The 72,089-nt window shown below is 47.5% G+C and overlaps 1 protein-coding gene, 1 non-coding gene and 1 pseudogene across 2 annotated transcripts; 2 read left to right on the forward strand and 1 right to left on the reverse strand.

Moving 5' to 3' along the window:
• Nucleotides 1–261: 261 nt before the first annotated feature.
• On the reverse strand, nucleotides 262–21,916 carry LOC144097970 (uncharacterized). Its single transcript, XM_077630559.1, has 2 exons — nucleotides 21,362–21,916; nucleotides 262–525 (listed from the first exon to the last, which is right to left on the reverse strand). The coding sequence occupies exons 1-2, from the start codon at nucleotides 21,914–21,916 to the stop codon at nucleotides 262–264; spliced, it is 819 nt and encodes a 272-aa protein (XP_077486685.1).
• A 25,110-nt stretch (nucleotides 21,917–47,026) lies between these two features.
• Nucleotides 47,027–47,216, forward strand: LOC144099620 (U2 spliceosomal RNA). The gene has a single exon (XR_013307444.1). It is a non-coding gene; the product is annotated as a U2 spliceosomal RNA (small nuclear RNA).
• Nucleotides 47,217–70,406: 23,190 nt separating this feature from the next.
• Nucleotides 70,407–72,077, forward strand: LOC144097360 (uncharacterized; annotated as a pseudogene).
• Nucleotides 72,078–72,089: the final 12 nt, after the last annotated feature.

The raw sequence follows: 72,089 nt of genomic DNA on the forward strand, positions 1-72,089 counted from the left end.
AGTACGACAAAGGAGGGACGGAAGGAAGTTCAAGCATGGTAGGAAGAGCCTCTGCGACTTGTTCTCGGATGATGCGCTGAAGCGAAGGCACAAGAGGAGAGGCAGCGTCAGGACTCGGGTAGACGAGAGAGAGCAACTTCACGAACAAACTGCTTTATCTGGTGTAACAGTGGCGACTGGTCGTATTCAGACGTCAAAACCCCCAGAGGCTCCGGGTGCGAGAGTGGAGAGCGAGTGAGAAGACGGCGCTTGCGTAGTTCGTCAGAGCTTTGGCATTGGGCAAGGGCGTCGACGACGGTTGCTGGATTTGGCCAGAAGCATCCGGAACGCGTCGTCGTCGATGCCGTGCACGATGTGATCGATCTTGGCGCGCTCCGGCATCGAAGAATCCACACGCCTACACAGGTACACCACAACCTCAATGTAGCTGGTGAAATTTTCACCATGCAGCTGAGCCCGAGCACGTAGGCGTTGGTCGGCGCGCAACTTGCGCACCGCAGGCCGGCCGAAGACGTCGGCGAAATTCTGCTTGAAGGCGGACCACGATGTGATTTCAGCGTCGTGGTTGCGATATCACAGATTCGCAATGGCCGTAACATAGAAGATGACGTTGTTCAGTTTTAGGGCATCGTCCTATTTGTTATGGGTGCTTGCCCGCTCCTATGAAGCTATCCAATCCTCGACGTCATGGTCCCCGGTACCACTGAATACAGCAGGATCGCGCTGGCGCAAAGCTCCAGCGCAGACGACGGTCGGCGGAAGTGCGGCAGGACGGGGCTGGAATCTTTGGGCATGGTGATGACTGGAAGCGTACTAAATTAAGTGAAAGGGCGTTTGTGCGCAAATAGGTAAGGGGAAAGAGTTCACGGCGGGCGACACAAAACAGCGAGCAGGACGGCGGGCAGGACGGCGGGCAGCGCCGACGCCCAGTCCAAACACCAAGCGATCTCGTGCAGCGCGGGGTCGCTTCGTCTTTCATCGGCGCCTCGTCTTCATCGGCTCTGCGTCAGTGATCTGCCCATGCGGCATCAGGCGCGGCCGTCATGGTTCGCTACAGAGCAGTTTGTTCTTACTGTCATTCGTTGTTACATCCTAATAATTAAATTCTATTTTTTATTCATTACGTCCTAAACACAGTATGAAGAAGTGTAATCATATGTATTACATTTTATTTCTCGTTTAAAATATTTCGCAAATTGCAGATCAATTCGGTCTTAAGCTTGACCACTTTGTGGCAGCCCTTGCTGCATCAGTTGTTCCTAAACAATCACTTTGCAAAAGGACTTCCTGACGCACATTCTTCCCAACACTTTTCCTCTAACACACATTTCAGCTGAAAACCAGTTCAGCGTTCGTGGACATCGCTTTTAATTGTCAGGCACTTGCGGAATTAAGTAAGCGACTTATGGACACATTGATTTGAATAGTCTAACCTTCCAATGCGCAGCAAAACCTTACTTTTAAAGTTTTGTTTGCGCTCGTTCCGACTGCTTAATAGTCACGGCAGCCATAGAAAGAGAAATGGTGTATTTTGTTTAGTATATATGGCAGAAAAATATAACTGTCCGTATACTAGGATCTCACTTGGTTTTTACAAACATAATCTCTTCTTACTTCCATGTCGCAACTATATACCGCAAACAAATTGGGAGTTTTTGAGTAGCATATGCAGGCTTGCGTATGTGACACCCGCACGTTTAGTTTAGCGTTAGAAGAGTGAAAAGTTGGGCAAGTTGGTTAAAATCAATAGCTGGAAAAGGCGCGCAGGCACGAACAAAAAGAAATACAAGGACAGGCGCTGTCCTCGCAACTTATTTTTCTTTGTCCGAGTGTCACCTTTGCGCTTTTATCAACTGAGCGCATAGAAATATAGGCGGAATCATAACTTCGGTAATTCTGGCTACTCGGCCAATGAGTTCATGACGGCGGCAACCAGTCCTCGGTGCAGGCGTCATAATTTTGAATAAAGTGGGATGAAATCTTTAACTTCAATTTTTTTTTACTATAAATGCTTCTGCTGCCGGACAAACACTAAGTCAGCTGAAAAGAGCCAAGGACTTTTTTTTTTAATCTTGCTTAATTTCTGAGCTTTCATTGCACTTTTCTTACAAAGTTATGAATTTGTTACACAGTATCGTTGAAATAAATATAACAAGCGATGTGTCACTATCAAGCGGGAATTTTATAGAATATAATGAATTTTCTATTTTCATAAAATATATAGAAATGACGCTCTTACGCTTTTTGTGTAACATCTCAGAAATATAATGCTTTCGCGGTCTACAATTTCTGTGAACAAAAGGAGAGAATTCAGCACTGCTTTCAACTGAGGTTCATCTCGTTTTGTGACTAAACTGGTTGTTTCCTGCATATTCGAATATCGTTTGTAGACTTCGCAGAAAGGAAGGGGTTCCAGTTGTCAGATTACTGCAATGTGATAAGGTGCTCAGATGAATATCTTCTGCCTCGCCTGGTATTTGAATACCTAATGGCTGCAAAGTAATTAAAGTACATTATTTTCTGCGCTAGCCTTTGCTTAAACGGCATTTTCTTTAATTGGCGTCATAGCTGACACCGCTCAAATGTTTACTGAGGTTTATCATGCGACCTACAGGAGCAGTGATAGCAAAACACATGGGTGTAAGACCTTTTTTATGCCATGCGCACTGTGTACATAGAAAAATAAAGGATTATAATAAAGAAATATCGGAAATAATAACTCAGCAGACATGCAAAAAACATTTTTAAAAACCACAACGAAATAATCTAGTTACCAGTAGGGCAATGCCCGTGTCTCATCTTAATTCATAGACTGCTTTCTGAGAGTTTTTCTCCTTGTAATAATACCGCACCCGTACGAGAATTGTTTCGTCCACATTGATGTGTGCCCATTTTGTTGCTGTTATTATACATTTTTACGCTCTTAATTCACAAAAACGAAATGCGTCTGCGTATATGTTTATGCTTTTATGCTATATAGGACAACACAAAGAAATAGAAAGTCAGACCAGAGTGCTACCTAACCCTGTACTCGAAAACCACATGTATTTACCGCATAAGTGGACACTTGAATCGGGAATTAAAATGCGGTCGAAATAGAAAAATATGACATATTCAGTCAGTTATGACGTGCGTCATGAAAAAGCAAACCATTCAGAGAAAGAAAGGCGCAAAACACAACAGGTAGCAAGTACAATAACAAAAGCTTTCACAACGCGCCTCTCGTGCTGCTCAACACACGACACAAACGAAATCAAGAATCGCTTGATCCTTTCGGCAAAACGCGCATTTAAGAATTCCAAGATCAGGGTGAAGGTCAAATGTCAAGGTCTGGTACCCAATAGTTATAACCATATGATCCCGTCATCATACCACCGTAGCTTTGACCATACCACAACGCATTTCAGTTTGACTATGTGAGGTATTGAAGGTCATTCGTCAAAGTGGTGCCCATTGTTTCATATCAAATGTAAAGGTCGGAGGTCAAGCTCAGGTACGCTATGGTCATAGTCATATGATTAAGTGGTCATACTATAACTTGGGCCATACCACCAAGCAGTTAAGTTCGGTTTTACTGTGTGAGGTAATAAGGGACATTTAATCATCCACAACGAATTCGCAAGCTAAACGAAAGCTCTCGAGCAGCAAGGGTATAATTACCACCTCACTGTAATTGAAGCATAATGACCTGCATGAGTTATGAGCTGAAATTTGTTTTTCTCTTGCGGCCGAATGGATGCTTATTTATATAGAAGTTTTCCAGTTTAACAAACAAAACCTGTCCGGGAAACAATAACGGTTTCTGACTGGTGCAGGCTGCGCACCTCAGAATGTGGCTTTTCATTTCCTTACACTTTCTTCATGACACGCGTGAACCTCGGCACCTTGCTACAAAATCGCAGCGGGGCGCAAGAAGGGCAGCATCTGTTTTCGACAAGGAGAACGAGACCGACTCAGCGCTTGTGCGAGTCTTTCCTTTCTCTGACCCTTCATTTTAGTTGCGCTGTCCTGCCTGTTTTTCCAAGGTGGAATACCAACTCGCCCACTATGCTGTATTGTTACAATTCCCTTCAAGTATATAGTCCATGCTGATTAGCAAGAAACAACCGCGGGAATCTTACTTCATCGAAGCTACTTATCTTTGGCTGATTCTTTATTCCTTGCTGCACTCTGCAGCTACTTGAAGAAGTTTAGATGGTGCTCATTTGAGCTAGATTGCATACCTCATAGCAGCATCACAAGGGTACCCGTAGCCGAATATTTATGTTGTTTTCATGCAGTTCATATTAAATACGGCTCGCATGAAAACATCAAATATTCCGCTGCAGCAAATCTGTACAGTGAGGTGGTAATTACACCCTCGCTGCTCGAGAGCTTTCTTTGAGCTTGCGGATTCGTTGTTCTCCATCTGCGATGTATTTTTAACTTTCCTTTCATCTGCAATTTTGTAATTTTTTGACACGCTCATTTCCGCTATCTACATCATTTTTCTTCGAGCCCCTATAAAGCTGCCAAAATGGGGCCCTTCATTTTGTTTCAAATTTTTTTAAAAACTTGTGGCACTTTTAAATACTGGCAACATGAGTTTCGGATATCATCTAAGGCTATTGCTAACATTTCTGCTTACCTCTCCAAGAGCTCATTACCCCCCTTCATTTTTATCTCTACTGTCAAGGCGTTTATTTGAAGCACAGGTTGGTTGGTCTTGGTTGACCGGCGACACGACGGGCACACTCACAGGCGTCGTTCGAAAAACCCAGCTGCACTTCGTCTGCTTCTTCGTTGTCCCGCTTGAACTCGTCCGCTTCTTCGCTGTGCTGCGCCTGTCGGTCCCATTACAATTACTCTCCCTCCGAAAAAGGAGCCATCCTGGCGACTTACGGAGAGGAGAGGATGGGCGGGTCATAATAAGGCTTGAGGCGCTCAACGTGCACAGCTTCGCGCACCCGGCGACGGTGGTCCGAAGAGGGAACGAGCGGCTCAACGATATAAGTCACCGGAGAAGTTTGGTGGACAACCCGGTAAGGTCCGTGAAAGCGAGACAGTAGTTTCGTGGCGAGGCCGGGAGTGGAGGAAGGCACCCAGAGCCAAACGAGGGCGCCAGATGGGTATGACGCTGGAGGGTCCGGGGAATCCCGACGGTGCTTCTGATCCCATTGTTGCTGTGTGGTGAAAGAGCGGGCAAGTTGCCGGCATTCTTCGGCATACAGGTGAGCTTCGGAGAGTAAGGTGGTCTCGGAAGGGTCAGGGTGATAAGGAAGGATGGTGTCCATGGTGGATGTAGGCTCCCGGCCATATAAGAGGAAGAAAGGAGAAAACCCCGTTGTTGTCTGAGTAGCTGTGTTATACGCGTACGTGACGAACGGGAGCACTTGATCCCAGTTGGAGTGGGCGGTGTCAACGTACATGGAGAGCATGTCACTCAGAGTGCGGTTGAACCGCTCAGTCATGCCGTTGGTCTGGGGGTGATAGGCGCTGGTGTAGCGATGAACGATTTGGCATTGCTTGAGCAGGGCCTCGACGGCGTCGGAGAGAAAAACACGGCCGCGGTCACTTAGTTCTTTCGGGGCGCCGTGACGAAGAACAAGACTGCGTAGAATGAAGTGAGCGACATCGTTTGCGGTAGCAGATATGAGAGCCGACGTTTCGACGTAACGGGTGAGATGGTCAACGGCAACGATGATCCACCGATTATTAGCCGAAGTAGTTGGAAGCGGGCCATAAAGATCAATGCCGACGCGGTCAAAGGGACGGCCAGGGCAAGGTAACGGCTGCAAAGGAGCGGCGGCGGAGTGGGGTGGTTTCTTGCGACGTTGGCAGGCGGTGCATGACCGAATGTGTTGACGTATGTAGCGGTACATACCTCGCCAGTAGAATCGCTGACGAAGGCGAGCATATGTTTTCAGTACACCAAAGTGGCCGCATTGTGGAGCGGCGTGAAAAGAGGCACAGATTGTAGCACGGAGGTGTCGAGGGATGACCAACAGCCACTTCCGGCCGTCGGGGAGGTAATTACGGCGGTATAAGAGGCCATCACGAACGGCGAAGTGGTGGGCTTGGCGGCGAAGGGTCCGGGTCGAATGATGCGGCGAGGGAGTGTTCAGGAAGTTTAGCAGCGAGGTGATCCAAGGATCCTTCAGTTGTTCGGAGAGCATATCAGGGATGTTGAACGAAGAGAATTCGTAGGCACAGACGAGGGCAGAGGTTGACTCGCATGGGAGTGGTGAACGAGAAAGGGCGTCGGCGTCCGAGTGCTTGCGGCCGGAGCGATAAATGACGTGTATATCAAACTCCTGGAGACGTAAAGCCCAGCGGCGAGTCGGCCAGAAGGATCTTTGAGGGAGGATAGCCAGCATAGGGCGTGGTGGTCTGTGACGACATAGAAGGGCCGGCCGTAAATGTAAGGGCGGAACTTGGCAATTGCCCAAATGATGGCGAGACATTCTTTTTCTGTAACAGAATAGTTTGATTCCGCCTTGGTGAGGGCGCGGCTGGCGTAAGCGACGACGTATTCCGGATACCCAGGCTTTCGCTGGGCAAGAACTGCGCCCAAGCCCACACCGCTCGCGTCAGTGTGAACTTCTGTCGGACAGGCGGGATCAAAATGGCGAAGGATGGGGGGAGAGACCAGCAGGCGGCGTAAAGTGCTGAACGCGGTATCGCAAGCGGGGGACCAAGACGAAAGGTTCGGGCTGCCGGCAAGAAGCTGCGTTAAAGGGGCGATGATACTGGCGAAATTTCGGATGAAGCGGCGAAAATATGAGCATAAGCCTATAAAACTGCGAAGTTCTTTTAAGGTGGTTGGTTTGGGGAAGTCAGCGACGGCGCGAAGTTTGGCAGGGTCAGGAAGAACGCCGTCTTTGGAGATGACATGGCCTAATATTGTGAGCTGCGTTGCACCGAAGTAACATTTTTTCAAGTTTAGTTGGAGGCCGGCGTCAGTAAGGCTAGTGAGTACGCGCTGAAGGCGGTGCAGATGGGAAGGAAAATCTTTGGAAAAAACGACAATGTCATCTAGGTAACACAGACAAGTTTCCCATTTGAGGCCATTGAGAATAGTGTCCATCATCCTTTCGAATGTGGCTGGAGCATTGCAGAGGCCGAATGGCATCACATTGAACTCATACAAGCCGTCTGGGGTGACGAAAGCGGTTTTCGGCCTGTCGTTCGCTGCCATCGGGACCTGCGAGTAGCCGGAGCGTAAGTCGAGGGATGAAAAATACTCCGCTCCCTGCAAGCAATCCAGTGCGTCGTCGATTAGGGGTAGAGGATAAACATCCTTGCGTGTGATCTTGTTGAGACGGCGGTAGTCCACACAGAACCTGATGGAGCCATCTTTTTTCGTCACCAAGACAACAGGAGAGGCCCAAGGGCTGTGAGAAGGCTGTATTTTGCCGCGCCGAAGCATGTCGTCAACATTGTCACGGATGACGCGGCGCTCGCTCGGCGAGACTCGGTACGGTCACTTACGCAAGGGAGCGTGGGTGCCAGTGTCAATTGTGTGAGAGACGGCCAATGCGCGCCCCAAGGAGGGCTGGGAAAGGTCGAAAGAGTTGCGGAAGCGGCAGAGAAGTTCCAACATTTGGTCACGGTAAGCGGACGGAAGGTCGGGAGCGATGTTACGACGAAAGACGTCGATGGAAATCGGATCGGGCGCTGTCGCACAACAGGCTAAGGCAGTAACTGGGGAGCAGATACGGGTATCGGAGAATTCGGAAGCAAGAGCAGGGTCCAGTTCTTCAATACAGCCGAGGCATTCGCCGCGAAGAACAAACGACGGGCAAGAAAATGGGTTGGTGACATAGATGGCGCAGTGGCCATCGGAAATCGAGACAACGGCGAATGGAATGAGGAGGCGCTGATGGCGAGTGGCTGCTGCGGTAGGTGTGAAAAGAACAGGGCCGCTGAGGAAAGAGTCGGGGCGGAGCGGAACGAGGGCTGAAGAGGAGGGAGGTATGTCGGTGTCGGCAGCCACAAGAAGCTTAGCGGAGCGCACAGGTAGGTCACACAACGAAACATCACACAGGGGAGAAAGCTCAAGTTCCGCACGGGCACAGTCAATCACTGCACGGTGGGTCGAGAGGAAATCGCAGCCGAGGATGACATCATGAGGGCAGGCGGTCAGCACAACAAACTCGATGGTATAGGCGACGTCGTTGATAGAAACGCGGACCGTGCAGGCTGCGATGGGGTGGATGCGCTGAGAGGTGGCCGTACGTAGTGAAAAGTCAGACAGCGGCGTTGTCACCTTACGAAGTTTGCGGCGAAGAGCATCACTAATTACTGACACTGCAGCACCCGTGTCGACGAGCGCGAGAACGGGGACGCCTTCAACAGACACCTCAGTCACGTTAGCAGGAGAACACGGAGGACTTAAAAAGTTGGCAAAACACGAGTTCTTGCCTCCTGAACTGCGGCAGTCAGTTTTCCTCTGGGAGAGGGTCCGGGCGGCGGAGCATCGGAGAAATGGAACGTCGACGAGGGGAAGGCGAGCGGCGAGTAGGGTACTGGGAGCGATGTGTAGATGAGGCAGAAGAGACATTAGGCAAGGGCGGCCCGGAATCGTAGCGGAAATTGCGCATTAAATCGCCAGAACGAGGAGATCGCTGACGGCAAAAGCCTGCGACATGGCCCGGAAGACCGCAGGAATAGCATATCGGTCGATTGTCCTTGGTACGCCAGGGGTTCGTAGGGTTTCGGCGGGGTCGACGAACCGGGACCTGCGGCGGGGGTATAGACGGCGGTGGAGCATAAAAGGCCGGGCTGCTAGGGTAGGCGGCAGAGGTGGGCGAGCGCCGTGTACCGGTGACTGCTTCAGCATAGGTGAGCGGCGCTGCCACAGGAGGAGGTGGGGGACTGGATGGCAGAACTGCAGCGACCTGCTCCTGAATAGCACGACGGATAGTGGGCGTGAGAGATGGCGCCAGGTCGTGTGGAGGGCAGACGGGGTCGGGAATGTGATGCAGCAGAGAAAGCTGGCGAGCGATCTCTTCGCGGATGAAGTCTTTAACCTGCTGCATGAACAGGGACTGCTCAGCAGACGAGCCAGCAAGGGCCAACCCAGCAAGACCCCCCGCAGGCGCGCCGGACTGCCGCGTAGATGCGCGTTGCTTGCGGAGTTCGTCGAAGCTTTGGCACAGCTGGATGACGGTAGCGACGGAGGTGGGGTTCTTCGCCAGCAGCATCTGGAAAGCGTCATCGGCTATGCCTTTAAGTATGTGGTTGACTTTATCCCCTTCTGACATGGAGGGGTTGACACGCTTGCACAGGTCAACGATGTCCTCGATGTAGCTTGTGAACGTCTCGGAAGGGAGCTGAGATCGAGCACGAAGACGTTGCTCGGCGCGAAGATTCCGGACGGCAGGGCGGCCGAAAACGTCGGCTAAGCTCGTTTTAAAGGACGACCAGGTGGGAAGATCGGCCTCATGGTTGCGAAACCATAGGTTGGCAACGTCCGTTAGGTAGAAGAGGACGTTGCTAAGTTTCACGGAATCGTCTCACCGATTGTAAGTGCTGATACGCTCATAGGAGGCCAGCCAATCGTCGACGTCTTGGTCATCGGTGCCACTGAATGGAGAAGGGTCACGCTGGCGCTGCACCCCGTGACAGAGTACGGTGGCAGGGATGGGCTGCGATGGTTCACTCGGACCTTCCGGCATGATGGCGGAGACGAGGAGCGTACCACTTCGAAGTTCCAGGATGAGGACCGGGACGGGAACCGAGGCACCTCCACCAAATGTCAAGGCGTTTGTTTGAAGCACAGGTCGGTTGGTCTTGGTTGACCGGCGACACGACGGGCACACTCGCAGGCGTCGTTCGAAAAACCCAGCTGCACTTCGTCTGCTTCTTCGTTGTCCCGCTTGAACTCGTCCACTTCTTCGCTGCGCTGCGCCTGTCGGTCCCATTACACTACTTTCAAGCGTTTACAGTGCCTGACCATCAGCTTGAGTGGTTAACTTTGCGTTGTGCGCTTTTACCTCTGTGTTACAATCGCTCAACTCCCACATTAATTCGATAATACTGACTTGAAACGTAAACAATACTAACCACGATTTAGTCGTATATTTCTCTTTTTCTTATCAATTGTCATCATCTTCGATCCAATTTTTAGCACAAGAAATCACAATGAAAGAAGAATCTTGTAAAAATATGTGTTTTCGAGAGAAGCTGTACCAAAGAAACGCGCGAAAAAAGGGCCATTAGCACCGGATAAAGTTCCTCAACCCTCCATAACAACCTTTGCGGGTCAGACGCTTCTTCCTTCACCTTAACGATAGTGATCTTACACTTGCTCTGAACTAAGTAAAGGCACAAAGTATTTGAAACAAGCATTAGGTACCAGAGGAGGAGTAGATTGCTCCAGGTGGTTCGTTGTGAGGGAGAGAACCTGAAGCGTAAAAAAAATATCCGCGAGAACAGAAGCAGGAAACAGTAAGGACGTGCGCTGATTACCAACTGCATATAATGGCTGAAATCTAGCGCTAATACATGTTCTGCAACACAAAAGGTAACAAAGCAATCAATATATTGCAATAAATGAGGGAGTCACGTATACAAAGAGAGCCGAAGAAGAAGCAAATGCAAATGAATTAATCAAGCTCATTAGGTAGCAAGAGGGAAGAAAAGTAAATTATTGACCACACGGCACAGCAGATGCGGCGGAGCAGTGTGACCCAGCTTGTAATGTAACAGAAGTAAATATTGCAACATTATCAAGCTTTAGAGAAAAAGCGTTAGTGAGACTGTAGTGAAAGTAGACTAAAACGTAAAAGCGCGAGGTAAAGCCGAAATCAGCACATTTAAATCACAACTAGCAAGGCAAAACTATACGACGTAAAAACAAAGAACGGTTCGTATTACAAGAACAGTCAGGATATACGCATAAACATGGTAGAATCAAATGTGCTGCATCCTTTTTCTAGCTTTGCTAGTGTCACTTCGCTGTCCTCCGCTCACAGCGAGAGTGTCTGGCCCGCACTGTGTCTGGACAAGTAGCCGTAGTGCGAGGTGAAGTTTACTGAGGTAAACATCTATTGATTTTTCATTTTTCTATACTCCACGTTCAGCACTTGCGTTTATATGTGCATGACAATCATGATAACAGCTAATGGTAATGAGGGAACAAAGTGAAGAGTAACTGTCACCGCCAACGTCCTCAGCTGAATAGTGTCGTGAGTGAACTGGCGAATGGGGGACGAAGGCTAGGGAGAGAGAAAGAGTTGTTGTCGAGGTCTACCACTTGCTTTGCACCAGCGTGTAGTGATGTCGCACAGCACACTGAGTATCTCTTCTGCATTTCGCCTCCATCGATATTGTACTCAACAGTCACGTGCTCTACTCTTTCTCTCGGTCACGCGACCTGAGCAGTTTTTTGTTCTGTGACGACGCTCTCTCTTCACTAGACACGATGTTCTTCGTCGCAGAACGTGAACTATATAGCTAATGTGAATACTACAAAGGAAGCCTTCATCTTTACTAATAACTACAACAGCGCATTACTTCTCGTAACCTTCACTTTTCGTATAACCCTGATACGAATATATGTTCTGGTACTGCTTAGGCAGGCCCCGGCAAATTATGTATTCGGCAAGTGTAAAAATAGAAGGCGGATGTATTATTGCAGCTCCGGTATCTCTAAGTACAGGTTGGGGGCTGTTCTAGAACCGAATTAGCGTGTTCTTAGAATGTTTTGCGTCATGTCAGTGTATCCTTCTGAAAGAAGGCGAAACCGATCATTGGTAACTGGAATCCATTAACTACCTTCTTTTTTCCTGCCCTCAACAAACAAGGCTTAACTGGCGCAAATAAAAACATGTCCTTAAATCAATACCTGAATTGTTTTGTCCCTACACAAACCTGGTTCTGAGTTAAAAGACGCTTACTTTGTATCAACATTATTGAAGCTATAGATAAACATAAGAAAGTGCAGCATATTTGCCCCTAATGAGAAGTGAGAATTTCAAAATCATTCGCAAATAACCACTGCGTCTCTACGTATCTGCCTCGTCGTGCGGTTTCAAAGAATCTTTGATACCTTTGCTTACAATATTGTTCCCATTATAACAGTGCACTGAAGCGCTATGGAGAGAATTAAGAGAACCCATTTTTTAAAACACGAAAAAAGACGGCATCTTTATTTGCTCCCGAGACATGCCTAAAAAACAAATGCCTATGTGTAACAAAACAATTCATGATCTCTTCCACACTTAGAAGCCGCCAGGACTACTGCAATTCACCATGCCAGGACTACTGCAATTCACCATTATGAATAAGACCCGTGAAAAGTTAGTCAACTAGAGCAAGGAAAGCGAACCATAAAGATCGCGCCAAAAAGCAGTGCGAAAGTTTACAGCTACGAGATTTCAATGAAATATAGAAGGGGGCAAATTTAATTTTAAAAGCACTTAAGTGTTTTCTTACCACTGTATCACTCTCGGCAGCAAGGTTTCTTCATCTTTAGCATCGGTAGCAGCAGGTGCCATCTACTCAGCCTGCGCGCACTGCGACTAGTACTCAAGGTGCACTAACCTAGCGAATGCCGACTTTTGCCATTAATTAACTGAAGCACATATAAAACGCTAAACAATTTGAGTGCACTAGTTATAAACGGTGCGAAAACAGGGGCACGAGCGTAATATTTCAAAATTTTCCTCTGGTCAGAAAACTTGGCACGTGACGATCACGGAAACAGCGTTTTGCACTAATTTTTTTAGCAAAATCAAGAACTTCTTACTTGTGCTGATGGACGAAAGTCTCGGTACACCCTATACGGCGCAGCCCGGCGCAAAAAACAGCGCCTTCCGTATGGGAGAATTGCCCGTTACATAACTGGACAAATTATGCTAAGAGATTACGGATATATTTTGAAATGTTGGTTTTTACAGAAATATTTAAGCTTAATTTTTAAAAAGCAGGACGCTCGCATTATTCATAAAAAAATACTGGCGGTTAAGCATTTCTAAGCACTAAATACTGTGCGAAAGCACAATTTGTCACAGGTAAAAACCACCGCCACTTACCTGATATCGAGATTGAGTTTTCACTGACACAGGGAGGCAGCTATGCGCGCCTTTAACCTTTTCATCGTGAGTGCCATTTCTCCTTATGTGCGCCGGCAGCCTGTGCTCCAGTGGTGCTTTTTTGCAGCAATGTTACCAACGCCAACGCGTATTGCTCTATCGCCAGGTTTCTGCCAGAACGTTGTCCACGAAGACGCGTGCTGCGCACATCTTTTTGTCAATACTGGGACATAGCTCAAAGCGCGAATATTAGTTTCACAGCAGTATTAGAGAATGAAGATGATGTATAATGCACAGGTTGAGAGTGTGTTACAGTTTAACACGAGTCCTGTTCGGCTGCGGCTATAGCTTAGTGCTCTCGCGCAGTGGCCAGCGAAGCTGATCTGTTTGCACCGCCGCGCATTCACCTCCCGGTCATGATTATTTATTTGATTTGTTTTTATTTATTACTTTCACTTTGTACAAGCCCACAAACACAGCAAGTATACAAACATCCCAAGATGTTGCTCGGGGGTTCGCCCATCGGAAGAGTGGTTTCCCACTAATATAGCAATTGATTCGTTGCATAACACAAAGAGAAGCGTCACTCTGCAAGGCTCTTGCACCAAAGACAGCAAACCAACTTCGTTACCATGGCCGCATTCAACCCTAATCTGGATGAAATCTTTCAATCCTTTGACGTCATCATTTTTCCTTTGCACAGCCAATCTACCAATCTCCACGATTTTAGTGCGGAACCACTATTCTGATAGATCAAACCCGAGCAAAATATTGGGATGTTTATATGCTTGCGGTGTTTGTGGGTTTATGCTAAATGAAAGTAACACATAAAAATAAATCAAATAAATGTTCACGGCGTGGAGTCGAACCAGCGTTGCGGCGGCGCGAATAGATTTGCTTGGCAGGTCGCTAAGCGAGAGCAATAGCCTATCGCCGCAGCCGAACACGCCTCGTGTTAAACAGCAAAACACGCTTGCGGTGCGCATTGGACATTGTCTTCTTTGACCAATAATACTGCTATGAAACTAGTACCCCCGCATTGAGCTATGTGCTGGTAGTGACAGACAAATGTCCACTGGATGCGTTGGAGTGGACAACGTCGTGGCAGAAATGTGCCACTGTAGGATAGGCCGCTGGTGTACATTGAGTAAATTGGCACTGACCATGAGAAAGTTGAAGACGCGCATAAGTGGCTCCCTTGGTCAGTTGGAAACCTCAACAGTTCGTTCGGGTACATGGTGGTGGTGTCCATCTGAAAAAGCTGTGCTCTCGCACATTATTTCGTGCTTCTGAATGCTGCACTGACGCGAAATTTTTTAAATTGCGGCTATCTTTCCCATGCTATTTCGCGCTTACAAAAGCTATCTTTACGGTTACTGTTCTACAAGTGAGTTTGGGAGCCTACTCAAACGCAATGGATTAGAGAAAAAATTGTAGCCGTTGTATATCTTATCTCACAGTTTCTTGAGCAGCTCCGGTGTAGCCAGTCGTAGACGAGTACCTCGTGTTACAAGAAAGTTCTGATTTTGTGCTATATTCTAGACATATTCAAACTGAACCCAGACGCATTTGAAGCAGCAAGTTTCATTCGGCAACGCCTTCAATAGTTTGAGTTTTGCGTTATAACGCGCTTTCAATCACTTTTTCTCAGAACGTGCACCGAAGACTGAACGCGCGAGGCCCCGCAGGCCCGCTGGTTTTACAATGACTCACAAGCTCGCCGCGTGCCAGCCAGGACTCCCTAGGCACACGGTGAAAAACAGTCTGTGTATGTGAATATTGTACAAACTTTCCTCGCTCCAGCGATTTCTTTCGACGAACTCAAATACCTAGACTCACGGCGAAAGTGTACGCCCGCCGTCAGAATTATCCCTTAAAGATGGACTAAAGCAGCGGGCGTGGTACTATTTTTATGTACACTTTTATACATCCGTCCTCCCCCTACTCTTTAGTACTCTCGCTCCCCCCTTTCTTCATGTCTTGCTCTCCTCTCTCTATCCCTTTAGTTCCGCTAGCTGCAGCTCAGGTGCATCAGGAACCGATAGCAGTTACAGCGGCTAGCAACATCTCTAATTCCTTTTTAGTTATCTATAAAACCACGCACAACTACTACTATTACTACTACCATCCGGCACTTCTGTCTTCACTCATGAAACTACGCAAGGAATTTCCTCTGGGTGCGTTCTCCATCTCTACCTTTCTTTGTTTCTTTTTCGTGACGCTAATATACCGTGCTCGACGGATTAGATAGGGAATTCCCTACAGTGCTCAATAAAGGCTTGGCTGTTTCTGCCAAGGTTTGCACGCACGCTGCCTTGTGTGTAATTGCTAATTTATGATACCTCTTGTGTACAAAATATTTCTCTCTCTCTCTGCATTGTAGTCTCTTCTGAAACACGCATTAAGGACTAAGGTGGGGTTGATATGGGAAAAATTCAATTTTGTTCTCTACCAATCCGCAATGCCGAAGCTTTCTTCAACATTATTCAGTGAGTCAAGAGTTTTCCCATTCCTTACTTGGCGAGCATGCCTGATTCTTTCGGCGCATGCACTGGTTTGCATTTATGCGATCAGAAAATGATGTCGAAAACACAACTGGTATTTTTTGTAAGCTGAGTTGATTCATTATTAGCTGTTCGGCCCGAGCAGGTAAGATAATATGTATGTTCTCTTGAACGCTGGCATGCTTTGCTCTGCATTTTTCTTACTTCGTGTGAGGCAGACGGGCTTTCTGGCGGGCTAGTTAGTGCATTACGTTCATCTTCGAAGCTGCCCAAAGATACAGGACAAAGAAAACAGGAGAAGGCACGCAAGCGACTGTGTGTGTGTTCCTTGCTCTGTCCTGCTTCGTTGCGCAGTTTCGAAAATGATCGATAAGGCGCGCGATTCCTCCACTCCTTTTGAGATTCTGATGAGAATTTTCTTTTCCTTTTCGCCATGGAGCTGAAACACAGGCGATAAGGTGTTTGAGCCACGCATCCCAAAACATTTTTGCTACCAACATTGGCGCCTAAGACGTGCTTTGCTCCAAAGGCAACGCAAGGGCGAACTGAAGAACGAGCCTTCAGCGAAAAACACTTGTACAAATCAGTTTGCGCCATACAATAATTTTTCCCGCACTTACACAGCCACAGCTGCTTCAGACTGCAGCGCGAGACTGCAGAGAATTGTTCTATTCTGTAGTCTCGGAGTGCGCTCTAAGAAATGCTTTCATTTGAATGCGCATCCGGGAATTACCATGACAGACACTATGTGCACGCTTTGTGATTAGAGAAGGCTCTCGTGATACTTCCAGTGACATTCAATGCATTTCAGATATTTCAAAGGGCACCATCGTGATAGGATGGCGTGAAATGAACCACGTACAAAAGTATCTTACTAAAAAAGGTGCACAATAGATCACTAACGAGGCCGTAGCGCTAACTTACGATACGATACAATACGATATATTTTATTAACTCTCACAAGGTTACATCAGCAACAAGGAGAGAGGACGCAAGGCAAAAAGCTGCGTTGTTGCAGCTTGAGAGACACCCTGCGCCCTCAGCCGGGGTGTATAGCCCAGCAGCTGATCACATGACAACATTGGAAGGGCGCACTCACAAACACACACACATACAAAAAATACAGTTACAAAGTATCTATAGCTGACATTGGCATAATGTTACGCTTCTAATATCACTGGACGACATTTGACGAAAACTACTCCACATTATTATGTACAAACAAAACTCATTAACAATCACCCGAGATACAATGTAAGGAAAAGAAAGTACACGAAGCTATATATATATATATATATATATATATATATATATATATATATATATATATATATATATATATATATATATATATATATATATATATATATATATATATATATATATATATATATATATATATATATATATATATATATATATATATATATATATAACGTCCGGGCACAGCACACAGGTCAAGAGCACAGGGCGGCCCGCACAGAGCACCAGGCACAGAGCACCGAATCCCAGAGCACGCGCGCCTCCGAGAGTCTTCATTCATCTCTTCTTCTATCCGTTGCATGGCCCCCGGTCGCAAAAAACACCGTCTCGGTGGAAATTAGGGCGGGGCAAGGGATTGCGACACGTAGGGCTTGAGGCGAGAGACGTGGACAACGTCACTCTGAGATGCACCGGAGGTGGTCTCCGGAAAGGCCGGGGCAATCTCGTAGGTGACGGCGCTGACCTGGCGGAGCACACGGTATGGGCCAACATAGCGGGACATTAGTTTTTCGCAAAGCCCGACACGGCGTGTGGGCGACCAAAGCAAGACGAGGGCTCCAGGGGAAAAAGTTACCATGTGGTGGCGGCGGTCGTAGTAGTCCTGCTGTGAGGCCTGCGAGGCTTGTAGGCGGGAGCGAGCCAGCTGGCGGGCGTGGTCGGCGCGGGCAATAGCGTCGTGGTCATATTCAGAAGGCGGGGAAGGAGATGTCGGAAGCAGCATGTCCAAAGGTAATTGGGGTTCACGACCGTACAACAGATAGAACGGGGAGTAACCGGCAGTGTCATGACGAGAAGAATTGTAGGCGAAGGTAACGTATGGAAGGGCAATGTCCCAGTCCCGATGGTCCGGGGAAACGTACATTGCGAGCATATCCGGGAGAGTGCGGTTGAGGCGCTCTGTAAGACCGTTGGTTTGGGGATGATGGGTGGTAGTCAGCTTATGTTTTGTTGAGAAGGAACGGAGAATGTCGTCGACAACTTTAGAGAGAAAGCAACGGCCGCGGTCGGTGAGAAGTTGGCGGGGTGCACCATGACGGAGGATGAGGTCGTAGAGGAGAAAATCGCCCACGTCGGTAGCAGTACTGGTGGGGAGGGCCCGCGTGATGGCATAGCGAGTAGCATAATCTGTCGCAACGGCAATCCATTTGTTTCCGGAGGTGGACTCCGGAAACGGGCCCAAAAGATCCAAGCCAACACGATTAAATGGTTCAGGGGGCACATCAGCAGGCTGGAGCAAACCCGCGGAGAGCGTGGCGGGACGTTTCCGGCGCTGGCACTGGTCGCAGGCACGAACATAGCGGCGGACGGACTGGTAGAGACGGGGCCAAAAGAAGCGACGACGCACGCGGGCGTAAGTACGCGAGACACCCATATGTCCAGCACTGGGGAGGTCATGGAGCTCGTGGAGGGCGTCGTTGCGCTGATGCTTCGGGACAACGAGCAGTTGGTCTGGGCCGGCGGGGTTCAGGCTTCTGCGGTAGTGTGTGTCATGATGAAGTACAAACCGGCGCAGGGCAGGGTCAGATGGAGAGTATCTGAGGCGGGAAATAATAGAGCGGAGCTCGATATCTCGTCGCTGCTCACCGCCAAGGTGAGGAAGAGCAGAGAGCGAGAAGAGGTCAGCGGCGGAGTCACTGCCAGAATGATTATAAGAGTCAACGGGATCTCGGGAGAGGCAATCAGCATCAGTGTGTAGCCTACCGGACTTATATACCACGGTATAGTCGTAGTCTTGGAGGTGTAAAGCCCAGCGACCTAGGCGGCCAGTAGGATCTTTCAGTGATGAGAGCCAGCAGAGCGCATGGTGGTCGGTGACAACCGTAAAAGGGCGGCCGTACAAATATGGGCGAAATTTCCCAACCGCCCAGACAAGGGCTAAGCACTCACGTTCGGTAATTGAGTAATGGCGCTCCGGGGCGGAGAGGAGGCGGCTGGCGTAAGCGATGACACGGTGCTGTTCGGATTGCCTCTGAGAGAGAATAGCGCCGATGTCATAGCCACTGGCGTCTGTGCGGACTTCAGTGGGAGCTGTCACATCGAAGTGGGCCAGAACTGGCGTGGAAGTAAGCTTCAATATCAAGGTGGAAAACGCGTGTGCTTGGTCGGGTCCCCAGATGAAGGTGGCGTCCTTTTTCAGGAGGTCGGTGAGGGGGCGGGCGATATCGGCGAAGCCTTCAACATATCGACGAAAGTAGAAGCACAGCCCTAAGAAGCTGCGGACGTCGTTACAGGAACGTGGCTGAGGAAAGTCTTTAACGGCTCGGATCTTATCAGGGTCAGGGTGCACCCCCGTGTCGTCGACGACATGACCCAAGATGGCGAGTTGACGGCGCGCGAAACGGCACTTAGACGAGTTGAGCTGCAGGCCAGCATGACGAAAGAGGGAAAGGATCTGAGAAAGGTCAGTGAGGTGAGAGGAAAACGAGGGCGAAAAGACAATGCCGTCATCGAGATAGCACAGGCAGATGGACTACTTAAAGCCTTGCAAAAGAGCATCCATCATGCGTTCAAATGTGGCTGGTGCGTTGCATAATCCGAAAGGCATAACTTTGAATTGATAAAGGCCATCAGGAGTCACAAAAGCGGTTTTCTCACGGTCCTGTTCATCTACAGCAATTTGCCACTAGCCGGAGCGAAGATCTATGGACGAGAAGAATTTGGCACCATGGAGGCAGTCAAGCGCGTCATCGATACGCGGCAGGCGGTACACGTCCTTTTTAGTGATCTTATTCAGGGGGCGATAATTAATGCAAAAACGCCATGAGCCATCTTTTTTCCTGACAAGGACGACGGGTGAGGCCCAGGGACTGTGTGAGGGTTCGATAATGTTTTTTTCTAGCATTTTAGTAACTTCCGCATTGATTACTTGACGCTCGGCGTGAGAGACCCGGTAAGGGCGGCGGCGGATGGGAGGGGCATCGCCTGTTTCAATGCGGTACCTGACGGCGAGAGTTTGACGCAGCGCGGTGTTGTCCACGTCAAAAATATCCGAAAAAGATTCGAGAAGGGCACGAAGCTTGGCAGTTTGGTCGGGATGGAGGTCGGTAGCCATCATGGTTGTGAAGGTGTCGGTCGACAGAAGAGACTGCCGGCGCGGAGTGGCGGTTTCTGGACCTGGGGTAGCGGGCAACGTAGCCACGTAGCAAGGAGCGAGAGGGGATAGCGTAGCGACGCATATGCCGGACGGTAGCACTTGAGAAGTGAGGCCGAAGTTGAGGAAAGGCAGAGAGAGGGCGTTGGCTTGGATGGTGGCAATGGTATGAGGTAGGGCAACGTTACGGGTCAGGAGGAGGTCAAAATTGGGAGTAACGAGATAGTCGCCATCGGGAACTGGGCGAGATGGGGTCAATGGAACAATAGAGGCGGCTCGGGATGACAGGCGAGCATATGCGGTACTGAACAGTCGCAGTGATACATCAAGTGGGTCTGAATCCAGCATCGGAAGGGCGAGGTGTAGAACACCCTCCGAGCAGTCAATGAGGGCGGAATGGTCAGTCAAAAAATCTAAGCCGAGGATAAGGTCATGGGCACAGGTGGTCAGCACGGTGAACTGAACTGGTATACTCTGGCCGGCAATAGTAACGCGCGCGGTACACATACCGTCCACAGCAGGCGTGCCACCATCCGCGACACACACACGGGACGTTGCAGGCGTTAGGACTTTGTGGAGGCGACGGCGGAGGGCAGCACTCATCACTGATACATGAGCACCGGTGTCAATCAGGGCGCGCACAGGAACACGGTCGATAGTGACGTTCAGAAGATTAGGTCGAGTGGTCGAGAGAGGATTTGTAGTCCGGGCCGTTGATGCAGCGTCACCTCCGGGAGCTGCATCACTTAGTTTTCCAATTGGGAGCGGCTGCGAGAAGGCGACTGGGGGGAACGAGAGCGGCGGCCCTGCGGGGACGGAGAGCGGGAGAATCGGCGTGGAGGGGGTACGGCTGGTGCAGACGGTACGGACGGGGCGCGGGTCGAGAAGTTGTGGGATGAGGCGGGACTGTAGATGGAGGGGAAGACGTTGCGGGGCTTTGAAGACCATGTACTGCGGCAATGACGGGCGATGTGGCCAATGCGAGAGCACCGGAAGCAAATGGGACGGTCGTCCGCCGTGCGCCAGTCATTGGGATTGCGGGAACGGGGCAGAGAATAATAGGTGCGGCGAAAAGCACAGGGAGGAGGCTGGGGGGTTTCCGGCTTCTGATGGCGCACACTGCCGGAGCGAGGTTCAGATGAGCGAGTTCCTGCCGCACGACGGCCTGAATCAGCGACACAGCGGGCAGGGTTGTATCAGGGACGGAGGGCGGGGATATCACAGGTGCGAGGGCCTCCAGTTCACGTCGGACGATCCGGGTGACTGAATCGGTGACGACAGGGGCGTCCGAGGGTGTGCGGGATGGTGATCGGTGATCCTCACAGGAAGAAGGGTATATGCTTGGGCTTGTTGGTTCATAACTTCAAGGTGAAAAACGTAGCGCAAAGAAACGAGGACACAGAAAGACGGACAACACACGGACAACAAGCGCCGTGTGTTGTACGTCTTTCTGTGTCCTCGTTTCTTTGCGCTACGTTTTTCACCTTGAACTCACAGGAAGATGTCGCGGCCGTGTTGGGAAGGCGAGAAAACGACGGCGAAATGCGGCGGCCTTTGACTTGCTCAAATCGACGGCACTCGTTCATGATGGAGTCAATTGAGGTACAGTCTTTGCAAACAAGCAAGTGGAACGCATCGTCGGCAATGCCTTTGAGCACGTGGCCCACTTTATCGGTCTCACTCATTGAGGCATCGACCTTGTGACAAAGCGCCAAGATGTCCTGAATGTAGGCCACGTAGCTCTCGGTAGAAGATTGTGCTCGAGTAGCCAGCTGTTTCTTGGCGGCGAGCTGGCGGTCATCAGGTCTACCGAATAGCGTCTTCAACTTTTCCTTAAAGGTGTCCCAACTTGTTAGTTCTTCCTCGTGGGTCTCGTAACATACGCGCGCCGTGCCATTGAGGTAAAAGATGACGTTCGCGAGCATTAGCGTAGGGTCCCACCTGTTGTAGTTGCTGACACGCTCGTAGAGGATAATCCAGTCGTCGACGTCCGAGTCATCTGTGCCGGAAAACGTGCCGGGGTCGCAAGGAGGAGCCATGATGACGAAAGGAGGGGTAGTGGGGTTAGTGGGGCTCCTTGACCGGCCGGGTGGAGCCATGGTGGTAGTCCCGGCCTGACGAGTACTACGAAGCTGCGTGGTGTGCGCAGCGTAAAATCCGCATCTCCACCAAAGATGTTACGTGGTCCAGGCGGGAACGACGCGAGAACGCCCGGGCACAGCGCACAGCACACAGGTCAAAAGCACAGGGCGGCCCGCACAGAGTACCAGGCACAGAGCATCGAATCCCAGAGTTTTCATTCATATCTTCTTCTATCCGTTGCAATATATATATATATATATATATATATATATATATATATATATATATATATATATATATATATATATATATATATATATATATATATATACCTTGCAAGCAAAGAAACGCAACGTTGACAATGGCCGGCCATATAAGGCTAGGAGTTACTCTACAAAAGTACAATTACATGTTGCCAGTGCCTAAGAGTGAAACAATGAGGATAATTATCTTTTGTTAATAAATATCCCAGAATGTTATTTTGTGTTTCTTTCTACACGTCATTACACGTAAAACAAAAACATAGAAGGCCGTTCTTTTTCCAGCTACATATTGCCGCATGCAAGACGCCAAAGATGGACTTCGTCTACGAGCGCGAGGCAAAAAGAAGAAGCTGAAGTGCGCAGGGACTTTTTCTGGTTAACCTGTAAACCGTTTTACCTTCAGCTCTCCTCGGGGTTCTAAGGAGTCCTGACACTGATGGAGGTGCTGGGTATGCACAGGACTCCTTCCGGCAGTCCACAGCGAGTCCCGGATATCGACACGCCTGTCCATCGCGCTAACCGCCGACGTCTAGGCCTTTCCCCGGAGTACAACCATCTACCAGGCGACTCTTCTAACGTCAATGTCGCCGGGACTTCCAAGCCATGGCACCTCCCACCCCTACGTCGATGACTCTTTACAACACCAAGGTACCGGAGTGCTTCTGCGGGAACGCGTTTAAAGATGTGGAAGACTGGCTCGACCAGTTTGAACGAGTGGCCAAGTTCAACCAGTGGAGCGCGGACCAGAATCTTTGCAATGTCTGTTTTGCACTTCAGGATACTGCTAGAACTTCGTATGAAAACCACGAGGCCAGCTTGTCCACATGGAATGACTTCCGCCGCCAGCTGGTGGACACTTTTGTCACTACTGATCGACGAGAGAATGCGCTGCGCCTGCTTGAAGTGCGTGTCCAGAAGCCAAATGAAAGCGTAGCTATGTTTGCGGAAGACATAGCTTGACTTTTTCGCCGTGCGGACCCCGATATGACTGAGCAAAGGAAGCTACGACATCTCATGCATGTCGTCAAGGAGCAGGTGTTTGCCGGCTTGGTGCGCAACCCACCTCAAACCGTCAGTGAGTTCGTCAAGGACGCTACAGCTATAGAGCGAGCCCTCCAAGAACGGTGCCGCCAGTACGACCGACCCTTCACCGGTGATCCACCGACTGCGGCGGCACTCACTGCAACCGATGGGAACACTCTTCGAGACCTCATTCGAGAAATTGTCCTTGAGGAGCTGCAGCGAATTACTGCTACGAGCGTTCAGTCACCAGAGGCCGTAGCAGCAGCCGTTAGGAAAGAGCTCCGGCATGCCCTGTCACCGTCTGCACCATACTACGAGTCTCATCCAGTTGACAGCGCGGCAGCCGTTTGCGAACCATACCGCGTGCCCCAACCCAACAGCAACACGGCTGCCAACACGGCGCCTTACTATGAGCCGGAGCCGCAACCCGCGAGCTATGCGGAAGTCCTTCGCCGTCCGCCGCCAGATCACGCCCCACCGAGCTCAGCGAGCCGTCAGCAGACGCGGTTCTTCCCGGAGCCTCAGTGGGCACGTCCCGGCCGCCCTCAGCCGCGCCGAACTGACCTGTGGCGCTCTTATGACAGCCGACCACTCTGCTTCTTCCGCGGACACCCTGGCCATGTGTATCGGCACTGCCGCTACCGCCAAGAGGGGCAGGCCTTTCCGCCTGGTTCTGCTCGACGCCATTTCGACGCTGGCCGTGCCCAACTCGAGGACCCGCCGCTCAGCAGGGAAGCCGACTCACCGGGCTTCCGCCGCCGCTCCCCATCTCCACGGCGTTATTCTTCACCGACGCGTCGTAGCGATGCTGACGTTAGCGGACGGCGGACCCCGAGCCCTCGTCGGGGAAACTAACCGCCGCAACCTCCCGAGGGGAGGTTGCAACCAGTCGAAAAGTTTCAAAGCCCTCACTACCGCCGCAACTGCCGACCGCAACCCACGACTGTGACGCCACTGTTCACATTGACGCTGCCGCACTATTACCTAAAATCCCGCCTACATTAGCGCCGAACATGCCGAACCAGATAAGCAGCCCCGACGACGCAAATGACAGCGCCGACCTTACCGCACTTCCGCCGCAAATGCCGAGAGAGACGAGCAACCCAGACGACGCTGTTAACGCTGACCTCACCGTTTGCATTGATGGGCTGGAGGTACACGCTCTGGTGGATACCGGGGCCGATTTTTCAATCATTAGTCAAAAACTGGCTGACAAGCTGCGCAAAGTAAAAACCGAATGGACTGAGCCAGTAATAAGAAGTGCTGGGGGTCAGCTACTGGCACCGACTGGGAAGTGCACTGCCCGCATAGGAATTGGAAACTCAGTGTTCGTTGGCAGCTTAGTTATCCTCTCAGACTGTTGCAAAGACCTCATCTTGGGCATGGACTTTCTGCGCCATCATGGGGCTGTGATCAGCTTTCGGGACAACGTCGTTGCCTTCACCAAATATCATGGAGACCTTAGTTATGCGCAAGTACCACCGATGCCCTTATGAGTTGCCAATGAGGGGGTGACATTACCTCCGCGATCGTGCTCTCTTGCTGAAGTGAAGTGCGACGTGGCGCATACCGGCAACGGCGTAGCCGAACGGGTCGTCACCCTGATACTCAGCCGAGGTGTTTCTATAGCTCGAGGACTAGTCAGTTTGGCCAATGGGCACGCCGAAGTGCTGTTGACAAACTTCAGCGACGAGCATCGGCAAATTCCGAAAGGCACAACTGTGGCCTTCTTCGATAGCGTCCCAAGTGACCAAGACTATTTCGTGCTGCAACTGGAAGGATCAGTGAGCAAAGCGCCCGCACCCATAGTCGATGTGAGCGCAAATCTGTCGTCTTCAGAACGGGAACGTCTTTTGGATCTCATAGATCACTTTCGAGACTGTTTTTCTTAAGAATCGAGGGTTGGCCAAACACCTTTGATTAAACATCTCATTATCACGGATGACGCGATACGCCCGATTCGACAAATTCCTTACCGTGTGGCTCCAAAAGAGCGCGAGGCTATTCAGCGTCAGGTAGCCGAATTGCTTCGAGACGACGTTATCCAGCCGTCACAGAGTCCCTGGGCTTCCCCCGCGGTATTTGTTAAAAAAAAGGACGGCAGCTTACGATTTTGCATTAACTACCGCAAGCTCAATCAAGTGACCAAAAAAGACGTGTACCCCCGCCCTCGCATCGATGATTCCCTTGATCGGCTACGAAATGCACGTTACTTCTCTTCAATGGATTTTTAAAGTGGATATTGGCAAATTGAAGTAGATTAGAGGGATCGGGAGAAGACAGAATTCATCACACCTGACGGATTGTATGAGTTTAAGGTTCTTCCATTCGGTTTATGCTCGGCACCAGCAACATTTTAGAGGCTGATGGACACTGTGCTCTCAGGACTCAAGTGGTAAGCATGCCTGGTGTATTTTGTCGACGTGATTGTGTTTTCGGCAACCTTCGAGGAGCATCTACACCGTTTGGTAGCTGTTTTTCAGGCCATACGATCTGCGGGCCTCACACTTAAACCCGAGAAGTACCACTTTGGTTACGAGGAGCTGCAATTTTTAGGACACGCTGTTAGCCAAGAAGGTGTCCGGCCTGATCCGGAAAAGCTCTCCGCAGTCGCCAAGTTTCCAACACCTACGGACAAAAAGACGCTTAGGCGCTTCCTGGGGCATTGCGCCTATTACCGTCGATTTATTGCTGGCTTCTCACGAATTGCGTGGCCATTAACTTCACTGACACGCGATAACACTGTCTTTTGCTGGGGTGAAGAAGAGCACCAAGCTTTTAATGAACTCTGGAGACGCCTACAGACGCCACCTGTCCTGGTGCACTTTGATGACGACGCCCCTACCCTGCTTCATACCGATGCAAGCAGTGTAGGCTTAGGTGCTGTATTGGTGCAGCGCCAGGATGGTGTGGAAAAAGTGATTGCTTATGCCAGCAGGACTCTGTCTAAAGCTGAAGCGAACTACTTGGCAACAGAAAAAGAATGCCTTGCAGTTGTATCGGCGGTTATGAAATTCCGCCCTTACTTGTACGCTCGCCCCTTTCAAGTCGTTAGCGACCATCGCTCTCTCTGTTGGCTGACGAACTTAAAGGACCTTTCAGGGAGACTCGCGCGTTGGAGCCTTCGGTTACAATAGTTCGACATGACGGTTATTTACAAATCCGGAAAGAAGCATGCGGATGCTGACTGCCTTTCGCGAGCACCAGTCGGACCCTCCACAATGACCGATGAAGACACTGCTTTTTTAGGAGTCATAGATGACGCAACCCTTGTCCAACAGCAGAGAGAGGACCAGGAATTGCTCCCTCTTATTGGTTTCTTGGAGAAGCGAACTACGGATGTGCCTAAGATTTTCGCCTGCAGCCTCTCGTCATTCTTTCTTCGCAACGACGTAATTTACAAGAAGAACTTCCGTCCTGGGGAGAACAGTCATCTACTCGTCGCCCCAACAGCTCTTCGCACGGAAGACTTGCAAGCGTGTCATGACGAGCCGACCGCCGGCCACCTAGGCTACACCAGCACGTTGGCTAGAGTACAGCGCGGATACTACTGGCCGAAACTACCGGCGACAGTGAAGCACTATGTACGGACTTGCGTAGACTGCCAACGTCGTAAATCACCCCCTGAAAAACCAGCCGGTCTACTCCACCCTCTTCAAGTGCCAAAAACAACTTTCAAGCAAATTTGCATGGATCTCCTGGGACCATTTCCGACGTCTACTGCCGGGACTAAATGGATAATTGTCGCCACCGATTATCTAACTCGCTACGTGGAGACAAAGGCTCTGCCCAGGGGTACCGCTGCGGAAGCAGCTCGGTTCTTCGTTGAGAACATTGTCCTCAGGCATGGCGCTCCGGCACTGATTATAACTGGCCGAGGAACTGCCTTTACGTCACGTTCGCCTACAATACGGCACAACAAGACACCACTCGCATGACGCCTTTCAGCCTTTTTCATGGCCGACCAGTGACAACTATGCTAGATGCGATGCTGCTCCCGAATGCCGATGGCGACGATGTCGATCAGGACGCCGAGGAATTCGCACAGCGCGCAGAGGAAGCTCGCCAACTAGCGCGTGTGCGCATCAGAACTCAGCAGGAGGCTGACGCACGACTCTACAATCTTCGCCACAGACATGTCATGTATGAACCTGGCGACAAAGTGTTGGTTTTTACGCCTATTCGCGTCATGGACACTCCGAAAAATTATTACGGCGGTACTTCGGGCCCTATGTTGTGCTGCGACGTTCAACCGACGTCACGTATGAGGTGGTTCCGGACGGGTTATCGACATCCAAGCGAGGCCAGGAACAAGTCGACGACGTCCATGTTGTACGTATGAAGCCGTATTACTCCAACCGATCTTGACCTCGTACTTCCGTTTGTTACCATCGAGACGATGCTTCCTGAGGAGGGGGCAAATGCCGCATGCAAGAAGACGCCAAAGATGAAGACGTGGTCTACGAGCGCGAGGCAAGGAGAAGAACAAGCTGAAGTGCGCAGGGACTTTATCTGGTTAACCAGTAAACCGTTTCACCTTCAGCTCTCCTCGGGGTTCTACCGAGTCCTGACAATATATACGTTGTTCTAAACTAGAATAGGTGAATATGGACAGCAGCTTTTTCTCAAAGTTTTATTCCCTGCAAGCGATAGAAAATGTATGCTGTTCTGAAACTTTGAAATTCTGGATATTTAACAGAAATCAATTATACAGCTGAATGTTTTGCTGTTCTGTCCTATTTTAGGAAGACAGAATGGCGAATGAAATAAAAGCCCTATGAGGGTAGGTGCGGTAGTTGCTGAGAAAATGGCTCTCAAATGCGACGCAGAACGCATGCAGAGTATTGAGCATACCCTATGCCATTTAATATAGAGTGTTTCTTTACTTGAGCAACGTTGAAATTTAGGCTTGTTGGTTTATACTTCGGAACAGTAGCGCGACAAGGCAAAGGACCGGTGAACCAGTAGACACACACAGCACTGACTTCCAAAAACTTTATTGAAAAAATACGCAATTTATACATGCAGCATTGCCGTGTCATATCAAGATATGCGGAAATCAGAGCAAAATCAGGTAAGCAATTTTATTCTTAGAAAGCCAGAGGGAAGGGATGCTTAAACAGACCCTTACTAAAATGGCTATCTTTTCTGCTTCGATGATTTCACGAGGGCGCTTGTCCTTGCTTTTAGCAAGTAAACCAAACTTATCGAGGAACTGATTGCAATTATTACACGCGTTGCAATGCTGCACTGATTCTCCGCCTTCTTCGTTCTTATTTATTATATTTCTATTATGCTCTGCAAGCGGCCATTAAGGCAGCGATCTGTTTGTCCTACACAGTCTCTTCCACGTGATAGTCGAATTTGGTACACTACACCTTCTTTACAATCAACAAACGGCATTTGATGTTTTTTTTGCTCACTAGACATGTCACGAGCACATTTGATTACCTTGCATAGGCTTTCCAACTCCTAAGGGGTGGAAAAAAAGAAATGAAACATCATTCCGTTGTGCAATGCGCTTCACGTTGCGAGAATGGTATGCAAATACGGAATTGCTGACATTTTTTTCTGTTTTTCAAAGGGCGCACGGGCACAAGCTTGCTTTTCAGTATTCAACTTTTTCAACAAACTTTCTGCTACTGGTATTTCAAGATGACCAGGATAGCCAGCATGCGAAACCCTATTGCACTGTTGTTGAAGGCTTTGATACATCAGATGAGGGCTTGGTTTTTTTGGGGAATTTGGGGATCAAAGGTTCGCAAACGCTCATTTTACCAGTTTAGTGTGGGCTTAGATGAAGGGCAGGAGAGCCTTGCTATTGCGAGGTTCTTAGCGCCAGCAGATAGGACCATTATGAAAGATTATGGTAATGTTCAGAAATCTAAGCCTGTTATTGGAAGGTAGTTGGAAGGTTAGGACATGCTGGTTTAAAACTTTTTCTGGGCATAGTTAGTGCGTTAAAAGCCTTGAATTTAAAGGAATCATTGTCACTGTGAATAAAATTCAGGAAAATATCAATGCTAAAAACTTTAGATACCTCTATACCCAAAGGGACTCAGGCTATGAGGGACGCCGTAGTGAAGGGCTCCATAAATTTCGACCATCTGGGGTTCTTCAGCGTGCACTGACATCGCACAGTACACAAGCATCTAGAATTTTGCCTCCATCAGAATTCGACCGCCATGACCGCGATCGAACCCGCATCTTTGGGGATAGCAGGAGAGCGCCTAACCACTTAGGCACCGCGGCGGCAGTATACAAAGAATGAAAATTCTACCTATACCCCAATGTAGCTCATAAAGGCAACATGGAGTCTTAATATTATAGGCAAGAAACATATGTATTTTTTAATATATGTAATTCGTAACTCTGTGTATATAATTATATGCAATGAACTAAGTGCAAATAAATAAATCAAAATGTGGATAGAATTATTTGTAAGATGTCTTTTCAAATAATGCAGCACGAACACTGAAACTACCATACAACCTACCTGTCTAGCCGGGAGCAGTATGCAATCTCCAGTATCTGAAATTTTCGAGCTACATCGCCCCTTTCTAATGCACGAGTTTTATGCGCTTGAATAAGTAAAGTGCTATGCCGATAGCTGAAAAAATCTAATCAAGATTCTGTGGCATAGGCTATTCGTCTTCATCTTTTCGTCAAAACCATACCGAGTCACTTACCACTAGTAGCTGGCCATAAACAACTGAAGCGCACCGACAGGGCCCGTTCGCCTTGGTCGTAAAGGCCGCTGAAAAAGGCGCACATCCTCGCTTGCAGTTAGCAGGTTTTGATTTCTTCATGTTCACGTTTTGTTCGTGCATTTTTCTCTTTGCTTCATAGGAAAAGCAAGGTGCAGTGCATTGCATCGGTCTTGTTTCCTGGAATCGTGCGATGATCTCATGACTGCAGGCATAGATGTATTGAAAATTTTTAATTATTTTTCCAATTTTACTGGATAGGATTTTCACGTGACGGCAAGCATATGAAGACCGAAAATGAATGATGGCGATGGTATGATTTAATGGCTGCAGGTATGACCCGAGTGCTCCTGCCCGGTTCGTCATCTTCTAGCTTGTGGCAATATCTTCTTTTCTGTATCCCGAATATCTAGCCTCGCCCACTTGCACACACTCTGGAGACTAGAAAAATGGGCCCAACAGTAAGATACAACAGAACAGGGAGAGCTTCTGTGCATGTGAGAATAGTTTTCTTGGATGGTCGTTACCCTTCTGCTTTTTCTTTCCCTAAATAAGCTTCATGCGTTTCCTCAATCTTTATTCGCGTGTTTCTGCCTGAATTGGGTCAGTGCTTGATGGCTGTCAGCTACATTGCCACCAAAACGAGATAACTCTTTTACTTGCAAAAAAGAAAAAAAAAGACTTTACCATGACGAACAAAAGAAAATCAATAAAAAGGGAGGGATACATAGGGTATCATTTTTATTGCTCACAGTTGCGCTGGAGCATAAAAGTAGACTGTGGTAACCGCTGCGAACAGCTCATTGTCAGCGTCTAAAGGCTGTGCCCTGAAAGTCGATATATCTTCACTCTGGCAAAGCCCTGCTTTCATCGCTGTCAGGGAAGACAGATGGGGCTACCATGGTTGGCTGATCACTGTTAAGCTTGTGGATGTGTGCGGCGCTCCGCACACTTAAGTGGTCTGCCGACCGTTACACCATTGAGTCACGTTGTAACACCGGCCTTGATGGGTATTCTTTCAGACGTCTGACTGCAAGCCTTTGCTTAATCTACCCTTTTTAGTGTTCTGTTTGAAATGCGTGGATGCTGTGAAAAGGCAGCTGATAGTTACCATCCTGCTCTTAATAGACAACGGCCTCCGTTGCTAGAGGAGCATATGTAAATAAGATCGCTCGAGTATCATATTTAAAACAGAGTGGTTGGTGGTCAGTATCAATCTTTCAGCCGCGTAACTGAAGTGGTTTTCCTCTGACACAATAAGAAATGATATTTTCCATTTACAAGCGAGGAGAATGCGGAGGAAAACCAATCGTTTGCTATCCTGCACTTAGGGAAAAGAGATGGGGAGATACGAAAATGAAGTAGAAAAGGGAGTAGGATGAAAAACGATAACAGTGTGCGAAGGAATTAAGCATGCGGAAAAGTAACAGCCTATCGTGCAGGCTAAGATAAGAGCTCTAAAGAAGCGAAGTGCCTTGGAGGCCTCCACGGCCGACGGTCACTGCGACCTTTGTCCAAGAATCCTAATCTCCATCACCTGGGGCGGATGTAAGCAATTAAGCGGGCTGAGCAATCTAAAATATAGAATTTACTCGCTCATTGAACGCACTTTTTTTTCGCTGATTCTCTGAAAATTTAGCCTCAGCGTTCATTACCTGGGGTGTAAGACTAATAAAGAAATTCACGCCGCAAAAACAGGGCAAAACTAGACTGGCTGAAACAAATACGGTATCCAGTAAAACTGATGTTGCAAATAAAATAAAGAGCAACAATCGGCATGGTTTCTTTCCCCGCTTCAGAGCTACATGATCAGCAACTTTCGGCTTAAACCGGCACGCATAACTCGGGTAGCGGACCACACTGCTCTGCAAGGAAAACACAACTACAGTTCACTCAAGCACAGGTCCCAGCATTTCGTTTGGAGCCGTACCGGAGGAAGTAGGTACAGTACGCCTGGAATGGAGCGCGAACACGCATTTACCGTGCTTTCGTGCTCTGCAGCGAAGTATTCTTTTAAATCCGGGCTATGAATATCCACTTCGGTAGACCGTTTACCCAGAGACATCAGTCCGGCTAGTTGTACCCTCCACCTTAAAGTACACATGGAAGATAACTTCTTGTTGTTCACAGGCGCTCTTTGAGTTTTATTCCGACCTTATTACATAAGCAATACTACGGCAGATGGAACATAGAAGGCTTCTGATGCACTGCTTACTACATAGTCTGCAGGCCTGCAGCTTCCAACCGCAAGCTCAATGTGCCCGAGCATGAACGGGCGTACCCAACGAGGTTTGACACAGTGCTTATGCTGACCTTCAAAGCAAAAGACAGAAAGGGTAATGGGACTGCATCATCGCATCGTGTACGCTTGAGTAATTAGTGGTTTTCAAGTGTATGCATATATTTTATTATTGTTAAGGAAATTGCCTAGGAGTTGCCGCTTAACTGCTTTATTTTGAGTTTTTGGCCGGACTTGGAACTTTTGCTTTTCGTTAACATCTTCGGGATGTTCCTGCCTTTCGGAACGAAACCGTGTTCCTATGCAGCCTCAAAAGTTCTCCAACTTTTGCTTGAAACTCATTAGACTCAAGGCACATCGCTCTGCATTATTTATTGTTGTTTGAGCAACAACGTTGCGAAAGTAGCACGACGAGATTGGCACACACCGCAAATTCTGGTTTTGTGTAAACGCTGCCACATAACCTGTTTTCGGTTGTTTTTTATGCATCATTGCTTGGTTTGTGCGCCTGCAGCAGCTCGTTGAGCGACCATGTTTGCTATATATATTATGGTTGAAGAACACAAGTATAAATTTTCGACACATAAGGCAATTTTTTTCTTCGCTGGAACTTCAAGCTGAGCGAGCAATACTAAAATGCGAATCAAACACTTTTCGCTGCTAACTTCGAAGCCTCCATAATGTTCTCTATAGGACTGTACGCTCTTATACCGTCATATGATAAGTTCCCGAGTCTGCTACGAGGATTGAAAACTTATCGCCGAGAAAACGGAAGAACTTGCCAGCAGAAGATCGTCTCCACGTTATGATTCTTGTGAAGGCTGCCGAGTGCTTTTAGCTCTCTGCAATACGTCGTTCGATTATTTTACGTAATTGAAAAGTGAAGCGAAAAATATATTTTCTTTCACCTAAAGCTCACATAGTAGTCCCTGCCATATTGCCGCCAATATTTGCAGTGTTTGTTCGTTTTTCAAATCTGCCGCGACACCACCTTATCGCTTTGTTTGCGACGCAAGACGCGACTAGATTTATCTCGATTGATCGCAGCCAGGCAAAGCTGATTCTACGTTGTTCCGGAATGTTCTAGTAACTTTGCGCCCTTTATCTCGAATGTTCGCTATCAGCTTTAAATTGAGCACGGCCGACAGCGGCGGGCATTCTGTTCGACGACCGCCGAGCACGCTTGTCGCTTCGCCGCCGCCGAGTGATTCAGTCCATTTTGGGTGCAAGTCAGCCCAATAAACAGTTCTTTTAGAAGATCCTTTCGTCCGTCTTCATCGCTGCCTCGACTGCCGTCACCACTACGTGACATCTGGTGGAGGTGCGGGGTAGCCTTCCATGTTCCGGACGCCCCCTTCAAGTCGTGAAGCCAGCCCTGAGCGCTTCGCACCCGAGGACGAGCCAGCAGCTCAGCGAGCCAGCCGACGTCTCCAGGGAGAGGAGCCTGAGTTCGGGAAACTGCCGGACCGCACAAGACAGCGAAAAGACGCGGCTACGAGCACCGCAATCTCGCCGAAGATGTCGACACCGATCATACTGCAGCAGCCGCGGGTGCCGCCAACTTTCAATGGATCCCTAGGCGAAGACCCTGAAGAATGGTTGGATCAATTTGAGCGCGTGGCGTCATTCAACAAGTGGGATGATGCGGCAAAGATTGGACACGTTTTTTTCTCATTGGATGGCTCCGCACGCACGTGGTACGAAAACTACGAGTCGTCCCTTACGACATGGGAGCTATTCAAGAGAGAACTATTGAAGGTATTTACCAGTGTCGTGAGGAAAGAAAGAGCCGAACGACTCCTCGAGTCCAGGATCCAGCTTCCGAATGAGCCCGTCCGCAGCTACGTCGAGGAGATGAAGCGCCTATTTCGCCGCGCCGATCCCGGGATGACCGAGGAAAAGAAAGTTCAGTTCTTAATGCGCGGCGTAAAAGAACAACTCTTTGGCAGCCTCGTCCGTCAGCCGCCAAAAACGGTCGAGGAATTCATGCAGGAAGCCTGCACGATTGAGAAGACCCTCGACGTCCGAGCTCGGCAGTACAACCGCCCTTCCTCTGCCTATGCAATCCGTTCGGACACGCCGGCCACCACCAGCGACAGCTTGCGGGACGTTATCCGCGAAATCGTCCGAGAGGAGCTACGCCTATTACTGCCATCCTCCCCACAGCCACAAGCATCGACTCTGATGAACGTGGTACGGGAAGAAGTGCAACAGGCACTTGGCACCCCGACGGCCACAGAACCCCAGGCCATGACCTACGCCGCTGCAGTAAGGACTGCTCAGCCCCAACGACAACCCCCACGTCCTCCCCGAGATGAGCCAATCGTTCCACAACGCCGCCTCCCAGCCCCTACCCGCCCAGTCTATGACCGACGCTCAAGCGCCAGGAAATGCGACGCCTGGAGGACTTCCGACAACCGGCCGTTGTGCTTCCATTGCTGTGAGGCCGGCCATATTCTTCGTCACTGCCCGTACCGACGTATCGGTCTTCGAGGATTTGCCGTTAACGCCCCACGACCACGCTTCGGACAACGTCCGCACGAAATCGACGAGTACCTGCGTCGAGAAGAGTACACGCCGAACCGCTTTTCGCGCTCACCATCGCCGATATGCTCGCTATGTATGTCGATGCCGAACATAAAACCTGGGATGTCATCCTGCCTTACGTCGTCTTCGCCTACAACACCGCAGTGCAGGAGACCACCCAGTTGACGCCTTTTAGGCTCGTCCATGGCAGGGAGGCCACGACCACGCTAGACGCCATGCTGCCCAACGTTACAGAAGAAGAGAACGTCGACGTTGCCGCCTACCTTCAACGCGCAGAAGAAGCTCGAAGGCTTGCCCGATTACGGATCAAAGATCAGCAGCGGTCCGACGCCAGACGCTACAACCTAAGAAGACGCAACGCGGAATACAAGCCAGGAGACCAAGTCTGGGTGTGGACGCCCATTCGCCGCCGTGGATTGAGTGAAAAGCTTTTGCGCCGCTATTTCGGCCCGTACAAGGTTCTTCGTCGGCTGGGTGAACTGGATTATGAGGTCATCCCTGACGCAATGACTGCATCCCAGCGACGCCGCGTACGACCAGAAGTCGTCCATGTAGTCCGTCTGAAGCCGTATTATGCCCGCTAAAGGCCGCTGCATTTCCATGCTCTATTTTCGCAAGATCTGTTTTTTTTCCCTTACTAGTCGCATTATTTGTTTTAATGCATCGGGTCGATGCTTCTTTGAGAGGGGAGTAATGCCGCCAATATTTGCAGTGTTTGTTCGTTTTTCAAATCTGCCGCGACACCACCTTATCGCTTTGTTTGCGACGCAAGACGCGACTAGATTTATCTCGATTGATCGCAGCCAGGCAAAGCTGATTCTACGTTGTTCCGGAATGTTCTAGTAACTTTGCGCCCTTTATCTCGAATGTTCGCTATCAGCTTTAAATTGAGCACGGCCGACAGCGGCGGGCATTCTGTTCGACGACCGCCGAGCACGCTTGTCGCTTCGCCGCCGCCGAGTGATTCAGTCCATTTTGGGTGCAAGTCAGCCCAATAAACAGTTCTTTTAGAAGATCCTTTCGTCCGTCTTCATCGCTGCCTCGACTGCCGTCACCACTACGTGACAATATAAAGAAACAACTATATGCAAAAAGCGACAACTATATGCAAAAAGCGACAAATATTTTTGATTATTTCTCAACAGAAGTTCAAAATGACTTTTGGATATTATACACGAATAGAACAACTCCGCAAATAACTTCCTACAACGGCTGGCAGGTGCAAAATGGAGAGAAGGAAATCTCTCTCTTGACTCGTAGGGGAAAGAAGGAGAGGCCTGAAGGGCGGCCACAGGAAGGACCTCAACTTAGATAAAGATGATAAAAATGGCTTTGTAAAATGGATAATGAGAATCACTTTGGAAAATTAAATTTACGTAGATTTGGCAGCGAAAAATCAAAACGACTAAGAAATGACTTAAAATTAGTAAAAAAACTTTAAGGATTGGCTAAAAAGCAAATGATTTAGGAGAAAGTTCAAGAAGTAAACGTTTCTCAGGTGGGTAAAGCATAATACATGGAGAATATTCGCAGCTACACTGCGCGGTGTAGAGAGGCTTCGATTGCTAAGGCATTGTAAACACATGATGTAGGTAAGGGCCCCTTAAATTTTTAACCTGGCGTCTCGTGTGGGTGATCGTTATGGCCGTGTAGTTTTCAGCTGATTTACATTTCATTCAAGCGTTCCTGATCAACTGGCTAGGAGTTCACGCTTCCTACAGCCAAACAGACCCACGGACATGCGAGGAGACGACCTACTTACATATCTTTTCTGCCTTTCATGTGGACAAACTGGCTGAAACATGAATATTGTGTTTCCGTAAAGTGCGTTACTTTATTTGGAAGCTGGACACAAAGCAGTTTCTAGAATTAAATATTTATCACAAACAAAACAGGCTGCTGTCACTCCGCGAAGCACCATTGTCGAAAAAAATCGAGTGACAGTATGTGTACTGGGCAATTCAAAATTTGTCGGAGCATTTTGTGCCTGCTGGCCAAACTGCATGTGGACTCTGTTCCCCAGTTTCCATTGCCCTAGACACTAGAGGTAGTGAGTGAGTGCAGCCATCGTTTGGCTGCTGGCTCAGTATAGGTTTAGAACTTATCGAGCATCGTACACGAAATTTTTTCAACTCAAGACGCTAGACAAGGCCCACAACTCTTGAAGGCTCTGTTTGGGAAACTTGCGGCTGCGCACAGGAGCCATTAAGTTTCGAGGGGAATGGAGCCTGAGGGCTGGAGGCTCAAATTGCAGCTGTGAGCCCTTAGCAAAGCGACGTCCGCGGTAGCGAGACCGCATTTAGGACATGGTTACATTGTGGAGCACAAGCTTTTCCTACACAAATGACGGATTACCCCAAGGAACCGGTAGGCCAGATTATCGAGGCTGTTCATGGCTTATAAAGGTGCTCGTCAGGCTGACATGTGTGCTACCATTAATGATGCTATTATTGCTTGATAAGTGGTGGGCCCAAATAAGCGAGAGGTCGTTCTGGATTGCGATGTTCCTTTCACAGTTAGGGACCTTGTTTACGGCCGCAGGTGATAGCGTCTACTTAACTGCCACCAAATTGTGGTACAGAGTAAGGAGTGACAACACCGTCTTTAGTACAGCGTATGGTGAATGGAAGCTTGGGCAATGTTACCTGAGGCCGAGGAACCACGTGTTCATATGCTTTGCTGTTTGCACATTCGAGAGCGCGAATTAAATTATGTACTGTGTTAAAGGCTTAGTGATATAAATCTTCGTAATAAACCTACTTTCCCGGTTCACGCCAGCGCAAAGCAGGATATTTTTGCGCATATTGTTTCTTTTGGCGTGTTTGTTCAATCCGCTAACCCTATCACAACCAGTTATAAACACGTGCCCGTCTGGCCCGATGCTGTGGGGTCTCAGTTTAGGCCGTGTGCTCACTTAGTTGCTTAAGCGTTTTGAAAGAAGCACGTATTGCCTCTTCTGAACAACGTATTATTCATTGCGCACGCACGCGCTGTTTCAGCCAAACATTAAACATGAAGGACACCCACATGCTTTTCGGTTGCCGTCGGCAGAAGTAACCGCTAATGACCGAGTATGTTGCAATACCCCACATAATCTAGCATCATTAACGAGTTTCTTGAAAGGCGGTGCTGAGCGGGGACCTGCGCACTGCTATATCTGTGCCGCACACGACCGAAAAGCTTTCACCACCGCCGCTTGTAGTAGCGCAGAATCCAAGCGCGCCACAAGAGGGGACATTCTTTTTGGCGCGACGACTTATCCTTACATATTGCGCACGCTTAGTAGCTATATTTCACAGCAAACGCCACTTCCCGCGAGTCAAACTCTTTGGCTCAGCTTGTTGTTGTGTAGGCTGAAGGCGTGCTGCAAACGCCAGTGCAGAGACCCAGGTCATTTGTCTCTGTAAAGAATGGTGGAGCAATCAAGCAGTCGGCATCTGCATATAGAGGGAGAACTGATTTTCTGCTCTTCTTCTGTATGATCGAAATAAATATAGCTGAAACTCATGAGAGAGGTCATTAGCGGACATTATTAAACATGTTTGTGCATTTTATAGAGGATATGAACAGCTGAAATTAACGTAATTAAAACGAAACGTCTAACGTCGTAATTGCACTTGGCAATAAGATTAAGGAAACTTAGAAGTATTCTACGTAGAACAAGTTAGGAATTAATATCTTAGGTTCATGGACTGCTTATATTCTGCCACTTTATAAGAAATGATAACCTCCTTTAAGCTGTATCAGCCAAAATTTTTCGACAATACCATGCATTTATGGAAGCAGCGTTCGAGTGCTATGAAGATACTAATAATTGTATATAATGTGATGTCTATGTCCCTGACACTAAGACTGCAATTTGTTTCCTGAACGTACTTCAAAGGCTCACCGTGCTTTAATAATGCTTTGAAACCGTCATTCCAATACATTTTGCTGAGTAGTAGTGTTTTCGTCCGTAAAGAATATTACTAAGAACAGTGTAGATCATTGCGTTTCAGAAGCGCAGAGGAAAATTACAGTATCTTCCTCGCTCTAATGCACGCTTGCCGCTTACCTCTGTTTGGTGCAGTGCTACGGGTTATATTAGGCGCTTAAACGTGCTTTGATACTTGAAACAATGGATGTGAATCAGCTTTCCATTTGTGGACGCACCCAGGAGAAGGTCTTCGTACTGGCTGGCCCCTATTTGATACGTAGTGAAAACAAGACAAACGAAATGATTTGGACCATGCTCACTAGACAGGACCTTATGTCCATAAATTTCAGCAGTCGAGAAATATTTAATACACTCAACCACCTTCACTCACTGTGGCGCCCGCAGCTGATTGATGAATACATAATTGGGGCCTTTCAGTTTTGGGTAAAGCTTCTTTTTCAACGATTTTTACAACCACATACGATTACCTAAAAAATAGAGTTAAACTTGATTTGTACCCAAAAATGTGTTTTACAAGTGACGTAATTTTCAGCTGCACAAACCTATAGACAGCAAACAGTTATTACAGAATATCTTGTGCTTACTAATGATGGATGCATTTTAAGTTAACTGCTTGTACTAAACATGTTAAATGGTTGTTTTACATGACGTGATTTGGTATGAGCTTGAGTTCGGAAATTATGTGTTTACAGTGAGACACTAAGGCTCAGTTACCGACCAGACGGCTGATCGGCATCACTGCAACCAGCCCTACAAACGCTATTGACCTCAAACACCAAAGCCCTCATGCGTTTGAAATGCTCATTGTAATGTTAAATCAATATTTGCACAATGGACAAAGAAAGGCAAGACGTCTCCTGAGGAAACGGAATGGCTATCGCAGTAACGGTAGTGTCCGCGACAAAACATTTCACATAGATCGAAAGTAATATGCATTTAGCGAACAATTTTTAGTGAGCATTCATATTAATACTGATTACGAACGCCGCCGGTGTTTCAGAGAAGACTCAAAAATGTGCATAACTGGCATTTTGGGTTAAAATATGGCTTTCGCAGCATAATATTACCAGTGTTTGTGGACACAAAAAACCGGTGAATCGTCTTAAGTAGTAAGCTGGTTTAGCACATTTTTAATAATTAGCTATTTAACTAGTAGAGTAGGGCGCTTAGTTGCAATTAGAGATTTGTAGCCATTCGTTAGTAATAACCATTTCAGTGTTTAGAATTTCGAAAACACGATTATTCTCAGGTGGTGTGGATCCACAAAATTAGCATTTTTTAACTGGTTGCGTCCAGTGGAATGGTTTCTTGGCCTGCATGCTTTTCGAAAGTGCATGTATTTTGGCACGGTGATGCCATATATTATTGAGCGCCCCGCTCAGAATAATTGCCCTTTTCAAAATTCTCTAAACTGATATGGCTATTACTACCGACCGGCTACAAATCTCCAATTGCATCTAGGTGCCTAACTCTGCTAATTAAAAGTTCATTATTAAATATTAGTTAACCAGCTTACTTAAGACGATTCACCAGTTTTCTGGTGTCCGACAACGCTGGTAATACTACGCCGCAAAAGCCATATTTTCAACTCAAAAATACAATTTTTTTAAAATGCTTAAAATATTCCCTGGAACACCTCTTACAGAACAACAAAAACGGCATTTAGTGTACCACAAAAAACTGAGCTTTTTTTTTTTTTTTTATTCGAGAAGTGTGCCATGAGGCATAAGTTGAAAAGGAAAGGGGGGAAGGAATGCACGGGATTGAAAGTTAAAAGAAGGAGTGAAGAACCGTTGCGCTGAGGTAGTCGCAGAGGTTGTTAATGAAACGGTTGTTCATTGTCCACTTCACGAAGTCACTTTCGCGGTTCCACCGCAGGCCCACCTCCCTGAGGAGCCGTTTTCTGATAGCAGCCGTCGCTGGGCACGTCCACAACAAGTGCCGCACATCACATATGTCCGGTGCAGCGCCACAGTGAGGGCACCTGTCAGGTAGTGGCAGATCTTTGGCACGCCACCGATGACGGACAGATGGTGTCAGAGCCGCCCCTGCCCGAATCCGGCGCACGGATACCTCCTCCTGCCGAGTAAGACTACGGGGGAGAGGGTGCGAACACGGAGGAATTAGAGCGCGTGTTCGCTGGCGCAGAACTTCGGAATCGGAAACGTGGGACAGGAACGGATCTGGGGGAAGAGGGGAAGGTGGCGGATCGTCTAATGTATGAAGATGAGTCATAGCATCCGCTTGAATGTTATGTGGATCCTGGGCATGGCCGCGAATCCAGTGTATGCGCACAGGACATGGATACTTTGCGCAGAGCACATGAATAGATTGTGAAATCTGGAACGTTCGTCGAACAGCCTTCAGCTGTTTAAGGGCGGCGCGGGAGTCGGTGTAAATGTGAACTGTATTGAATGTTGGAACGAGCGGAAGGGAAGCAATGGCATTGTAAATGGCTTGAAGTTCCAATGCCAGGGGAGTGCACGTATCCGCAGTATACGTCGCGCGAGAGTTGAGATGCGGATGAGATGGACTATACACAGCAGTAACTCCCCTCTCTGCAGAATGAGATTCATCCGTGTATAATATGCACCCTTCAGGCAGATACGCTGCTGATACCGACGGGGAAACAGTGGGGCGATTGTCAGTGAGCTGGCAATAGGACCACGGTGGAAGTGTCTTTAAACGATGAAGTTTGAGAGACTGTTTTCGAGCTCTATTTGCCACCCGTTGGTCGATGATCTCACTGAGTGTATTAAGTTGGGCGAACTCCTGTAGCACAGGTATGGGTGTTAAACGAGGCAGATATGTTATGACGCGCATAGCCTCACGATTGATAGCTTCAAGGGAGTCCCACTGTCTGCGGGTGAGACGTTGAAATTGAGCCTGATATACTATCCGTGGCTGAAGGATAGAGCGCACAAGCTGGCGGGCCGTATGAGCACGTGCGCCACCAGAGCGCATAGCTATGCGACGAATCAGACCTAGAGTAGCGTGAGCCGATTTACGGGTGGCTGTCAGCCACGGGGTGCCAGTCCCAGATGTATGGAGGAGAAGACCAAGAATACGAACAGTTTCTACCTGAGGAATCAGAGAATTATGTACCGTAAAATTTAAAGGGGGAGCTTTCCGTAAGGCGGCTTTATTTCCAATTCGAATGAAACATGATTTAGTAGGAGAGAGTGTTAGACCCAAAGGTGGGAGGCGAGATGTCAATACATCCAGCGCGTGTTGAAGGACCGACTGATGAATAGACGCATCTGGATGACAGCACCACAAGGTGATATCATCGGCATATGCAAGCACGCGGATAGAAGGGATGGTCTCTAGGGCTCGAACCAGAGGAATTAAAGCCACATTAAATAATGTGGGGGCGAGAACGGAGCCCTGCGGCACTCCTCTATTGGAAGTGAAATTACCAAAGGGCTTTCCGTGGACACGCACGCTGAAGGTTCGATTTGCTAAAAAGGCGTGAATGGAGAGGAGGAACCGGTGAGGGAGACCAAGAGTTTGAATGGAGGCAAGAATGGCAGAGTGAAGGATGTTATCATATGCCTTTGTTATGTCTGTAGCGATTACGGTTCGTACAAGGTGACTCTGTGGAGAGTGGTCAAGCACGTCAGCAGCCAAAGTAGCAAGGCCGTCCTCCGTTCCAATATGTGGGCGGAAACCAATTTGGGAATCTGGGTAACAATCATGGGATTCCAGCCACCATGATAAGCGTGCGGCTAGAATGTTTTCATAAAGCTTGCAGATGGTAGGGGTAAGGGAAATTGGACGAAGGGCCGAGAGAGATACTGGAGGCTGACCTGACTTGGGGATTGGAACCACAATAGAATGCTTCCAGTCTCCCGGCATGACGCCAGAAAGCCACACTTCGTTAAAAGTATCAAGTAGGGTTTCTAAAGCCCTCCCTTCCAAGTTACGGAATAAGGAGTTAGGTATGCCGTCGTGCCCGGGAGTAGTAGTAGTTTTTAAACGGTCAATGGAGGCCAGCAGCTCTGCCATGGTGAGGTCAGAAGTAATCCCATCGGGGGGCTCTGTTACCGATAAGTCAGGTGGAGACGTAGCGGTGCAGTCATGGTTTGGAAAAAATTGACGGGCCGCTTGTTGTGCAAATGTGTCCTCATCCACATTTAGCGCGAGGCGAATGCTCTCTGTGTAATCTGCAACCTGAGAAGGGCGCTCCATGGCGTGAAACACTCTCCAAAGATGTCGATTGCCCTGCGTAGAGGACAGGCGGGCACACCATGCAGCCCAGCGTTGCCTGCCTAGCCGCTTTGCATAGCGCCGCGCCCGTGCGGTAGCGCGGTGAAGAGTAGGAAGAGCCGAAGGGTCATCGGGGTGACGAGTAGCGTAAAGATCCGCCTGGCGAAGAAGAGCCCACAGATTCAAGAGATGTATGTCCGGGTTTGGGTCATCTTCATTTACAGTAGTGGTAATAGTGTGAGTAGCGAGAACATCAGATAGAGTAGACAATGCTGAAGAGGGGTTGAATGTAGATAAATGATTGTCTGCGCGTACAGAATCCCATGATGTTATTCGTACAGTGCGGCGTATTTTCCGTAGACGCGTAGGCGTGAGAGAGATAAAAATAGGGCTGTGATCGCTACCCCAAGTATCAGAATCAACAGCCCAACGAGGGTTACCGGGGCCTAACCACCAAGTCAAATCAGGTGAATACGGGCCACCTCGTGGGCGGGTAAAAGTATTCGGGTGGTTTAAAAGTTGAAAGGAATGATCTGAAAAGCTCCCTTGGATGTGTGAACCCCTTGAGGAATCCGATGGGTAACCCCACGCAGTGTGTGCGCCGTTGAAGTCACCGCCAACTAGAATAGGGATACCCGAGTTGGTAGAACGTAGAAAACGAACCCATCCCAGATTGGGAGATGCGGAGCCAGGACGACTATAAAAAGAAACTAGAATAAGGGGTGTGCGTGCAGGTTTTACGAGAAGGGCGACAACCTCTTGACGTGTGTTGCACCACCGTGAAAGGTCGAGCGGTGTGTGCGGAACTGAACTGTGAATATAAATTGCAGATTTACCTGGGCTGAGGGAGGAGGCGGTGCAACGGCGATCAGGGATAGATGGTGAATGGTATGCGCAGAAACCTGAAAGGCGTGGGAGTGCATTATGCTCTTGCAGTAGGAACGCCCATGCCCTCAGCTTTCCGTCGCGAAGGCGGATGTTCACTTCAGAGGCCTTATTAGCGAAACCGCGACAGTTCCACTGCACCACCACCGATGATGATGCGCTATCCATGACGAGGCCGAAGAGCTTCCACGATGAGGGATGTCACCTGCTTCATCAGCGCTAATATCTTGTCCACTGTCGGGGTAGTCACGGCTAACAGGTGGTCGGCACCTGATTGTGGGCCAGTGCTTACCCTAGGTGATTCCTCTGATGATTGCTCCCGAGTTATGAGAATTCTTCGAGAGGATTGAGAACGACGCTGTTCCCGGCGCTGGGTGAGTTCGTCTAGTCGGCGGCGAGCCTCCGCGATTGCATTGTCTAAAGCTGTGTCTTCATCTGTAGTATCCACATGTGATGGATGCACTGGACGTTTGGGCGTACTATTTGATCCGGGAAGGTGAGCCGCTTGTGCATATGTACGCTGGCGAGGAGACATATGGTGAGCAGCAGGCTCAGATAAAGGAAGTTCAGGGAAGTCGTTGTCGTCACATGCGAGAGCTGCAAAGCGATTACTTGTAGGAACATCCATTTTTGCAGGCGACTTGTGAAACTTCTTCGCTTGCTTCTTCTTTGGACAAGCGGGGGAGCGAATGTCATGGTCCGGCGATTTGCACAGGGCACAATGAGCTGTTGGGTCATTCATGTCGGCCACAGCTGCTGGATTAGGGCAGGTATTTTGCATATGTCCTTCTTTGTGGCAGTGATAGCAAAAAATACGACGAGGTCGGAAGGGCTGTGGTTTGACGATCGCACCGTAGTAGGTAAGGTACTTCGGGAGAGTCAACGGGCCTTGCAGGATGAGCAGGTATGAGCCCCGGCGACCCATAGGCCGTGCTTGCAGTACAACATGAGTTGAGCAGCGAATATTTGCGCGCACCTCCTCGGGAGGGCTCGTGCTGTCGACATGATAAAGCATGCAGCGGAGTGTGTCAGGACCAGATGCAAAATATATTTGCACCGGGACATGCTTGCTGTCATCCAGGGGGATCCGCGTAACTGCGCAAAGTTTCTGGGCGTCCATCAAGGATGACAAGTTTACCGTGATGGTGTTCGATGGGCGATGGACGACAAACCCGCAGTAGTTCGAAGAGCCAAGGGCATGGTCAATTGTGGCTTGAACATTCCGGGCAGGGATGGCAGTCATATCAAAGCGCAATGTAGGCTTGATGGTAACGCGGAACGAGTTCGCAGCAGGCGGAAGAGAGCCTTGACTCACGGGAGGCATCTGTGGAGGAGGCTCAGACGCTGGTGACGGCCCTTGGTGGGAATACTGAACTGGCGCGACGGGCACAGTTTCTTGAGGGAGTGTCACGGGCACGGAGGCGGTAGAGCAGTCCATGTCACAGGCCAAAAAAAGCTGAGCTTAAATTGCAAATTGTTTCTTCCCCAAAAGAGTCAACCTCGGAATCACAACTATGAAACTTTGCACTCAATGACCCGATATGGATCATGATCAGTCTTCAAAAAAATGTCGCTGGGTTTCTTTCCGAGCTTTGAAAAAAAACAACCCTTCCTGAACTGCTTTATATCTGTTGAGAAAAGTTCTTAAATTTATGCGTGTTTATCTTTTACCCTTTATTTTACAGTACAAACATGAGAAGCTTAGAATTTTAGGTAGTAGCCCACACACACTTACCCGCAGTAGGGATCACAGCCTTACTCGTCTATCGAACACTAATGCATAAACAAATTATTCGGTTGCCAAATCAAACTCCTCGCCTTCGAAATCTCAGGTAACAATATACTATAGCAAAAAAATTCACTAATATAAAAAGAAGTAATGACAGCACTTTCTTGGCGTGCCGTAGAATTCGCGACTTCCATTGTTACGGCATGCTTTGAAAAACTAAATTATATTTGTATACATGGAAGTAAGCAGTAATATCAAATGCAGTCAACACGACTTACTTTGTAATATGAGCGCTGGGCAGTATATACCTCGGAAAATATCTCGATTTCCAAGTCTTCGACTCATCTGATATTTGGTAGGGTGATATATGGTGCCTTTGTGAAGCTAATGTCAAAAAAGCGCCAGTTCAGGGACTAATTAGGAATGCACCGACAAGTTACCGAGAAGAAACAGCGTGCCCTCATAACTTTACATTTTCTTACCGAAATGCAGCAAAGGCGAATGGGCGACTTGATGGCACTGCTACCGCAGTGATGTAGAATTATTGTACGATACGCTGGCACTAATGAGAATGAATGCGAGCAAGACTAAAATGTAGCACTAAAGAAATTTGACATCTGCTTTGTTTTCTTCTGCACTGAAGCTTCACATCAAAATTTACTGTATTTTCGGAAGACAGGAAGTTACGCTGAATACTATTTTCGCGAGCGAAGATTGATATCCAGCCGACAAAACTACAATCTGCTTTCGAAACAGAACCGTGGTGAAGTTTTTGTACAGTGTGTAGAACATTAATGACTTTTTTGTACAATTTACTTTTTATAATGCGTTTCTAGACTCAGTTCATCCCTGTAAATTCAAAGCCTTTAAAGCATTTAAAGCGGAAACACCCGGATGTCCACGCATACATAAGAGGAAATTGCCTCTGTCTTTAAAAGTATTATGCGCATTGTTAACCAAACGAAATCAAAAGGGAAAACATCATTGCCATTAAACCATTCTGATGTTTCGCTTACACCTTTTCTCCGAGGAAAAAGATAGGCTCTGCCATTGACTTGTCCGCTATATTTAGCCGCGTCGAAGCAAAAGGGTTGTTCGTCGTCATATAAAAAAAAGGCCGCCACCGCCTGGAAGACGTTGAATAACGAGCGTTAGCTGTTTGGTTTACTAGACGAAGAAAGTGAAGAAGAACGCGGCGCTCGTCCTGAAAAACGGAATGTAATACACTTTGAAACGGGGTGAATTGCCACGATGCGTGGCTACCTGTGCACGCACGCCGTCTACCGGAACGATCTCCGCCTAGCGCCATCTAGCAGGGAAATTACGATGCGCGTCTACCCGTTGTCGAGTTTGAAGGTTGCTTCACTCCCGCCATCGGTGGGCCCGGTATTGCACTACCTCCGGGATCGACCTTGTCTTTAGCGCGTCTTTACTATCCTGTCTTTCTATCCGATCGTTCAACTCTCCTGCTATCTGCACGTGGTAGCGATTGTGGCTCGGCTAGAGCCCGTGAGCAGGCCTGTGCACTTTCCTTTTCTTGCTACCTGGCAACAACAGACAGACAGGACAGACAGATAGACAGACCGGACACCGTAGAGTATCGGTTACGGGTCCAATTGGACTTAATTTTGTAAATGTGGCGAGGAGTTTGAAGATTTCTTCACTTCCGCCACCGGTTGGCCCGGTATTGCACTACCTCCGGGATCGGCCTTGTCTTTACTATTCTGCCTTCCTATCCCATCTTTCAACTCTCCTCCTATCTGCACGTGGTAGCGATTGTGGCTCGGCTACAGCCCGTGAGCAGGCCTGTGCACTTTCCTTTTCTTGCTTCCTGGCAACAACAGACAGACAGACAGACAGACAGACAGACAGACAGACAGACAGACAGACCGGACACCGTAGAGTATCGGTTACGGGTTCAATTGGACTTAATTTTGGAAATGTGGCGCGGAGTTTGAAGGTTTCTTCACTTCCGCCACCGGATGGCCCGGTATTGCACTTCCTCCGGGATCAGCCTTGTCTTTACTATTCTGTCTCTCTATCCCATCTTTCAACTCTCCTACTATCTCCACGTGGTAGCGATTGTGGCTCGGCTTGAGCCAGTGAGAAGGCCTGTGCACTTTCGTTTTCTTTCTTCCTGGCAACAACAGACTGACAGACAGACGATTGTACTACACATGTAAGTGGTCCCGTAACGGGCTAGTTTTCCTACCCGTTTTCGGATATTTTTTGGTGAGAGGGGACGGAAGGGATGAGAGGGCACAACCAATATCAATGGCCGCCATCTTGGATTCGCGAACCCGAACTCTGCCGCCGTTTGGTCCCCTGACGTCATACTCACATAGTTCCGCCTCTACAAACCATATTGGACCGTGACGTCATCAATGATACGCGGCATGTGGTTGCTTCTACAATGCTATTGTAGATGGCGCTATAACTCTCAATGCGAGATTCGCTGTTTTCTAGTTGCAGCCACAAATGGCGCTTTGATCTCAGAGTGGTAGGAGACCTCACTAAATATCGAAACGCGATGAGTAGTTGCTGCCACAGATGGCGCTGTGATCAAGGGTTGTAGCAGACCCCACGAAATCCGGAAACGTGATGAGTAAGAGCTAACGCTCTCATAAGCAGGCAGTTTTACATTGTCGCCGTAGTCACTGCAACGTTCCTGCAGTGGACGTTTCGTTTGCACTCCGCTTTTTGCACACCACTTGTGTTGATTACCAGTTTTTTGTGGGAAAATGCATAAGATTGTTTTCTGGTTGTTGGCCCCTGGAGGAGTGCTCTATGCACACATGGAGACGTTGGCGACGGTGCGCTGAAAATTCAAACAGGAGATATACATCGGCGTTATTAAGTCAGCTAGTCATAAGTGAAATTTTCTGAGGTAATCTATAGAAATCTTCCTGTAGAAATGTCCGACCACAGAGATAAGCCTTTGCAGCAATTAGCAAGCTGCTACAACTGTGGCATTAAGATGCATGTTACATTAACCAGATGACGGCGTCCTGTAGTGTATAGTGAAATGATGGTATGTGGATATTTAGCATACTGATCATCACTGAACTTATCACGCGTAAACTCAGTCTTCTTTCTGAACACAGAAATACGAAGGATCATATATTTATTTATTTATTTATTTATTTATTTATTTATTTATTTATTTATTTATTTATTTATTTATTTATTTATTAGTACCTCAAAGGCCCCATTGAAGGGGTATTGCATGAGAGGGTGGAATTTCAGCAGTACATTTCTTCTATGGACGATCTGAATGACGGTATATTATTTTCGATATATTACGTAGAGTATTGTAAGGAATCAAGGTCATGTTAGTTTAAATACAGCGAGAAAAAGAAATAATGTGGATTAGCTCAGCTAATCCAGGATTTACAAAGCGAAAGATGTCGGCGTTCACTGTGTCCATTGGCGTTGTCTTTGACAATGTTCTAGATGGTGATGGCTTTGAGGAAAGGAAGGACGCATAGCTGGCTCCCTGGATATGCGAACGCCTCATTCGTGCTTTGATACATGTGGCTGTGGTGAGAGAGAGATGTGGCCTGAATGCATTAGCGCTTACAGCGTTGTGGCTGACATACGGTACTGCAGCATACCTAGGCCGCAGCGTTCATTTCGTGATCAGTCTCTCGCGATGAACCATTGACTGCATGCCGCCTCCTAGGGTGGCACGGAGGGCGCACTGCCTATCCAGTGTGCGCAAAGCAATCAAAGCAGGCTTTTGCAGTTGGACACCAACGCCACGTACATGAAAGCGAGATTGCCGTCTCCACTGACCCACGGAGCCGGTTGTGCGCCTTTCCTTTCGTGAAAATGAACGTCCTTTGCAAGGTTGTCAACGCCAATGAACTCTATGAACGCCGTAGGCTCAGCTGTTTTGTTTTTGTTTGAGGAAAAGAAATGGCACAGTAACCGTCTCACGTATCTCGATGGGCACCCGAACCGCGCCGTAAAAGAAGGGATAAAGGAGGGAGTGAAAGAAGGAAGAGAAAACTGAAAATTTAAAGTTGGATTTTGAGGAGAGGCGCGGGGCTGCGCAGCGGCGGAACACCTGTGGCTCGTTGCTGCTAGTGGCGCATGCGCAGTAGTGACTAGGAAGCGAGAGAGAGAGAGAGAAATATCTGCGGCGAGGCGTGCGTTGTGACGTCATGTGCCTCCTCGGAGCACCGCCACGGCGAAATCGCAAGTCCGCGGCCAGTAAAGCTTTCGCTTTAAAAAAAGATTGAGAATGGCTGGTGAAATGCATGTGAAATCAAAACTGTCCGACGTTTGCGTTTTAATTTTAACGCACTTCTGTATTGCCTTAATTACAACCCCTCTTATGTGCAACTAAAAGCCGGCGCGTTGCCCAAGTGGTTTCGGCGCTCGTCTGCTGGCCCGAAGGACGTGGGTTCGATCCCGGCCGTGGCGGTCGAATTTAGATGAAGACAAAATTCTAGAGGCCCGCGTGCTGTGCGATGTCAGTGCACGTTAAAGAAACCCAGGTGGTCGAAATTTCCGGAGTCCTTCACTTCGGCGTCTCTCATAGCCAGAGTCGCTTTGGGACGTTAAACCCCCATAAACCTAACCTAAACTAAGTCTATTGGTCAGGTGAAGCTACTCATGTTAAGAAGGTAATTGAGGTATCCGTGCCACTCTGACTTGCGACTACACTTCGTGACAGCGGGGGCCGCCACAGCTAGTGAAGAAATGGGTGACATGTCGGGAAGTTCTCAAAGCAGGTGCGTGAAAAAGATGAAGCGGTGCTAAACGCACAGGATGCATCAGATTCTAAATAAAAACAAAAAAAAATCAAACAGGACGCACCATGAGAAGCTAGTGAAAAGGGCATTAGCCGTAAGACTTCTAGACACCCGCGCGAGAAAAAAAAATCTGCATTTGTCACTGTGCAAAACAGCCAAAACAAAGCACTATGGTAGGCTTACACTTTTGGACACACATATCGGTCCTAATGGAGACGTATACGCGATAGAAAAAAACTTGAGATCGTGAAGCCAGAATAACTGGCTGTCAGTGCTACTTACAATTCGTGGCGACATGGTTGTGGTAGGAGGAGAGAAAACAAATAGAAAAAAAATTATTTACGGAATGAGGAAACAGTTTTCGGAGATGGCTTTACATTAGCTGCAAAAGTAAAGATTATTGGCCGAAGCGCGGTTTTGCTACGCGAATATCCAGAGCACGTCAGGCACCTCCGTTGCGCCCCACGCTTTATTTCGCTCCCCTTCCCTAGCAGACGGGCCTATACGCACGCCTTGAATTTTTCTCTATACGTAAAAAACAAACCGCATCAATGCACCACCTGTCGACGCCGGCGAGATACAGAATGCTCAACGCTCTGTGGATCACGGAAAACGTTATGCAATTGTATTCTACGAGCCCCTGTGTTGGAGACGAATGCGCTAGTGTCAATCCCGGATTTCGCTTGTCCGCCGGAAAAAAAGCTTTAATATATCATCTTTGACTAGAGTGAAAGTTTAATGAATATCTCTAATTGCTGAGTGATCATCACAAGCGGTTTCTGGCGTAAGTGGCTGCTGCGCGGAATACTTGTGTCAGCGGGAGAAACAAGTAGCATTTTAAAGCGTCTCTCGATAAAGTCACGAAGCCCCTGGCCAAAATGACAGCTTTTCATGCATATTAGCTTACAAAAAGCTATATATTAGTTGAAATTTACGTTAATTCAATCTACTCTACAGAACTGACAGAAGCCAACAGTCACCGAAACCAAGGCGCATAGCGGGTGCCTTTTTTATAAATAATGTGGCAGTTTTTATCAAAGGGGGATTAATAAAAGCAGGCGAAAAAGAACGACAATCCGCCGGTGGGATACGAACCCACGACCTCCGAATTATACATATGGTGCTCTACGAACTGAGCTACGGCGGCGGCTATCCAGTCTTCAGCTTTCTGGAGTATTTATGTGTAGTGTAAGCGAACCTTGACAGTGTTCACCAGCGCCGCCCTCATGCAGAGGGGCGGATGTAGTACGTCCTGTATTACCGCGAGTGCCACGTAGGAACGTGGTCGAACGGTGACTCTTGCTCCGGTTCGCTTACATTGCACATAAATACTCCCGAAAGCAGCAGATTGAACAACCACCGCCGTAGCTCAGCTGGTAGAGTGCCGGACGGGAAATTCGGAGCCCACAGGCGGCATGTAATTGTATTTTCGTCTGCTTTTATTGCTTAACAATTGGTCAAAACTAAAAACTAATAATAAAGAAAAGACATCCCCTGTACTCCTTGGTTTCAGTGACCGTTGGCATCCGCCATTCATGTCATAACGAGAACCTCTTTCCGTACCCTTGTTTACTGTACAGAACGATTCGATGATAAATTGACTCTGTACTGAGGTTCTTCTACAGATTAACTATAGCAAGCTGGCCAGGACGCTTAAATCTGAAAACAATACAGTGGCAAATGAGTTTCATCTGAGCTCGCTCGACATGTTCTAGTAAGCGAAACTGGAATGAGTATCTAGCCCCTTCACTCACTCTGGTCAGTGGAAGCAGCCTGCATCCTGACACTAAAATCGTAGTAGAAAGTTATAAAATTAATTCTTTGCGTAAAAAGCAATAAAATATTCAGTCCTCCATACATTCTAACAATTCTAAAATATCTGACGCACAACAACTAACCACTTTTAAGCTTCCACGAAACCAACAACGCAGGGGCGACTTTAGCTGAAACACTATTTTATTACCATGATCACAAAATTTTACAGCAAATGCCCTCTCTGCGAGCATTCTTCAAGCAGCAACTTAACAAGTGCATGTGGATGGCGTTACAACACGCCATAAACATGAAACATCCATTCAGTTCCCCCTCTCACATCTAAATGCAGATGCTTATATATCAGCTGTATAGAGGGTGTTCAATCACATATTTGTGGAGGGATGTTTATATGACGCAGATTTCAAACCAGAATTTCAGCACCGTTGACGTAATCTGTGGGCGGAACAGAGCTAGTGGTTTAACTGAAAAATTATGCCACTTCAATGAATCGTTAGTGCACGACCAGCGAAAAAAGTTGTAATCAAGTAGTTCAAATCTATGCTTGACGTATGCGGCTACATGTCTCGAACATTTTGTGTTTTCCCTTTGCACCTATGCATCAATACTTCAAGTGAACGTTTCATAAATATCTTAAGCGTTCAGCTACAGACTTTCAGACTCTACTAACCAAATTTTATTGAGTGTTGCATGAAAAATTAAGCTCTAGGATATCGATTGCCCGACGAAACTAATTGACAGTCAGTTCAATCGTAGGCAATTGGCATCTTGTTGACTCAAACTTAATTTTCTTAATTGTCTTGTAAGCACACAAGTATACAACGTGTTTACGTCTAAACTAATGAGCTCAATAAAGTTTGAGATTATAATACGATATTATAAACTCAACAAGGAATTAATAAACGGTGAATTGAAACTCAATGCGCATTTTGTAGGAACTGTTCGAGTAGGGTTGGTGCTCCCTCTTGAAAATGGCATCATGCACCACTGGAAATTACTTACTTCGCAGTGGAATGAACGAGCAGCCAGTCTGCAAGGACAATTCGTTTGGTTAGACACCCTTCAATGTAGTTGTGTTTCTTTTAGTTTATTACGAAAAAATTTCCAATTTTCATTAGTCGAGCGAATTTGAAAATTGACCCGAAAATTATTTTCAAAAGTTTACAGCAACTGGTTCAGTTTTTCGACATTTGCACGTGCTTAGATATAGATCAATTTTTCGGTTTTTGTTTTGTAGGTCCGTGGAAGTGTAAGAAAAAGAGTACGCAATTTTGTGGTCCCTTATTTCTTCCAAAACGGGAATGTCTGAGAGGTCACGACGGGTTCAGCCAGTCAGTCAGTTTTTATTTGCAGGAAAATCACATCATCCTGCGGGTGGCAGAGACGAAAGGCATGGTTGCCTGACGAGGTCTCTGCCCCCGTAACAAAAGGTGCAACCTAGAACAGTACAGCAGAGAGCTTGTACAAAAAAGAGAAGCTGCGTTACAGATAGTACACGCATACATACAACATATGGCTGTACTTAAGCACTATGGAGAGTTTTGTTTAAAAATCACATTGAAGATTCACTCAAATGTCTCAAAAACACGTAAAAAGAAGTCAACAGTTGAAAACAAAATTTACATTTATCATTGTTACTCAACAATCTCAACGGAAAACAAGATTGCCCGCAGTAAACGTTTGAACCTTTTTCTGGGTAGGCGGAAATCTAAAATAGAAGCAGAGTTATTTAACATGTCTATTACTTGGTATTCCAGATCTTGTTTTCCATAATTTGTTCTGACTTCTTTATTTCTGCGTTTTGGGTTACGAATATCATATTGAGCCAAAACAGCTGTGTAAACACTGTGAAGTTTCATTTTATATATTTGCTGTCCAGTATCCATAAATAGACTTTGCTTGCTCGTAAAACATCAAATCTGGGAAAAAGTGGTTGCGTCGACAACACTCTAATAGGGCCGGTGTGGTTCACAAAAACTCGGAGGACACGTTTTTGCAGGAGTTGTAGCCTATCATAGTTCTCTTTTGTCGTTCCCCAGACCAGAATGCCATACAAAAGTTTACAATAGAACAGGGAGTAATACAATGATTCCTTTAGCCACAGAGGTAGAAGAAAAGTTATTTTCCTATTACATCCAACAGACTTCGCGAGTTCGGACAGCAGATGATTAACATGAGGGGTCCAAGAAAACTCTTCACTAAACCATACCCCAAGAAACTTTTGCACACTTACTTGTTCTAAGATATGACCTCTGTACTATAAGATAAATATTTTTTATGCTTATTGATTGGCTTAAATATCATGCACTTCGTTTTTCTGCATTCAACTGAAGTTTGTTGTGTTGCAACTAAGTGGATAAATCATTTAAATACAGATTGGCCGATTGATCAATGTCATACAGTGTTCTACTTGAAAAGAATAAACTAGTGTCGTCTGCAAACATGGTTATTGTGGGTGTTCTTTGTAGACCCGTTATGTCATTCACATACAAAAGGAAAAATAACGGGCCTAATATCAAACCTTGCGGGACACCTAGTTTAATGTCAAGTTGTTTTGAAGAAGTACAGCCTATTTTAACAAACTGGAGCCGAAACGATAAGTAGCTCCTGATAAGGTTCAATGTGATGACTCCTATCCCATAGCAATCTAATTTTACAGCTAAGATTTCGTGTTTAACGGAATCAAAAGCTTTAGCGTAGATCGAGAAATATTCCTAAGGTGAAGAGCTGATATTCAAAATTTCTGATTATTTGCTGCTTGACGGCAAGAAGATCGTCCTGAGTTGTCTTATTTTTCTGAAATCCATACTGCGAGGGTGATATTATATGATACTTGGTTAGATATTTTGACAGCCGGTTATTGATAGACAATTCGTAAATCTTTTAAAACACCGGTAGCACTGAGATTGGTCGGTAATTCGTAATATCGTCAGTTCTACCTCCATTGTGTATTAGAATAACTTTGGCCAGCTTTAGTTTATCCGGGAAGATTCCAGTAGAAAACGTGAGATTAATGAGATAGGCTAGGACAGGGCTGATTATTAATGCCACTCGTTTTACAGGTTCAACTTTCGTTTCATCATACCCATTTGCGACATTATTTTAGGTGTATTATAAGACCATTGATTTCTGTTTCAGTAACGGCTTCCAAAACGAATGAATTCACTCGACGAGAAGGCCAGTAGTTCCCACTTTGTTGAACAGACGGCTGAGGTACGGCTGTAATAATGAAATACTCGTTATTTTCGTCTGCTAGCGTCTTGTCTACTATGGAGTCATTGATTACTATTTGGTCAGCCTTAACCGGCGATGGGTTTCTGCCAGTAAGGTAATTTACCTGCCTCCAGATCTTTACCGGATCTGTTCTTATCCTGGCAAACATTGTTTCATAATATGCAAGTTTGGCTTTTTTTGATATCAGCGTTTAATTTATTGCGACATTTTTTTTAAAACTCTTTGAACAAGTCGCCATCTTTGCATTTTATGAATTTGTGGAACGTACTATTTTTTCTTCGTAATGCGTTTTAGTAAGGCGGAGTCAATCCAGGGCTTTTTAAATTTCCGGTTGCATTTTTTATACTCCCTCAGCGGAAATGCATCATTGTAGCAACTAAGAAAGACCCGAAGAAAAACCTCGTACGCAGAATTTGCATCCTGCTGTAGGTACACATTTGAACAGTTAGCCCGCTCAATTAAAGAATGAAAATAGCTTAAGGAGGAATCATTCACCACCCTATATTTAAGCCTGCGGCGTTTATAGTTCGTGGTTAGGCTTTGTTGTGTGGCAAAGAATATGGGCAGATGGTCACTGATGTCGCATGATAATGTCCATGCTTTATAATCTGACGCATTCAGGTTTAAAACACATATATCTATAGAAGCAGAACTTTGTGACGTAATTCGGGTTTCCATGGTAATAGCATTTTCGCACCCATAAGAGAATAAGAGATTCATCAACTCGCGCGCAGAAGAGTCGTCATCCAACGTGTCAATGTTTACATCCCCCAAGAGAAAGAACTGTTTATTAGTATTAATACAATAGATTATTACATATTCAAAATGCTGTAGGAAATGCCGCTTGTATCCAGTCGGTGGTCAGTACAGGTCAGTAACCAAAAACGTGCTGGTTTCCACCGTTAGGCACTCTATATCCCTATTCATAAATGTGCACTCATCGACAATATGATATGCGTACTTTCGTTGTCGATAAATAATCAGGCCACCACCTCTACAAGTTCTTTCTGATCGTATTCCATGGCATGTAATCAGTAAAAGTAGGAGAAGGCTCATGTTTGCTTAACCATGTTTCTGTGAACATGAATGCATCAAAATTGACTTTCAGGGACTTTAGCCAAATGTCCAGCTCATTTTGTTTGTTCCACACGCTACGGACATTCAAGTGTAATAAAGAAAAACATGGATGTAAATAACGAGGATTTGATTTTAGTGTGGACGATTCGGTAATGAAAGAGGCTGAATTGAGCATCATACTGATTAAATGAAAAGCTCGGACCAACACAATGACGTCTTAGATTATTTGATGCTGGCGATATCATCTTTGTTTGCAATTCGAATGGCATCGGTCTGCTCATCTTGCCGTGCTAAAATTTTACCCGAGCTGACCCAGACGTATTTCCATCCAGCCTTTTTCTTTTCCGCCAGGGCAGCACCAAGAAGTTGCTTGTTCTGTCGTGTTAAGTGCTCATTCACGTAAATTGTAGTGGTGCCTGGGCCCTCAAATCCCACATCTTAAGATGATAGCTTCTTTTTTTTTGACTTGGCAAGGAACGTGTTGCGCTTGGTTCGCGATATGAACCGTACAATAATGTTCTTATCTTCTCCGCGGGCCGTGGGCCCCTGATGGCAAATGTCGATATCAGTGTCAGTTACGGATTCACTCACAGATTCATCGATCTTTTTTATCACTGTGGTCGAGTCGAGCTGCTCTGGCACACCCCTAATTTCCAGTTTATTACTTCGCTGATACTGTTCGAGCTCGTTGACTTTCTTTTCAAGTCTGTTGTTTTCTTCTTTGATATGTTGATTCTGAGCTGTTAACGCTTTTATTTCTTCACGTAACGCCTTGATTTCGCCAGCAATCGCCTTAACTTCATCACAGGTGCCGCTACAGAAGCGCAGACTATCTTCAATTTCCCTCATTTCAGCCCGCATTTCCTTGCGGAAGTCAGAAAACACACTTGCGAGTTCCTTTTCTTCTTTCTTTGTCATCGTGTACCCACGTCAAAAAGTAGTCAAAGCACAAAAAATATATATTTTTTTCGCTTGCCCGGCAGCAGTGAAACAAGTAAGGTAATTACTATAACGTGTCAAGGTCGTTTCTTCTTACCTGTAACAATATACAGGATCACTTAGTCGCCCTGCTCGCTGCGTGCACTGCTGCCGGACTGAAGAGCGAAGCAGAGATTCCAGGCTTATGTAGGCAGCCGGGGGCTCTGCTCCGTCAGCGTAGGCAGAGACGAGGATGCGCTGAAGGATGCACTTGCGTCACGGTGACCAAAGGGCACAGGCAGTCTGCATCGTTGATGCCCAGCCGTTGCGTCGATCCAAGGCCCCAGTAAACGTGTGGCTGTAACGATATACAGGATCACTTAGTCGCCCTGCTCGCAGCGTGCACTGTTGCCGTTTGTTAGTATAAGGTCCAGAATAGGTCTACCACGAGTGGATTGTGAAAAAATTCGGTGTCTAATGTTTAATGTTCTCCTCCTGGCGGTTATTGTCCGAGTCAACAGTTAGTGTCGTCCTGTTAATGGCAGAAAAGTTAAAGTAACGCGCTAAAAATATAAGGAAATTTGGATGGTTTACAAGGATCTGCTCGATGGCGTCGTTTAACAGTTCAATAAATTCAGGTTGTCGATTTGGTGGTCTATAACAGGCGCCGATAATGCAAAGCATGTGACCAAGTTGACCAGAAACCCAGACTGTTTCTGAGGGAGTGTCGATAGAAATGACAGATAGGAATAAGAATCTCCTGCTCGCGGCCCATTACAATTTATTCAGAGCAAGCAGCGTTTCCTGTGAATCACGCAGACATTAGCTAGGCTCCTTTACATTGATAGGAATAAGGCGATCTAGCGCGTGGCCCTTTACTATTTGTTCAGAGCAAACAGCGTTTCCTCTGAATCAAGCAGACAATAGGCTCCCATCAAGAAAATTTCATAGCTGCTGCACAAGTGCTGAGAAGGACTTCTAAGAGGAATCTCGCACCCGTGATCTAACACCGCGAAATGTCTCGTCACGCTCTATGCATCTTCCTTTCCAAGCTCTCCATTGCCGCCTTCGAGATCGATCTTTGCCTTTCGTCCTGTCTGCCTGCTAATCCAAACTCTGCAACAAAACCTTTTCATGAATAGACTGCATCTCCGCACATGCGTTCTTGTTGTTCCGGGTATTTGTCGCCGTTCGTTCTTTAGTGCCCACGCCACTGCGTGCCTTCTGAGAAGGCACGCAGTGGCCTACTTCAAAGTAAAGGGAGCCTATTGTCTGCTTGATTCAGAGGAAACGCTGTTTGCGCTGAACAAATAGTGGTGGGTGACGAGATGAAACGCCTCCACGAATAAATAATTACAGTACTGTATATACCCTCATTTTCTTGTTTTAGAGGTGCCAAGAGAACCAAACATTTTCTTGCAACCGTCTCGGGAGATAGAACTATGCCACGCCGCACACGATTACGACAGCGACTAAATGCTACATTCGTTCGCACGTCGTATGCCACACGAACGAGGGATATGGCAGTTTTGATTTTTTTGTAAATACGCCTTCCAGGAAATTTTAAAACTAGTGCTCCAGTATTTCAGAAAAAAACATTGCTATTAGGCCTTCTGGCGTGCAGCGATAAATATAGCACCGACAGTTTTATGCCTATCAACGCTGCCCGATGCATGCAGGGTTAAATGAGCATCTGCTAAATTCGTTTATTATTCCTTCGAAAGAACGATATCGCTAGAATGGCCAGTTTTGCGTTAAATGGGCTGCGCTGGTCTGCGCTGGTCTCCACTTCGTAAGAAGACAAGCGCATCGAATGAAGACCTGAAGGAAAAAAAGGCGCCTGGGAAGTGTGCCACTAAGTTTGCGGTGGTGCCTCGGCAAGTGCTGCTCACAAAGGCAATCAATTACAGCGCCATAACATTCAATCGCCAAAAGAGTTATTTCTGAATATTAAAGGATAATACCCCGTTTTTCATGTCTTCCTTGTCAAAGCACAAATAAGTCGGCCCAATTATGGCCGCATGTAAGAGAAATGAATGTCAAATTATAAATGAAAAAAAAACGCTAATCCTTTATAAGACGAAAATGTGCAAGAATGTAGTTGCTCTTTAAGATTGCACATAAAAATACTCACTGACTACTAGCCGTCGCCTTTACATATACCTCCCCGTCTTGCTGTTGTATACTTCACTGCATAAATAAGGTCCAGGTGTTACTTTCACAATGGCTCATTTCTGTTGATTGTGAGCGATATCGTTGTATGCTAACACACGTGCTGACATCTTCGTCAATTCACACAGCTTCAGATATTTTCCTTGCGAGTTCAGTCATACAAGTGCGCAAGCTAAGCGCTACATTAAGGCATTTCGTAGGCGTTACAGCAAGTTTAGGTGCGCCCTGGCAGCAACAGTCGAATGGTAGCTTCGAGAGAACATTCAGTAGTGTTAATATTGTGTAAAAAAAAACATCTCAATGTATGCAACAATGAGAATCAGGCATAGCCATCTTAAAATCCTGCCAACTGTAAATTTCATGAATCACGTATTTACAACGCACCACTTCAAGAATGTGCGGCATAGGGCTATAGTATCGATGGTTTGTCGCGTTCGCGTAGTACCTGAAAGAACGGGACTGGGTCGTACGAAGCCGTCTAGATCGAGTGTGCTATATCAGTCCCTCGTTGAAGCGGTTGGTGACGAGCTCTTCTGTAGGATTGAAATAACCATGACCCATTTCCTTCTAAGAATAATTTTGAAAAAGTTCAGGGGGCACTTTGTTGACTTAAAGTGCGGTGAGGCGAAAGCCTTTAGCGCGGTGTTGCTGCTTGTGTCACTGATGTGGGGTTAAGATGTTAATTAAGTATACAATTGTTTGTGAATCTTAAATGCTGGAGACACTGGAGGGCATTTGGGAGGCATCCATCTGATTCTGCGCCTTTCTGCAAACACTCTCCAGCGTCCTATACAAGAAGAACTACATATGCGTTGGCAGGAAGTAGCGTAGTCGTTAGCGGGCTCGGCTGTGGAACGGAAGGATGGTAGTTCCAATCCCATCGCGCGCAAAGGTTTTTTTCTTATCGAGTTGAAGAGTGTCACGGAAGGACGGACGGGCGGACACCGCGAGTATGACCCATTAAAGGCTATCGCCTTAAAACGCGAGTCGCATTCCACAACAGTGGCTCAGTGGTTATGATTCTCGGCTGCTGATCCAAAAAACGTGCGTTCGATCCGCCCGCTGCAGGCGCATTAAGCAAGAAGCGAAATGCGAGAGACCTGTGCACTATGCGATGGCAGTGCACTTTAAAAAAACCTTATGTGGGCTAATGAATCCTGAGCCCTCCACTACGCGCCTCATATTTTAAGTGGGTTTGGGACATTCAAACCCATAAACCAAACCAAACAAACCCAAGCGAATCGTATTTAGCCCGGTCCGCAGACGGCACATGCCAGGGGCGTCCCATAAATTGCCCTGTCGGCTACATTTAATGCACAAGACCACCAATATGTGACGTCAACGCCTGCTAGTGATTATCCAAAATGTGAGCAATGAAGGAAACACGAACCTTACCTTGGAATTCTTAGAAATCCGCAGTCCCAATGTTCACTTCCAGAGGCGAGAAAGGATTTACACGCAGCCATAACGCTGAGGACGTGTTGCCAATCTACTGATGAGTGTCCGCTGGTAAAATACTTCGCGAAATTTTCGGACACGGCCTTGACAGCTGCCTATACCATACTCGCACCCCGCTGTTTTCACCAGGCGTCTCACCTCCGCGACTCAGCGCCTGTCATTAGAGCTGCACAATCGAACGTCATTCCCCTCAGGAGACGGCCTGAGTACGGCATTCGTTTAGGAATGAGGCTGTGTCGCTGCAGCGAGCGCTTTTCTCGATGACACTCCTCGCTCTTCTAGATTGCGCATTCAACTGCACTCATTAGACGTGTTCATGGCAGCCATTTTCAAACACAAGTACACATAAAGGTTAGGAAGCTTCGCACCGAATAAAGGAATGCCATAATAAAGATATGTACTATAATATTTTTATCCTGCTTGAAAATCTCGACCATTTACTACCAAACACTTCCCCATTCTCTGTAGGACGGCGCCAAATACGCTTCCGGCTGGTCAGAATTCCAGGTGCTGATTATAAACACAATACTGGGACGTTTCTTAAACACATTCTTAGAAAAGAAAGTGCGAGAGCATTTAATTTAGCTTTGCCTGAAGTTGTGTTTATATTGAGTGTCAAATATTCCCCTTCTGATTTTCCCGCCGAAACTGCTGCTGCAACCGGTTCCATTGCAGTGACATAGTATGCACTTGTCATCACCATTTAAAATGATGACTTATGTTCCAGCAGATTATCGTGTGGGCTTATAGTAACCAGACTCACTCTACCCACATTAATTCACACACTACTTCCCATTAATCTACCCCAATCTATTTTATGAGGCCTGACCACTGCTTGAAATTTGGGGGTCCATTTGAAGTTTTTTGGGTGGGCGAGCTTCGAAATCAGGTCCCAGCGATGGCGAAGAGGTGGAACATTCGCTTCAGATGCTAGAGGACCGGGGTTCGAATCCCAGTGCCGCGCAATTCTCCACCGGGCTTAAAAAAGAAAATGAAGAAAAAACTTTCCGTGTCAATGGAATTGCGTTAACCAGGCCTGCGGTGCAGCCTCATCTCGGTGACCATTACCGGCAACGCATTCCCACACCAGAGCGGGACTTAGCCACCCTAGTGTAGTACTTGGTCACAGCCTTCTATGAACAAACCAATTAACTCTCGCCTCTAGAGTCAGCGGCTGTGGAGCAGCTAACCAAGGCGGCGTTCAAACCCGTTACGCCGCGAAGGGTACTAAAAATCTCTGGCTACGGATAGGCTGCCAGTGGAAGCTGAACCTTGCAACGTTTAAAGCTAGAACCTTATCCAGTGATGCTAGACTAGCAGAGCTGTTCAAAGAACTAGCGGGCAATAAATGAAACGTCATAGGGCTTAGCGAGGTTAAGAGGGAATATGAGGCGTATACAATACTAAGGCGCGGACCCGTACTGTGCTTTCGCAGGATATAGCTGGCAACAAACAGTAGTTATATCCCTCTGCGAAAAAAAGACAGCTAAAAATGCATTTCGAACGCACTGTATTAATTTCATATTAATTTAGCATTTTTGTCCCCATGCTTAAATTGCGATACGAATGCCTTCTAACTATGCTAGCAGTAATATATTGAATATTCTTACAAATGCATCAAAAATACATTTTATGCCCGCTCAGTATATTAAAAAACAAACTAAAGGTATACATTAAATACATTAAATGATATAAAATGTAAACTAAAATATAAACGTAATGTCTTAAGATATACTAAAAATATGGATTAAACGCTTTACAGTACATTAAAATACACTAAAATGCACAATTAATACATTAATAATATATTCACTTCGTCTTAAAAAACGTGTACTCGTCGGATTCCCCGGATGGCACTGATAAATGTTGCCACGAGCAAAAGTGAAAACCCCAGAGAAGCGTATGACAATGCAAGGTCATGTGACGGTACCTGAACCGGAAAGACGTCACCGCACAGGAAATGCCGACGGAAAGTAACGTCAGCAAACATGAACTGCTCTGATGAGCGTCGTACTTGGCTTGGCTTACATATACCCCTCGAGAGGAGGCACATTATCTCGCACGATGAGGCACTTTTTGCGCAAAAACTGTGGGGCCCCAAATTGTCGTACAAGTGTCGGAGTGGTCGCGCTCGAGTCGGGGGGCTACCTAGCAGCGCATTGTTTTGCTTGAAGCACTCTGGCGCGGGTCGGCCCGGTATTGCACTGCCTCCGGGATCAGCCCGGGGCATATTAGCGCGCGCCTTTTCTTTCTTTGCTCTCCTATTCTTTAACTCTCCTACTTTCAGCACGCGGCAGCAAGTGTGGCTCGGCTCGAGCCAGTAGGCAGGCCCGTGCACTTTCCTCTTCTTTCTCCCTCTCAGCAACAGCAGCAGCAGCAGGTAGTCCTAACTTGGGTCAGGAATCGGTGAGGAGTCGAACTGTCAACCAAAAAATACATGGGCGTCTATGAGGGCCCGTCGGCCTTGCCAGACGCGGTCATTTTCACTGGCATGTTCGGGTCCAGAGTCGCGCATGGCGCCCTTACCGATATAAAGCTACCACGATGTACACAAGTACTTTAAATGTGTGGTGATTGCCTTTCTGCTAGAAGTGCCATAAGCGACTGGATGACAGAAAGCAGAGAGTTTTCACTGTTCCCGGAAACGTGATTTCGAGCACTAGGTTCTTCCACGGCAGCTTGAAGTGCGCTGCAAATATGCTTATGCGGACTACATATTTGATAGAATTCAAGTATACTTTGGAGGAATTCATTTCGTATTTACGAAAGTACACTTTAAATACAATTCCAACATGTCATATCCCGAAACGCGATTTCGAGCACTAACTGTTCAACGGCAGCTTGAAGTGTGCTGTAAGTATGTTTACGTGGGCAGCTTACTCGTTAGAAATCAACTATACTTTGGACGAATTGTTGGCGTATTTGCAAAAGTACACATTAAAAACATTACCAACATGTCATTTCCCGAAACGCGATTTCAAGCACTAACTGTGAACCGCAGCTTGAAGTGTGCTGCCGTATTTGAAACGTGCTCGAGGCATGCTTTAAGTGACGTATATTTGGCAAATTTTAAGAATATATTTCGAATACCAAGCATAGAATTTCAGGAAAATATTTTTGGCATCTTTTTAGTGCATTATGAATAAAAAATATGTTTAAAATACTTTATAAATATCTCGCTATATATTTCAAACGTATTAGTTTTCGCTAAGGAATAATATTAACGAGAGGTTGGAAGCTATCGTAATTAGGCAGAATAGGAGGTACAAGCTGAAAGTGGTGCAGGCCGACGCGCCTACATTCAGTCATGGTGACCAGACCGTTGAAAGCTTCTATGAAGACGTTGAATCGGGAATGAATAAAGTTAAGTCAAAGGACACAACACTGATGGGTCTCTTCCGTGCCAATCTATGCAAGAAGCAGGCCGGAGACGAGGTGATAGGCCACTATGGGAAATGTTCTAGGAATAGCAGGGGAGAGCTATTAGTATAGTTCGCAAAAGAAGTACTTTACGGATCATGAATACTTTCTTCCGGAAACGGAATAGCAGGAAGCGGATGCAGAAGAGCCCAATGGTGAGACTAAAATGAAATAGACTTCATACTATACGCTCACACCTGCATCGTGCGGAATGTCGTTCACCTCGAAAAGGTGCGTTTTAACGACCAGAGAAAGGTACGGCCTCAAATTAGCTTACACTTGAAGAGGGAACGGAAGAAGCCAGTGAAGCGGAAGCCCATTAACGAGTTAGCAGCAAGCTTAGGGAAACAAGAGCAATTTAAGATTCAAGAACAGATATTCGGCTTTAACCGAGGAAGACGATCTTAATGTTCAAGCAATGCACCATAATCTCATAACTATCATTACGGAGTGCGAAGTAGAAGTGGCCGCTAGGATGGTTCGACAGGATTCCGGCAAGCTATTTCAGTAAACGAAAGATCTGATTAAAAAATGCCAAAGAATGAAAACGTCTAAGCCTACAGACAAAATAGAAGTGGCAGAGCTATAAAAGTTAATAAATAAGCGCAAGGTAGTCGACATAGGTTCCTTTGGATTGTAGATCATCCAGTACGGTTCAAACAAGAAACGTGGCCTAAAAGCGGTGAAGAGGAAACGAGGTATAGGTAAAAACCAGGTGTATACGTTTAAAAAAAAAAGGACACGGTCGTTAGCAATATCGACACATAGTTAAAGTAGCCGGAGAGTTCTACACATATCTGTTCAGTAGCCTTATTGTCATCATGAAAGTGTCCCCAAACTAAAACGCAATGCTCATCTCACAAGTTTACCATGCCGACGTCACATCGTAAGATTATGTCTATTTCACAAGCTCTATTATCATGTTCCGCACGAGTCTGTTATCATCCCAGACTACCGAAACTCAAGCCGCACGAACCAAGAAAAGACCACCTATCCTCCGCCTGCCCGCCCATCTGCTCATCTGTCCTCATTTTTTGTACGCACCGCGAAAGACTGGAATGACTTGCGCGGCCTCGCTTCATGCTGATCCATCACTATTCAAGTCATCAAATGAAGCAATTTTATCGCCTGTTACCCACTCCCTCATGTAATATCCCTTAAATGGGACCTTTGAGGTCGTAGTAAATTAAATAAATAAATAAATAAATATATAAATAACCTAATAAAGAAACGCAATGGAGCACAAATATTTGACATCCCGCCAGCAAGGAGAGAGGAAGCAAAGAAGGCCTTAGAAGCAGCGCAAAAGGGGAAAGCAGCTGATGAGGATCAGGCAACAGCAGATCTGTTGAAGGTACACACGCGGTGCCGACCAGGTACACACGGCTGATGACCACGGCACGCACAGGTCGCCGAAGCTCCGAGTTCAGGATACCGATTATTACCAAGCACCTGACAGCAAATATTATGTAGCAGCCAATCGATGAATGAGGGGAGATGACTGATGGCAATGAGATGATTTTAATGGGCGCAGGCCTAGTGTGAGCGCTTCGGGCCGCGCGACTTCCAATGACGTATTCTTCGTCACAGTATGTAATCGGGCGGACTCACAAGTTTCGGGAACCCAAAATTAATTTGTGCACTTTTTCCTTGCAATATCTGTCCAAGGGGAATACTTATTGACACTGCAATTCCTACTTTTGGCTATTTCACACTTCAGTGTAGCCCCAATCACCGCATCAGCCTATCAGCTTCTTTTCACTGTACACTTCATGTCAGTGTCATGATTTTGCTTCCGAGGCGATTGACTGAGGCTGTTATAACTGCAGTGTTCTTATCAGTTCTCAGATGAAGTCGGCTGGTACACGTGCCATACTGGTTGCCTATCTTATGTTTTCTTACTATGGTTCCATTGCCCTCCTTCCTTAACCTGTCTTTATATTTCGACGCGCACTGCAAATAAACGCCCATTCTTCCAGCTTGTGTCTGCCTTGCCTGCGTCAAGCGCATTGTCCGACATGGGATGTAACAGAGGCGAAGTACAAAAAAAAAGCCGTCCGTGTTATACGATGTCCGCGTACGTCACGCCATCCCACGCGCCCCTCGTAAGCGCAATTCAGGCGCCCCCCGTAAACGTCATTCCTTGTGGCACATGTGTCGCTTCGGGCCGTTAAACTCCGCAAACCAACACATTTTCTGGACCCTTTGACAGCGCGGAATGTGCACAGAAAACAGCCGACAATCAAAACGCTGTATATTGCACCTGATCTACATTTGAATCGCTAAAAGAACAAAGCCATTTAGCGCCCATTTCTCAGTACACTTCTATTTTCCAAGAAGCTATTGGTTTCTCTTGCGGTTTTATGCAAGGCGATCTGGAGCTTTTAAAGCGCTGTGAGCATAGAAATGACCTCTTCTGTAATGAGGGGCAGGCGCATGGTAGCCCTTCATTTGCGTGCCCAAGCAGAAAGTGAAAGACCGAATCATATCGAAACCCAAGTTTTCTGCAAGGAATAAAAGGGTCTAATACCCCTCCCATACGGCAAATTTATTGTCATTCCCACCGAATGACATTCGTTCAAAACGGCATTAGTTTGCTGTCACACGAGAAAATATAATGACATTCGATGAAAACGGCATTAGGTAACGAATGAGTTTACGGAACTCACTCGCCAGCAATCTCCGAGCTAATGTGTTATCTCGAACCAGAGACTCGGCGAGAATATCAAATAAAAATTAATTACTAAAGTGTCTGAAGCTTCTCAATATTATTTTTCTCACGTAAGTTTGTAGTTTTTTAATTAATCGTGTGAAATATTATAAATAGCTTTGCAAAAATTAAACTACTACTCTCGCTGCCAGCCAACCAAGTGGTCGGGCGGCCTTGTTGGTTGTTTTGGTAGCTGCAGTCCATGCTGTCAGATGCTGTAGTCGCTGTGACAGTTGCATGTTTGCTGTAGCAGCACGGTGCCCAGCAGCTGTCCGCGAAATATTGGATTTTGTTTTAATTGTGTATGCGAGATGGTCGAGAGCACCAGAAATCGAGCTCAATGAATATTTAACGTGCACTGACATCGCACAGCACACGGGCGCCTTAGCGGAGGAAAAACGCTAAGGCGCCCGTGTGCTGTGCGATGTCAGTGCACGTTAAAGATCCCCAGGTGGTCGAAATTATTCCGGAGCCCTCCACTACGGCACCTATTCTTCCTTTCTTCTTTCACTCCCTCCTTTATCCCTTCCCTTACGGCGCGGTTCAGGTGTCCAAAGATATATGAGACAGATACTGCGCCATTTCCTTCCCCAAAAACCAATTATTATTATTATTATGAACAGAGTCCGAGACTTTTGCTCTCATCAAAGTGTGGCAAGACCGCCTCTGAGACCTGCGCCGCACAAAGGGCAACGCCAAAGTGTAAGCGGCCATGGAGGAAGCCCTCCATGCTGAGGGCATTGACAAGCCGCTAAAGGCCATCAAGAGCAAGATCGAAAATCTGGGGAATAAATACAGGTAATCACTGCGTCTTTTTCTAGATGTTTGGCCTGATACAGTCGCGCGCAAGCCTCGAGCTTTTTCTCACAATCAGCTCATTGTGGATGTGGACTGAAATAGCAGCGTCTTTGCCGCAGTATTTTTGTCATCGTAACCAAAAGTGCCGCCTTTATTGGGCCCGTCCTCCCCGCCGCGGTGGATAAGTTTATAGGGCGCTCGACAGCTGAGCCCGAGGACGCGGGTTTGATCCTGGCCAGAGGCGCTTTCCCGACCGCGGCAGCAGCGTTTCGATGGAGGCGAAAGGCAAGGAGCCCGCTGTGCGATGTCAGTGCACGTTAAAGAACCCCCGTTGGACGAAAATAAAGCGGAGCCCTTGACTAGGGCGTCCGTTATAGCCCATGTGGCTTTGTGACTTTAAACCTCAAATATCAAATAATGGTTTGCACCGTAAGGCGTCGGCAGGCGAGTTGAACTTGCGTAAGCGCAGTCACGCTTGCCTTTTTCGTGCGTTTACTCACGTGACCGTGTGCCGACTTCGTATTTTTCATATGTCAGAGCGGCTTATGGTCTTACGGCGCGCTGCTCATTTCCTTCAAAATTATACCATTCAGCGCTAGTTTGGTAGCGACTCCCTGGTAAAAAAAATCGGCACGCGAAGCTCGGTAACCGTTTAGGCAGTGCTTTATGTATTGGAAATCTCTAAGACTTTGTTTTATTCCAGGGAGCTGAGCAAGAAGACAACAGGGCAGGGTGGGATAATGTGGAAATTCTACTGGGAGATACATAAATTCCTAGGAGCTCTTCCTGCTAACGACATCAGCCTGGCAGAAGAAGCAGGCTGTCTGCCGGAGGCCACTGCTGAAGAAGTAAGAAAAATACCCTTGTATTTACAAGCAATATTGTGAACTGTCAACATGCGTTCATGCTATTGAAATGGTGCTGGTGCTACAGAACTTTTTTGTTTTGCTTGCAACAAAATATAGTGCAGCCTATATATCTGTTCCTTGTATGAGCATACTTATGAAGCTGTATCTTTCTTTGCAGTCTTTCATTTGAGGACGCCACATGTTTCATTAAAATACTTTATGCAGAAATAAATTATTGCACTTCGTGCTCAGTACATCAATACAGTCTGCTTTCGTTGGAATTGTGCTAGATCATTATACATAGTTATGCGTAATGTTATCACAATATGCTACACAGCTTACTAGATGTATGTCTGGCAAGCAAGATTGTCCTCATACTGCTATGGTTATGCTCTATTTCACATGATGTGCACAGTACGAGTGTGGCATGCACACTTAGCATCGTGCTTCTCAGCTCGCGCAGATTATTTTATACTGTGCATACTGATGTTTGTTTCTTGTTTCATTGTTCAAGCTTTTCCATGATATTGTTCATGAGCGAGAAGATTTGGAGGACGAGCCAGAGTGCAGCAGTTCATCACCACTGCAGCTGTTCAGCTCTGGGAGCCTTGAAATTGGCGCTGGAAGCTCGCGTTCGAGGCCACCTACACAAAGTGATCGAGCAAGTCGCTCGCAAAGTTGCCGGCGGCCAGCGAACACACGACCAAGGAGGCCACAAGAGGTACTCCTCAGTCAGCTGATTGAGGAGCAACGAAAGTTTCGCCTTGCTTTTAAATCTTCGAAGCAGAAGGAGCTGGAGCTCAGGGAGCACGAAGTAAATGCACAGGAAGCAGCCAATGTAACAGAAGACAAGGCAGCTGAAAGAGAGCAGAAGCTAATTTCTGTGCTGGCTGAACTGTGCAAGAAATAAACGGATGTGAGGAGCGCAACGAATCCCCAGGGGAGTTTTGAGTGCAGTGTGTTGACAGCGGAGAACTGTGCGTGCCAAGGCAGCTCCGGCGGGCTCTGCAAGGGTATCAAGGTACGACGGCGCAACTTGCGGACACTCTGTGCGACAGATATCTCTGTCGTACGGAGGACCCGCCTGGGCCTGAGTGCATGTACTCTGGCAGGCCTAATGAAACACTTGATGCCCCTTTTGAGTTGCACGACCTTAAGGCGGCCTTAGCAAAAATTCGCCGGGGTACGGCTCCGGGACGGGATCACATAACAGTGAACCTGTTGGCGAACCTACCGGACCCAGCCTACCTCCATTTATTAGAATACGTCAACCAGACCTGGGACGGGCCTCCACTCCCTCCCGAGTGGAAAACGTCACTTGTGACGTTTATCCCTAAAACAAGTAAGGTCGCGAATACGGACAACCTGAGGCCCATATCACTGACCTCATGTGCGGGCAAGCTTATGGAGACGATGGTTCGGGATCGCCTCTCTCCATACCTGGAGAGTAAGGGCGTCTTTGCAGTCACCCTGTTCGGGTTTCGCCCCAACATGGCTGCACAGGATGTCCTTCTCCAGCTGCACAGGGATGTAATACGACCCACAACTATGCAACACAATGACAAAACCATCCTCGCCCTTGACCTGAAAGGGGCTTTCGACAATGTTAAACACGGAAGCATCCTGACCAACTAGAGTTCCACCAATTGTGGGGCTAGGGCCTACGCGTATGTAAGAGATTTCTTGACTAATCGCCAGGCCTTCCTTCGGATTGAGGGCGAGGAATACGGCCCTTACATGATGGGAACACGGGGTACCCCTCAGGGAGCACTGTTATCACCGCTCCTGTTCAACATAGCTATGATGTGCCTCCCAAGCCAACTGTCCCGGGTGGAAGGCATTGAACACGCGTTATATGCAGATGACATTACAATTTGGACCACTGAGGGGAGCCTTGGGGACATGGAGGCCCGCCTTCAGCAGGCCGTTTCCATAGTCGATGCGTATGCTATGGACTGTGGGCTCCAATGTGCTCCAGCGAAATCAGAGCTTCTGCATGTCAGAGCGAACCCAAAGGATAGGACAGCAATTCACATCTCTCTGTCAGGAGGTTCTATTAGAGAGGTGGAGGAGCTCCGTATTCTGGGCCTTTTCATTCACCACAGACTCAGACCGGACTCCATCATTGTGAAACTCAAGAGAGTAGGCGAACAGGTAGGGCGTATGATCCGCCGCGTTTCCAACAAGCGGGGCGGTCTGCGGGGCAGGGACGCGTTTCGGCTCGTCTATGCCTTCGTGACTAGCCGGATCCTCTACGCCGTGCCATATCTCCGCACTACTAAGCAAGACGAGGCGCGAATAGACGACATCATCGGCAAGGCAACTAAGCGAGCCCTGGACCTCCCGGTGGCTACCTCTAATGCCAAACTGAAGGCATTGGGGGTGCTAAACTCCTACCAGGAGCTGCGGGAGGCCCACCTCGTGAACCAATACACGCGGCTCATGCAGACGGCCCCTGGGCGCCGCTTGCTAAACCGCTTACACATCCAACACGACTGCACTCCATAGGAGACGGAGCGCATCCCGGTACTGTGGCGCCATATGCTCTGGGTCTCCCCGCTCCCCCGTAACATGGACACCGACATGCACGAAAACAGACGACAAGCGCGGGCTCGGGCTCTTGAGAGACAACACGGCTCCCGACCCGGTGTATATTATGTAGACGTAGCAGGGCCGTCTCCCACGGGATTTTACACGGCCGCTGTTGTTGACCAGGAAATGCACGTCGATGGACTCTCTTTTCGAGCTCCGAATTCAATGCGAGCCGAGGAAGTAGCGATAGCGCTTGCTGCTGCCCACGCCATTTCGAGAATCATCATTACGGACTCCCGAAAAGCATGTGATCATTACTTGGCTGGGGAGATCTCCCCCTTAGCTGCTTGCATTCTAAGACGGACTGCCACTGATACGACACCGGAAAGAATCATTTGGGCTACTGGCCATCAGGGCGTACGAGGTAATGAGGCCGCTGACGCGGCTGCCCGAGCGCTTATTTACCGGGCTCCTCAGCCCAGCTCTTCTGGCTCGGAGACTAACCAGACGCTGCTGCGATTCAGGGAAATAATAACGCATTACAGCGACAACCGCCGCCTTTTCCCGGCCCCTGCCAAGGGGCTGAGTAAGACGGAGGAGCGAAATTTAAGGCGCCTGCAGACAGGTACTCTGCTCTGTCCTGCAATCTTAAAGCATTACGATCCTAACACGGATGGGCGATGCCCGCACTGTGGGGAGACCTGTGATATCTTCCACATGGTGTGGGCATGTACTCAAAATCCCCACCTCCCCCCTTCCCCTACCCCTTCCAGAGAGGCATGGGAGGCTGCCCTCCTCAACTGCTCCTCGCTTGAGTCCCAAAGGGCTCTGGTGAAACGGGCGAGAGACGGGGCATTGTCATGCGATGTCCCGGACTAGGGACACCGACCA

This window comes from Amblyomma americanum, chromosome 7 (genome assembly GCF_052857255.1).
Source record: "Amblyomma americanum isolate KBUSLIRL-KWMA chromosome 7, ASM5285725v1, whole genome shotgun sequence".
Lineage (NCBI taxonomy): Eukaryota > Metazoa > Arthropoda > Arachnida > Ixodida > Ixodidae > Amblyomma > Amblyomma americanum.

Coding starts and splice junctions, on each gene's coding strand:
- LOC144097970 (XM_077630559.1), bottom strand. CDS start 21,916: ATGGCTCCTCCTTGCGACCCCGGCACGTTTTCCGGCACAGATGACTCG. Junction 526..21,361: donor CATCTTCCTGTGAGTTCAAG/GTGAAAAACGTA, acceptor GCCTTCAAGCAG/AATTTCGCCGACGTCTTCGG.